The sequence below is a fragment of the Lolium perenne genome, chromosome 1 (assembly GCF_019359855.2).
Source record: "Lolium perenne isolate Kyuss_39 chromosome 1, Kyuss_2.0, whole genome shotgun sequence".
In the NCBI taxonomy this organism is placed as follows: domain Eukaryota; kingdom Viridiplantae; phylum Streptophyta; class Magnoliopsida; order Poales; family Poaceae; genus Lolium; species Lolium perenne.
Genome location: NC_067244.2, coordinates 143,522,786 through 143,594,874, shown reverse-complemented (window position 1 = coordinate 143,594,874; position 72,089 = coordinate 143,522,786).

The following is a 72,089-nucleotide window of genomic DNA, read 5'->3' as shown; positions in this document are numbered from 1 at the left end:
CCATTGTGCTATCATTGTCGGATCTTGTGAGCTGCCTAACATGATCAAGATCATCTATCTATAATTCTATATGTTGCGTTTGTTGGGATCCGATGAATAGAGAATACTTGTTATGTTGATTATCAAAGTTATGTCTATGTGTTGTTTATGATCTTGCATGCTCTCCGTTACTAGTAGATGCTCTGGCCAAGTAGATGCTTGTAACTCCAAGAGGGAGTATTTATGCTCGATAGTGGGTTCATGCCTCCATTGATATCTGGGACGATGTGAGAAAGTTCTAAGGTTGTGGATGTCTTGTTGCCACTAGGGATAAAACATTAGTGCTATGTTCAAGGATGTAGTTACTAGTTACATTACGCGCAATACTTAATGCAATTGTCTGTTGTTAGCAACTTAATACCGGAGGGGTTCGGATGATAACACGAAGGTGGACTTTTTAGGCATAGATGCATGCTTTGGATGGCGGTCTATGTACTTTGTCGTAATGCCCAATTAAATCTCACTATACTCATCATAATATGTATGTGCATGATCATGCCCTCTTTATTTGTCAATTGCCCAACTGTAATTTGTTCACCCAACATGCTGTTTATCTTATGGGAGAGACACCTCTAGTGAACTGTGGACCCCGGTCCAATTCTCTATACTGAAATAAAATCTACTGCAATACTTGTTCTACTGTTTTCTGCAAACAATCATCTTCCACACAATACGGTTAATCCTTTGTTACAGCAAGCCGGTGAGATTGACAACCTCACTGTTTCGTTGGGGCAAAGTACTTTGGTTGTGTTGTGCAGGTTCCACGTTGGCGCCGGAATCTCTGGTGTTGCGCCGCACTACATCCCGCCGCCATCAACCTTCAACGTGCTTCTTGACTCCTACTGGTTCGATTAAACCTTGGTTTCTTATCGAGGAAACTTGCCGCTGTGCGCATCACACCTTCCTCTTGGGGTTCCCAACGGACGTGTCAACCACACGCATCAAGCAAATTTCTGGCGCCGTTGCCGGGGAGATCAAGACACGCTGCAAGGGGAGTCTCCACTTCTCAATCTCTTTACTTTGTTTTTGTCTTGCTTAGTTTTATTTACTACTTTGTTTGCTACACTAAATCAAAATACAAAAAAATTAGTTGCTAGTTTTACTTTATTTGCTATCTTGTTTGCTATATCAAAAACACAAAAAAATTAGTTACTTGCATTTACTTTATCTAGTTTGCTTTATTTACTGTTGCTAAAATGGCTACCCCTGAAAATACTAAGTTGTGTGACTTCACAACCACAAATAATAATGATTTCTTATGCACACCTATTGCTCCACCTGCTACTACAGCAGAATTCTTTGAAATTAAACCTCGCTTTATCGAATCTTGTTATGCGAGAGCAATTTTCTGGTGTTAGTTCTGATGATGCTGCTGCCCATCTCAATAATTTTGTTGAATTGTGTGAAATGCAAAAATATAAAGATGTAGATGGTGACATTATAAAATTAAAATTGTTCCCTTTCTCATTAAGAGGAAGAGCTAAAGATTGGTTGCTATCTCTGCCTAAGAATAGTATTGATTCATGGACTAAATGCAAGGATGCTTTTATTGGTAGATATTATCCCCCTGCTAAAATTATATCTTTGAGGAGTAGCATAATGAATTTTAAACAATTAGATACTGAACATGTTGCTCAAGCTTGGGAAAGAATGAAATCGCTGGTTAAAAATTGCCCAACCCATGGACTGACTACTTGGATGATCATCCAAACCTTCTATGCAGGACTAAATTTTTCTTCGCGGAATTTATTGGATTCAGCTGCTGGAGGTACCTTTATGTCCATCACTCTTGGTGAAGCAACAAAGCTTCTTGATAATATGATGATCAACTACTCTGAATGGCACACGGAAAGAGCTCCACAAGGTAAGAAGGTAAATTCTGTCGAAGAAACCTCTTCCTTGAGTGATAAGATTGATGCTATTATTTCTATGCTTATGAATGATAGGACTAATATTGATCCTAATAATGTTCCATTAGCTTCATTGGTTGCACAAGAAGAACATGTTGATGTAAATTTCATTAAAAATAATAATTTCAACAACAATGCTTACCGGAACAATTCTAGTAACAACTATAGGCCATATCCTTATAATAATGGCAACGGCTATGGTAATTCTTATGGGAATTCTTACAACAATAATAGGAGTTCACCCCCTGGACTTGAAGCCATGCTTAAAGAATTTATTAGTACACAAACTGCTTTTAACAAATCTGTTGAAGAAAAGCTTGGGAAAATTGATATACTAGCTTCTAAAGTCGATAGTCTTGCCTCTGATGTTGATCTTTTGAAATCAAAAGTTATGCCTAGTAGGGATATTGAAAATAAAATTGCTACTACAGCAAATGCCATCCAAGTTAGAATTAATGAGAATATAAGATTAATGGCTGAACTGCGTGCTAGGTGGGATAGAGAAGAAAATGAAAAACTAGCTAAAGAGAAGAATGTAGCTAAAGTTTGGACTATTACCACCACTAGTAATGCTAATGCTACACATGTTGCTGCACCTCCTACTATTAATAATAAAAGAATTGGTGTTAGCAATGTTTCCACTTCTAATGCAAAGCGAGAAACCGCTCAAATCGCTAAAACTGCTGAAACTGCCTGTGATAAAGCTGCTGAAATTTTTTCCAACATTGGGGATGATGATCCCATTGCTTTAGATTATAAAGGTTTGAATTTTGATGATTGCCACATCTCTGAAGTTATAAAGTTCTTACAAAAACTTGCTAAAAGTCCTAATGCTAGTGCTATAAATTTGGCTTTCACGCAACATATTACAAATGCTCTCATAAAAGCTAGAGAAGAGAAACTAGAGCGCGAAACCTCTATTCCTAGAAAGCTAGAGGATGGTTGGGAGCCCATCATTAAGATGAAGGTTAAAGATTTTGATTGTAATGCTTTATGTGATCTTGGTGCAAGTATTTCCGTTATGCCTAAGAAAATTTATAATATGCTTGACTTGCCACCGCTGAAAAATTATTATTTGGATGTTAATCTTGCTGATCATTCTACAAAGAAACCTTTGGGGAAAGTTGATAATGTTCACATTACCGTTAACAATAACCTTGTCCCCGTTGATTTTGTTGTCTTGGATATTGAATGCAATGCATCTTGTCCCATTATATTGGGAAGACCTTTTCTTCGAACTGTTGGTGCTATCATTGATATGAAGGAAGGTAATATAAAATATCAATTTCCTCTCAAGAAAGGTATGGAACACTTCCCTAGAAAGAGAATGAAGTTACCTTTTGATTCTATTATGAGAACAAATTATGATGTTGACACTTCGTCTCTTGATAATACTTGATACACACTTTCTGCGCCTAGCTGAAAGGCGTTAAAGAAAAGCGCTTATGGGAGACAACCCATGTTTTTACCTACAGTACTTTGTTTTTATTTTGTGTCTTGGAAGTTGTTTACTACTGTAGCAACCTCTCCTTATCTTAGTTTAGTGTTTTGTTGTGCCAAGTAAAGCCGTTGATAGAAAAGTTCATACTAGATTTGGATTACTGCGCAGAAACAGATTTCTTTGCTGTCACGAATCTGGGCTGTTTTCCCTGTAGGTAACTCAGAAAATTATGCCAATTTACGTGAGTAATCCTCAGATATGTACGCAACTTTCATTCAATTTGAGCATTTTCATTTGAGCAAGTCTGGTGCCTCGATAAAATTCGTCAATACGAACTGTTCTGTTTTGACAGATTCTGCCTTTTATTTCGCATTGCCTCTTTTGCTATGTTGGATGAATTTCTTTGATCCATTAATGTCCAGTAGCTTTATGCAATGTCCAGAAGTGTTAAGAATGATTATGTCACCTCTGAACATGTTAATTTTTATTGTCGCTAACCCTCTAATGAGTTGTTCTAAGTTTGGTGTGGAGGAAGTTTTCAAGGATCAAGAGAGGAGTATGATGCAACATGATCAAGTAGAGTGAAAGCTCTAAGCTTGGGGATGCCCCGGTGGTTCACCCCTGCATATATTAAGAAGACTCAAGCGTCTAAGCTTGGGGATGCCCAAGGCATCCCCTTCTTCATCGACAACATTATCAGGTTCCTCCCCTGAAACTATATTTTTATTCCATCACATCTTATGTGCTTTTCTTGGAGCGTCGGTTTGTTTTTGATTTTGTTTTGTTTGAATAAAATGGATCCTAGCATTCACTTTATGGGAGAGAGACACGCTCCGCTGTAGCATATGGACAAGTATGTCCTTAGTTTCTACTCATAGTATTCATGGCGAAGTTTCTCCTTCGTTAAATTGTTATATGGTTGGAATTGGAAAATGATACATGTAGTAATTTGCTATAATGTCTTGGGTAATGTGATACTTGGCAATTGTTGTGCTCATGTTTAAGCTCTTGCATCATATGCTTTGCACCCATTAATGAAGAAATACATAGAGCATGCTAAAATTTGGTTTGCATATTTGGTTTCTCTAAGGTCTAGATAATTTCTAGTATTGAGTTTGAACAACAAGGAAGACGATGTAGAGTCTTATAATGTTTTCAATATGTCTTTTATGTGAGTTTTGCTGCACCGGTTCATCCTTGTGTTTGTTTCAAATAAGCCTTGCTAGCCTAAACCTTGTATCGAGAGGGAATACTTCTCATGCATCCAAAATACTTGAGCCAACCACTATGCCATTTGTGTCCACCATACCTACCTACTACATGGTATTTTCCGCCATTCCAAAGCAAATTGCTTGAGTGCTACCTTTAAAATTCCATCATTCACCTTTGCAATATATAGCTCATGGGACAAATAGCTTAAAAACTATTGTGGTATTGAATATGTAATTATGCACTTTATCTCTTATTAAGTTGCTTGTTGTGCGATAACCATGTTTACTGGGGACGCCATCAACTACTCTTTGTTGAATTTCATGTGAGTTGCTATGCATGTCCGTCTTGTCTGAAGTAAGAGAGATCTACCACCTTATGGTTAAGCATGCATATTGTTAGAGAAGAACATTGGGCCGCTAACTAAAGCCATGATCCATGGTGGAAGTTTCAGTTTTGGACATATATCCTCAATCTCATATGAGAAAATTATTAATTGTTGTTACATGCTTATGCATAAAAGAGGAGTCCATTATCTGTTGTCTATGTTGTCCCGGTATGGATGTCTAAGTTGAGAATAATCAATAGCGAGAAATCCAATGCGAGCTTTCTCCTTAGACCTTTGTACAAAGCGGCATAGAGGTACCCCTTTGTGACACTTGGTTAAAACATGTGCATTGCGATGATCCGGTAGTCCAAGCTAATTAGGACAAGGTGCGGGCACTATTAGTACACTATGCATGAGGCTTGCAACTTGTAAGATATAATTTACATGATACATATGCTTTATTACTACCGTTGACAAAATTGTTTCATGTTTTCAAAATCAAAGCTCTAGCACAAATATAGCAATCGATGCTTTTCCTCTATGGAGGACCATTCTTTTACTTTTATGTTGAGTCAGTTCACCTATTTCTCTCCACCTCAAGAAGCAAACACTTGTGTGAACTGTGCATTGATTCCTACATATTTGCTTATTGCACTTATTATATTACTCTATGTTGACAATATCCATGAGATATACATGTTACAAGTTGAAAGCAACCGCTGAAACTTAATCTTCCTTTGTGTTGCTTCAATGCTTTTACTTTGAATTATTGCTTTATGAGTTAACTCTTATGCAAGACTTATTGATGCTTGTCTTGAAGTGCTATTCATGAAAAGTCTTTGCTTTATGATTCACTTGTTTACTCATGTCATATACATTGTTTTGATCACTGCATTCACTACATATGCTTTACAAATAGTATGATCAAGGTTATGATGGCATGTCACTCCAGAAATTATCTGTGTTATCGTTTTACCTGCTCGGGACGAGCAGAACTAAGCTTGGGGATGCTGATACGTCTCCGACGTATCGATAATTTCTTATGTTCCATGCCACATTATTGATGTTATCTACATGTTTTATGCACACTTTATGTCATATTCGTGCATTTTCTGGAACTAACCTATTAACAAGATGCCGAAGTGCCGATTCTTTGTTTCTGCTGTTTTTGGTTTCAGAAATCCTAGTAACGAAATATTCTCGGAATTGGACGAAATCAACGCCCAGGGTCCTATTTTGCCACGAAGCTTCCAGAAGTCCGAAGAGGAGACGAAGTGGGGCCACGAGGTGCCCAGACCATAGGGCGGCGCGGCCCCCCCTTGGCCGCGCGGCCCTGTGGTGTGGGGCCCTCGTGCCGCCTCCTGACCTACCCTTCCGCCTACTTAAAGCCTCCGTTGCGAAACCCCCAGTACCGAGAGCCACGATATGGAAAACCTTCCAGAGACGCCGCCGCCGCCGATCCCATCTCGGGGGATCCAGGAGATCGCCTCCGGCACCCTGCCGGAGAGGGGAATCATCTCCCGGAGGACTCTACGCCGCCATGGTCGCCTCCGAAGTGATGTGTGAGTAGTCTACCCCTGGACTATGGGTCCATAGCAGTAGCTAGATGGTTGTCTTCTCCCCATTGTGCTATCATTGTCGGATCTTGTGAGCTGCCTAACATGATCAAGATCATCTATCTGTAATTCTATATGTTGCGTTTGTTGGGATCCGATGAATAGAGAATACTTGTTATGTTGATTATCAAAGTTATGTCTATGTGTTGTTTATGATCTTGCATGCTCTCCGTTACTAGTAGATGCTCTGGCCAAGTAGATGCTTGTAACTCCAAGAGGGAGTATTTATGCTCGATAGTGGGTTCATGCCTCCATTGATATCTCTGGGACGGATGAGAAAGTTCTAAGGTTGTGGATGTGCTGTTGCCACTAGGGATAAAACATTAGTGCTATGTTCAAGGATGTAGTTACTAGTTACATTACGCGCAATACTTAATGCAATTGTCTGTTGTTAGCAACTTAATACTGGAGGGGGTTCGGATGATAACCTGAAGGTGGACTTTTTAGGCATAGATGCATGCTGGATGGCGGTCTATGTACTTTGTCGTAATGCCCAATTAAATCTCACTATACTCATCATAATATGTATGTGCATGGTCATGCCCTCTTTATTTGTCAATTGCCCAACTGTAATTTGTTCACCCAACATGCTGTTTATCTTATGGGAGAGACACCTCTAGTGAACTGTGGACCCCGGTCCAATTCTCTATACTGAAATACAATCTACTGCAATACTTGTTCTACTGTTTTCTGCAAATAATCATCTTCCACACAATACGGTTAATCCTTTGTTACAGCAAGCCGGTGAGATTGACAACCTCACTGTTTCGTTGGGGCAAAGTACTTTGGTTGTGTTGTGCAGGTTCCACGTTGGCGCCGGAATCTCTGGTGTTGCGCCGCACTACATCCCGCCGCCATCAACCTTCAACGTGCTTCTTGACTCCTACTGGTTCGATTAAACCTTGGTTTCTTACTGAGGGAAACTTGCCGCTGTGCGCATCACACCTTCCTCTTGGGGTTCCCAACGGACGTGTCAACCACACGCATCAGAAACATGATGAAATAAGTAAAATAAATGCAAGTAACTAATTTTTTTGTGTTTTTACTATAGAGAACGCAAACAAGACAGTAAATAAAGTAATGCAAGTAACTATTTTTTGTGTGTTTTTGATATGAAGAAAACAAACAAAGCAGTAAATAAAATAAAGTAAATCAAGACAAAAACAAAGTAAAGAGATTGGAAGTGGGAGACTTCCCTTGCAGCGTGTCTTGATCTCCCCGGCAACGGCGCCAGAAAACTGCTTGCTGTCTACTGCTGGCGCGCAGTTGACGTGGGAGGTAGAAATCTCTGTGGTGTAACTTTTCTTTGTTCCCCGGCAACGGCGCCAGAAAACTGTCTTGATGACGCGTAAAGCACACGCCCGTTGGGAACCCCAAGAGGAAGGTGTAATGCGTGCAGCGGCAAGTTTTCCCTCAGTAAGAAACCAAGGTTATCGAACCAGTAGGAGTCAAGAAGCACGTGAAGGTTGATGGTGGCGGAGTGTAGTGCGGCGCAACATCAGGGATTCCGGCGCCAACGTGGAACCTGCACAACACAATCAAAGTACTTTGCCCCAACTTAACAGTGAGGTTGTCAATCTCACCGGGTTGCTGTAACAAAGGATTAAATGTATAGTGTGGAAGATGATGTTTGCGAAGAACAGTAAGAACAATGTTTGCAGTATATTGTATTCGATGTAAAAGAATGGATCGGGGTCCACAGTTCACTAGTGGTGTCTCTCCAATAAGAAATAGCATGTTGGGTGAACAAATTACAGTTGGGCAATTGACAAATAAAGAGGGCATGACAATGCACATACATATCATGATGAGTAGTGTGAAATTCAATTGGGCATTACGACAAAGTACATAGACCGCTATCCAGCATGCATCTATGCCTAAAAAGTCCACCTTCAGGTTAGCATCCGCACCCCTTCCAGTATTAAGTTGCAAACAATAGACAATTGCATTAAGTATGGTGCGTAATGTAATCAACACAAATATCCTTAGACAAAGCATTGATGTTTTATCCCTAGTGGCAACAGCACATCCACAACCTTAGAACTTTCTGTCATCCTTTGTCCCATTAAATGGAGGCATGAACCCACTATCGAGCATAAATACTCCCTCTTGGAGTTACAAGTATCAACTTGGCCAGAGCCTCTACTAGCAACGGAGAGCATGCAAGATCTTAAACAACACATATATGATAGATTGATAATCAACATAACATAGTATTCCATATTCATCGGATCCACAAAAACACAACATGTAGTATTACAAATAGATGATCTTGAGCATGTTAGGCAGCTCACAAGATCCAACAATGATAGCACATGAGGAGAAGACGACCATCTAGCTACTGCTATGGACCCATAGTCCAGGGGTGAACTACTCACACGTCAATCCGGAGGCGATCATGGTGATGAAGAGTCCTCCGAGAGATGATTCCCCTCTCCGGCAGGGTGCCGGAGGCGATCTCCTGAATCCCCCGAGATGGGATTGGCGGTGGCGTCTCTCGAAGATTTCTCGTATCGTGGCTCTCGGTACTGGGGTATTCGCGACGAAGGCTTTAAGTAGGCGGAAGGGCAGAGTCGGAGGGCTGACGAGGGGGGCACACGCTAGGGCGGCGCGGGCCCCCCTTGGGCCGCGCGGCCCTAGTGTGGCGGCGCCTCGTCGCCCCACTTCGTGATCCTTTCGGTCTTCTGGAAGCTTCGTGGAAAAATAAGACCCTGGGTGTTGATTTCGTCCAATTCCGAGAATATTTCCTTTGTAGGATTTCTGAAACCAAAAACAGCAGAAAACAACAACTGACTCTTCAGCATCTTGTCAATAGGTTAGTGCCGGAAAATGCATAAATATGACATAAAGTATGTATAAAACATGTGAGTATCATCATAAAAGTAGCATGGAACATAAGAAATTATAGATACGTTTGAGACGTATCATGGACACGATTGGCATTTTGGTTTTTAGGAGTTGGATGCACGAGTAGAGCTCATACTCTGTACAAATGAAGGCTAGCAAAAGAAAGGGGGCGACCGACTAAGAGAGCAATAATGGCCATAATAATGCATAGCGACAAAACTTATCAATCAAAGCATATGGTGATATTAAAAGTCAAAAACTAAATGATCATCAAGTCAACTCAATTGAAACATCAAAGGAGATCTTTCATTTGCATCACTATTAATATGAGATTTCTTACTCGTATCCAACACCAATTAACTTATTTGAAACAAATCTCGTAGATAATATTCAGTAGATATCAGAGAGATAAATTCACTTGAATATAGAAAAACAACAAGCTCTGAACATAATATGAATGAAAAACTAGAGCTTAAAAGCAGTACTCACAAAAATAGAACGCTCGTTGAACATATGAGTGAAAACTAGAGCGTTCATGCAATTAAAGCGGAGCGTGTCTCTCTCCAAAACAAATATGATGGATCCAACTTTTTGAACAACAAATAAAACAAAACAAAACACACAAAAAAAGACACTCCAAGAATAACACATAATGCATGAAGCAATAAAAATATAGCGCACTGAAAAATGACCTGGTGCTTTTTACTGATGAAGAGGGGGTGCCTCGGGCATCCCCAAGATTTGACGCTTGAACCTCTTGGATATTTCTTGGGGTGTCCAGGGGACATACCCAAGCTTGAGCTTTTGTCCATTCTTCGTCCCATTGCATCATTCTTCTCTCCCTACACTTGAAAACTTCCTTCACCCAAAACTCAACATAATTCATTAGCAATATTAGTGTAATCAAAACAATCAATCCACTTGGTTCAGGTATGACATATGTAAAGCATATATTAAAACTTTGACTACTGCATAAACTTCTTCGGAAAGCTCCTTCTTTCAAAAGAACTCAAAAATAAAAAGATTAAGAGGCAAATGCACTAATGGTAGAAATCTGTCAAAACAGAACAGAAGCTAAAGATCGATTTTTTTGAACAATTTCTGTGGCTCAGATCGAAAAGTGATGAGCTAATGAAAGTTAGATAATAACCTAGGGAATATGCTCGTAAATTTTCAGCTCATGGTGACGTTCTGGTGATTTATGCGAAGCTTTCTCGCGACAGTCCAGAAATAGAAACAGAATTGCAAATTTCCCAAATACTACTTTCTTACCATTAGAGGCTGCTCTTGGCACAAAAACGAAATAAAAATGATAAGGAGAGGTCATTACAGTAGCAATGACTTCCGAGACTCAACAAAACAGTAAAATAACATAAATAAAAACATAATGGGTTGTCTCCCAAAAAGCTCTTTCTTTATAGCCATTAAGACAGGCTCAGTAATTTGAGAAGTGCTCACATATGTAATATGAATTGAAGCAAAAGAGAGCATCAAGAAGCAAATATGAAACACATTTAAGTCTAAACCACTTCCTATGCATAGGAATCTTGTATACAAATAAATTCAGGAAGCACAAACTAACAATCATGGAAAGGTAAAACAAGAGTAACTTCAAAATTTTCAGCATATAGAGAGGTGTCTTAGTACCATGAAAATTCCGACAACCACATTTTCCTCTCTCATAATAATTTTCAGTAGCATCGTGAATAAACTCAACAATATAACTATCACATAAAGCATGCTTTTCATGATCTTCAAACACATAATTTTTATCAAGCTCAAAAATAGTAGGATTAAAACAATCAAACCCACTTTTAGCAATTTTATAACAAGATGATTGATCATTCTCAAGAGGTATGGGACTACTAGTAGCAATCCTATTTTCAGTAGCATTATAATTTATAGCATCAAGTAACATAGGACCATCATCTAAAGCTTTATCATAAACACTCTCCAAGCACAATTCTTTAGTTCCATGCATTTCGAAATTAGGCACAAATAAATGATTATCATAAGATTTATCAAAATAGCATGGATTATCATAAATAACAGTAGCATAACTATTCTTACAAGTTTTACTCATAGGGAATATTTCAAGAGAATCCTCATGAACATAACATTCGTCCTCCTTTGGTGAGCATGGAGGGCAATCAAATGATGTAAGAGATAAAGAGTTACTCTCATTAGAAGGTAGGCATGGGTAGCTAATCCATTCTTCCTACTTTTGTTCATCACTGTCCTCCTATTTTTCATCTAATGAGCTTTCAGGTTCAACAACTTCTTCTTCCACGGGTTGCTGCAAATTGTGGATACATTCTTGTGCATAATTGAGTCTCTCTTTATAATCAATGATATAACAATTATTGCTAAAATTTTATGTGCAATAATCAAGGATAGAAGAGACATAATCTTTAAGGTCATGACAAGCAACACAAGTTTCATAATTTTTAGACATGAAGGATTCTATTTCAGAAGCTCTCATAAATAAGACAAATTGTTCTACTTCTTCGAATCCAAGATGAATATAGTTATTCCAATGATAGTTCGAAATTAAAACTTCTTCACTAAAGCCACATTGGAATTTAAAATATTTAGTATCCTGTTTAGAGCAACAATTTATATCATGGCGTTTAAGCAAAATTTTAGCAATTGTATCCAACTTTTTCAACACGCCACTCATTACTTTTCCCTTATATGATTCTCCATACTTCATAAATAATTCTACAAGTTCCATAGAGTATAAAGCAGGTCCTTCCATAACAACAATTTTTAGTTTTTCGATTTTTCAATTTTTTATGGATTTTCAGATATATAGGAAAAATAAAACAAGACAAAAATAAACAAAACAAAACAAAATGAAATAAAAACAGCGAGAGAGGTGGAGTGTACTCCTCAGGTGAAATTATAAGTAGAGCTATGCTCTCCGGCAACGGCGCCAGAAAATAGTCTTGATGACCCACAAGTATAGGGGATCGCAACAGTCTTCGAGGGAAATAAAACCCAAATTTGTTGATTCGACACAAGGGGAGCCAAAGAATACTTATAAGCCTTGACAGCGGAGTTGTGAATTTAGATGCACCTGGAAAAGCACTAGCAACGGGGTGATGTGAAAACAGTGGTAATATGATGCGGCGCCAGAAAATAGTTGGTACTACTTTGATGGCGTGTTGACAGGGAAATGTGATGCGGCAGTAATATGATAGCAATAGTAACACAGCAGTAGCAGTAACACAGATGCGATGGCACTGGAAAATATCTCAGCGCGCAGTTAATTGAAAAGCAATGATGATGAAATAAAGGACCGGGGTTCCCGGCGATCTACACTAGTGGTAACTCTCCAGATAACAAGTGTTGGGTGAACAAATTACAGCTGGGAAATTGACATAATTGAATTTAGCATTAAAACAAAATATCCAGTCTATTAATATCGTAGGCATGTTTTCCATATATAGTTATACGTGCTCGCAATGAGAAACTTGCATAACATCGTTTGTCCTACGAGCCCGTTTGCAGCGAGGCCTCAAGGGAAACTACTGGTAATTAAGGTACTCCTTTAATAGAGCACCGGAGCAAAGTATTAACACTTGGTGAAAACATGTGATCCTCATATCAAAGCCATCCCCTCCGGTTATCCCAATTTGAGATCACTTTGGGGCCTCGAGATCCGGACAAAGACATGTGCGTACAATTTGTAGATATAATCTAAGAAACAATTATAGAGCCTAGATCTAAGATCATGCCACTTATGCACTAGTGACAAGCATTAAACATAATAATATTGCAGCAACAAATACTTCACAAACTTATAAGATATACTGAACATAATGATCAATCCATCGGATCCCAACAAACACAACACCGATTACATCATATGGATCTCAATCATGTAAGGCAGCTCATGGGATCATTGTGTTGAAGCACATGGGAGAGAGTACCATCTAGCTACAGCAAGAACCCATAGTCCCTGCGGGAACTACTCAGAAACCATCATGGAGTCGAAGTGGAGGTGGTGGAGTCGATGGCGATGGCTGCGGGGGGCACTTCCCCGTCCCGGCAGGGTGCCGGAACAGAGACTTTTGTCCCCCAAAACTTGGTTTCGGCGATGACGGCGGCTACAGAACTTTTTGTGGACGGAGGGTCTTGTCTCTGGGGTTTTCCCGATGCGAGGAATAAATAGGCGGAAGGGCGGAGCAAACGAGACGACAAGGCGCCAGTACATGGGCAGGCGCGGCCAAGGGTGGGGTTTTCCCGATGCGAGGAATAAATAGGTGGAAGTGCGGAGCAAACGAGGCGACGAGGCGCCAGTACATGGGCCAGGCACGGCCAAGGGTGGGGCCGCGCCTGCCCTATGTACTGCCACGTGGCAGCTCTCCTGCACGTGTCCTTCTAGCTCCGTCTTCGTCCCGGAAAAATAAGACTCTGGGCTTTTGTTTCGTCCAATTCTGAGAAACTTTCATGTACAACTTTTCTGAAACACAAAAAATCAGAAAACATGAACTGGCATTGCGGAACTGCATTAATAGGTTAGTCCCAGAAAATACTAAAAAGTGTGGAAAAGTGCACATAAAAAATATAAGAATTGTAACAAAAAAGCATGGAGCATCAAAAAAATTAGATACGTTTGGGACGTATCAGTGCGTCCCCCACTTGCGCAACGTGTCGATGGTACAGAACTTTGGACCCACGTCTCAAAGATGTGACATGAGCCGTGGTTTCCCAAGGAGGCAATCGTGGCTATAGTCTGCAATGATGTCATTCCATATAAAACTTCGAGTGCTTCTATTAAATATAGCTACAGGAAAATCTCGAGTGTTCCAACAAAGAAACTTCGGGAGCCTATGATCAAATACAAGCATTTGTTCATATGTTCGGGGGCTACTCTTATCAGAAGTAATGTTCATACTTTTGATAAGAGGTCAAGTTGAAAAAAAAATATAGGGTTGGTGAAAAATAGCAAAGGTTGAGCCTACAATCAAGTGCAAACACTTAGCTGTAGCATCGGGGGCTACTCCCATCGGGAGCGCTGGCCGCGCACCCGATGAAATTGAAAAAAGAGAAGGAGCAGCAAGTTGAGTAAAAAAAAGAAAGAACAAAGATGAAAGGAACGTAAAAAATAGCAAGAAGGCAATACAAGTTGAGCCTACAACCAAGTACAAGCACTTGGCCGTAGCCTCGGGGGCTAATCCCATCGGGAGCGGTGGTCGCGCACCCGACGAAATATGAGATTATCACATTTTCGAGTTATATATAACTCGAAATATACTCCCATCGGGAGGTCAAGATACTATGTCCTCATATGACTCGAATAGATATGACATTCCAACAGCCGGAAAAGGCACTCGACAATATATTCTCAGAGCGCGTCCGCCACGGTAAAATCTCTAAATGCCATAATATTTTACGAAGGTATGTCCCCGGGATTCATCCTGTGCGGCGTGGTATCGCACCCGAATGCGCTCTACTACTTTATCCATGTCAACAGACGCGAAGAAAAATCCTAACGGACGCGTTAGGTACTCGATAAAATTAAACTGGAATTCGGCATATGGTAAGACCTTAAGCAGTGCATGTCGAATTAAGCCAGTATCCCAAGGTCAAGTCCGTGGACTTGACCTTGAAGTGGGTTTTTGCGGGATTGCCACAAGAGCAGTTAACTGGTACCTGATCCGTCAGATGAACCAGCCCCATCTACTGTTATTCCTATACAAGATATAAATACTTCGAGAAAAATATTATAAGAATTCATAGAACTTATGGATTGTTTCTACAATGGAGATTTTACTCGACTCTATGATTCAAGAAAAATCTCGGGGGCTACTGACATAGACATCCCAGATGGGCCTGCCGAATAAGGTACCCGGGGATAATCGAAGGCCCACCACCCGAAGTTTATGAAGCTCGGAAGCCCAATAGGCATCGATATGGAAAATAGAGATAGATTAGGAATAAAAGACTTGTATCAATACGGGAAGGACTCAAATAAGTCTCCCGGACTTTGTAACTTGTACAATACGAAAACCTCGGCTCCACCTCCTATATAAAGGGGGGCCGAGGGAGAGAGAAAGGATCGAACTATTGTCAATACACACCCTATTTTTTCATATTCGAGCACCTTTTTGGCTGAAACCTTCGAGATCTACTTGCCCACTACTTTCTGTGAAACCCTAGTCTACAACTTGTAGGCATTGACAAGTTAATACCTTGTCACTTGGGAACATACCCATGTCCATACTTTTGATTGTTTGACCTTTGCTTACTCAAAAGGTCATCCAATCCCATCTTATTCTTGGTGGTGGTGAGCTTGGCTAGTTCCTTTGTCAACCTAGCATTTTCCTCAAGAATAGATGCTTGCTCACAAGCCGAGACAGTTGGATTGATATTTGAGACCATATTTGGTCACCAAGGATTCAAGATATGTATTGGTCTCAACATACATAGATAGTTCCTCTTTCAAACGAACATGTTCCTCAACAAGTTTAGCATGCTCACAAGTAAATGAGGTGGAGGTACTAGCAACATTTTCAGCAATAATGGGATTATTCATTGATCCAAGAGCCCTCTTGTAGGTTTCTTGGAGTAGGTCATGGTTCTCTCCAAGTTTCTTGAGCTCATCCTTAACAAGCTTGTTAGCTTTTTCAAGGTGGTTAAGATCCCTAGTGAGAGAAGCATGAGCAAATTCAAGCTCCTTCTTTGAAGCATCAATCTCTTGGGCTAATAATTGAGCCCTTTCAATAGTTTCTAGGTCCTTAACTTTATCTAATTCAAAAGTTCCAATTTGTTGCTTAAGACCTTGAGATATGCACCTTTCATTTTTCAGCTCTTGTCTTAGGAGATTGAATCTCTGTTTTTCATCATTCAAATGATATTCTAATTCCTCTATGGACTCGTCCCTTTCGTTGAGGGAGTCCATTAAGTAATCAAATTTGACAAGAGCATCACCACGAAGAGTGCATCTAACTTTGTAAAGTTCCTTAAGCATAGCTACCTCATCTTGATCTTCAGTTTCATCATCAAGAACACTAGATAGAGAAGGTGGGGATTCCATTACCTTTGTTTCCCTTGCCATTAGACAAGAGCCGACTGTCGTAGAGGAGGGAGAGTCATCGGAGTCATCATCATGAGTTGTTCTTGCCATGAAGGAATAACCAATATCACTCGGAGTTGAGGACTCCGTGGAGTAGTCCTTGGAGTAGTCATATGTGAAGAGTGACCCGGGTTTGGAGAAAGCCAAACCAGCCACTCCAGCCTCCTTCTTCTCATCTTCTTCCTTTTCATCGGAAGTGTACTCAACCCAAACAAAGGCTCTCCCCTTGTTCTTCTTGCATCGTTCGTTGATTGGGTTTGGCTTCAGTCTTGGCTTGACCCCTTTGACAAACTTTGGCTTGTCTACCCTTTTCTCATAAGGACACTCATTTGCAAAGTGACTATCTTCATCATAGTTGTAGCACGTTCTCTTCTTCTTCTCATTGAAGGACATTGGAAACTTCTTCTTCTACTTCTTGGCAAAGAAGGAAAATCTGTCGCGATGTCAATAGTTGATGTCATCTCTTCATCTTCTTTGATTTCATAGGCTTCTTCTCTTTCTTGATCAGCCCTAGCCTTCAAAGCAAGGTTGTGTGAGGATCCCTCTATACGGTTCATCGTCATGAGCCTATCTCTTGTCTTGGCCATGTTGTCATTGGCTGCCACATAGGAGATTAGATCATCTGCGTTCAGATCTGAGGCTTTGGTGAGGATTTGCAAGTTGAGTGCAAGGTTGGTGTCCTTCTATTTGGCTGTATTCATGGAAATGACCTTGGACTTTATGAATTCTTCATTCATTTCAAAGCCATCATTATATTTTTCACATCCAAGGCCCTTGACCTTTACTCGAAGGGCCCCAAGCCTTCCATAAGCATCAGCCAGGGGTTCTCCTTCTCTAATCATGAACAAGGTTGCCTCCGTCTTTGCTGACTCATAGAAAGTCCTTTGGATCAGATCGGTTCCCTCTTGTAGTACTACGATCCGATCCCAAAGCTCTTTTGCATAGTCTATATCATTGACTTGATCGAGGAGCTTGCGATTGATGCCACTTCTAATCTTGTCACAAGCAGAGGCATTGAGTTGGCGGTTGTAGAAATCAGTGGAGGTTAGCTTGATGGGATCTCGTGGCTTTCGGTATCCATCCACAATGATCTCCCACATCTCCACACTACAGCTGCGAATATGAGACTCCATAGAGGATTTCCAAAAAGGAAAGTGAGTTCCATCAAAATGGGGAACATTCCCACTATGGTTTATATGAGGCATGGGTGAAGCGTTTTTGGGATAGTGATGATTGGCTTCATGGAAACCTTCCGGAGGGACCGAAGCCCCACTAGAAGTCCCACTAGTCAGGTTTTTAAGCATGACACTCATTTGTGCCATTTGGCTTTGGACTTCATCCTCCTTCTTCTTTTTCTCAGCATCATATGCTAAGAATCTGGATTTCATCTCCTTAACCGAAAGGTTAGAATCATCATCCAGACCCTCGAATAGTTTATCCATCTCACTCTTAAGGCTGTGAAGCCCTTAAAAAGAGTCCAGACTCTGATACCAATTAAAAGTTCAGAGATGGTAAACCTAGAGGGGGGTGAATAGGTTTCTACAAATGTTAATTCTTTCTTTGCAATATTAGGTTTTGCGGAATATAAAGGTGAGCCTAATGCAAACTAGGTGAGGCACCCTATATGATGATACAAGTAACTCAAGCACAAAGGCTCTCACAGGCAGTTATATCACAAGTAAGGAGTTCGGTTAGAGATAACCGATAGCACACGGAGACGAGGGTTTATTCCCGTGTTTCCTTCCTTTGCAAGAAGGTACGTCACGTTTGGAGGGGTGGAGGTATCACGAAGGATTATGCAACGCCACGAAGGCTCACCCTATTCTCCGGAGCCTATCCCACGAAGGAATAGCTCACTCACTTATGGTAGACTTTGAGGCAGCCTCCAAACCTTCACAATCTTGTCAGGAGAAGATCCACAGCCCGGATGCTTCCGGACTTCTTTTGCCCACCTAGGGTTTCCAAGGAACCCTAGAGAGCAAGTATCTTGATGAATACAAGGGGAATAAGATTTGGCTCGGTGGAACGGTAGATTAGGGCCTCCTCTATCTTTTCCCCGGAGGGATTAGAGTTTGGGTGGAGGAGGAGGGAGATCTGAGGCTTTTGGTGTTTCTATCAATGGAGTATGAGAGAGAGAGAGCTCAAGAGAAGTTTGTAGTGTAGTGCTTGAGTGTTCTGAGGTAGGTGAAGGGGTATTTATATGGTCACTTGAGATCCAGCCGTTGCAGACCGTTGCCCACTTGTCCAGCTCAGCTTTTCGTCGAGGAGGCTGGTCAACCGGGCCTAGGACCGGGCCGTCCGGTGCAGGGGCCGGTCAGACCGGACCACAGACCGGACCATCCGGTCCCAACCGGACCTGGCGCCGGGCCTTGACCGGAGCGGGTCTTCGTCGCGCAGTACATGGCTCCAGTTGTCACCGGAGCAAGAGCCGATCTGCGCCGGGGCAGTCGGTCCAGCGGCCGGTCCGACCGGACGTGAGGCCGGACCAGGCCGGTCCAAACCGGGCCACGCGCCAGGCCAGCACCGGGCAAAGGGGAAAACTCCCCTGGATGGTGCCCGGTTGGCACCGGTCCAGGGGCCGTCGGAACCGGGTCAGTCGGTGCCACGACCGGGTCAGTCGGTGCCACGACCGGTCCAACCGGGCCTCTGGCCGGCCTGAGGCTGAGCAGCCCTTCTCCATTTCTATCGAAGTGGGGGGTCTCCCTTCACCTTCTTGTTCCATTGATACACATTTATGCCTATTTGGCTAATACCTGGGAATAATCTCATAGACATGTATTAGACCAATTACTCTAGCATCAGTGTCATTGTTACCAAAATAATGGATAAGGGTAAAATACCCTTACAATCTCCCTCCCTCCCTCCCTCCCTCTCTCTCTCTCTCTGTGTCTCTCTGATCAGCCCCAATTTTCACATGGATCCTCTCACGATTCATATATGTAACTTTTTGGCAACATATCATTGTCACTCCATTCTACAGATTTCTAGGGTCATTCAATGTAATTAGATTGTTGGATCTGCACTGATTGGTTTACTATTTTAATGACTAGGACATTTGAGACTGAGATGGTGATGGATAAAGGTGCAGCTATGAATATGAGATAAATGAAGGTACATGTTCAGTTTTCTTCAACTGAAATTGCAAATTACTCATCACTTGTTCCTAACTGAAACTATATTACTTGTGATTCAAATGATGAGAGATTTTCTTATGATTGACATGGAACTGCAGATTTATTCGCATACCTAATCTCTGTGAAGATGTGGGATTTGCTCCACACAACAAGGTTTCTATGCTATTCTCGAGGTTTTCGAGTGACAAACGTTTTGTCCGCAGGTAACCTATTCTATCAAGTTGTAGTGCTTGTTTCCCTAAGTCTTGTAAAGTAATAGCTTAGATGGTCTACAAAAGTACTAAGATTAAAATTGATAATTTGTAGGAGTTTCTTTCGGTTAGGTATGTGTTAGGTTTTATGGTAGACATTAGTTTTTGGACCAATTGCCCTCAAGCCTAGCCATCATGCGCACATTAGTTTTTGGACTTTGTTTTTTGGAATGAATGTTTTGCGTACCTGTGATGTTGTGTTATTGCTGATGATACTGGGAATCAGACCTGGTAAGGGAGGTGTTGGAGAACCCTTTGCTCCAAGAGAGGCCGAGAAGCATCAAGATGGAGGGGACGAGTGGTGGAAGCAAGCCAAGCAAAATCAAACTGATAGAGGAACAGAAGGCGCACATGGAGGCTAACAGGTTCAAGGCACTGGAGAGAGTAGCAGCAACACGGCTCGTGCATTCCAGTCTCAGCCTATTGTTGAAACTTGTTCTTCTCAATGTCAGCTCCCGTTTCAGATGTTGATTAATTAAAATGTGATAATGCTTTCCTTGATAAAATTTGAGGTGATAACTGGATGGGTCCTTAATTTGTTATATATCCTCTTCAAGTTGCTATCATTGTGAGGTTAGGTTGTTCAGAAGTTTTTGGTAATCCTTGCATTGTTGATCAAATTGCGGAACTTGTGTGAAGAAGTGTCAGAGTACATTGATTATTGAAAGTAACATCATCAACCAGTGCCAGTCCTGTAGAATGACAACATACCTGATGGAAGTTCTTGGTACACACAGGAGCCCATTTAACATAATGGGAGCAACTAGATTGTATGACAGACTGCTGCTACTACTGTATTATGCAATGAAAAGTGGAAATACAAATAGGTGGCCTGAGCACTGTTAAATATCATGGAAAATGGCCCTTCATGGCATTCTTTATAGATCACGGTAATTAAAATTGTAGTGCAATCTTCTACTGTTACATAAACTTCTATTTCTAGAATGTTTAAAATAGATACAAGAATGCAATTCCAAATTACTTTTGGTTAACATTATTCTACTGTTTTGGCAGGCAAGCAGCTAACAAATAAGCATGCTGGTATCATTACTACATTGGGTTGTGGATGTACTACTTACACGTAGATTGTGATGATACAATTTTGAGAATCCGATGGGTCTTTTTCCACATGGTGCATCTTATTTCAACATTGGCAATTGTCATCTATGATCTACTAGGTAGTTGTTTCTCGGCTGGTAAGTTACTGCATTCAGTGCATTATACTTGTGTACTTTCTTTTGTCGGTATAGAGGTATGAACGAAACTGTGAAATATTGAGCGCATATATTCTGCTAATTGCAACATTCTCTTCATTTAAATTCATAATTCGTTTACGTGTCCAAGACAGAGTGTATTATGCATATTTGAAAGCTCATGTAGTATCTCAAAGGCCTTTCTAAATTTGAATATGGTTATGGCTCTTCGCCTGAGTCAAATGATGGTTACTACGGAGCCTTTTGTAGTTGGTAGTTCATGCTCCATGGAAGCCCATATAGCGCTGACACACAAAATCGAATCAGAGGAAGTTTATGCACCCAGCCAGACCTAGCAAGTGAAAAACTGACATGAGAGCACCAGCAACACATGGACTTCTCCCCAAGGTATTTCAAGCCTTTGCACTCAAGTTATTGGTGTTTCTTATATTCGGGAAATGCGTGTGTCTGTCAGCATTCTACTCGTGTTTGATTCCCAACTGAACAACTAAACCATGCTATGCAATGCTAGTATATAATTGATGCTTTAGGTCTTCATTATTGACGCTTTGTTTCTCTTGTTTCTTTTGTATGCTTTGTAGCATAAAAAATGTGGTGAAAGCAAAATTGAAGAAACTTGAACGTGAATTATACGGTATTTCTTCTGCAAGTTCTGGTCAAATGATGAAAAACTACATGCACTTTTTGTCTTGCAAAGTTGAATACTACCATCAGAGTGGAGGATACCAATTTTTTTTGGATTCACATCTGTTGTCACCCTTTCTTTATTAATACACTTGATTTATCCAAAATCTTTGTGCTAGATAACATATTAGGTAAATGTGTCAGAAAATTTCAGTTACGTTAGGAGATTGTCCTTTAATTAACACACATGATTTACCCCCCAAAAATCTCAGTCCTATGATTAGGTAAATTGCAGGTCTGACAGAATTGTTCAGTTAACTTGCATTTGATTGATACCTATAATTGCCTATGTGGCTCTCATAGGACTTTACATGCTTTTGTGTGCACAATCGAGAGAGTTCCTGACCATGCATAATTTGCAATCTGATAGTTCTAATTTTGGCTTTCTGGAGTAGCATGATCTAAAACACCAAGTTTGAGTTTTATCAACATAGCGAGGCAATGCACTTATATAAGTATGCCTCCTGTTTTGCATAGGACATAGGTAAAATGCGCGCAGTTGCTTTCATTATTTTTGTTAAACATAGTCCATAAGACGTGGATCACATAATGTTAAGCATGCAATTTTTGTTCTACATGGGACGTGGATCTATTAGTAGTAGCCATCCAGTTCCCATTTAGATGCTAGGAATGTGTCCGCTTTTGGTATTAGTACTAGCCGATTCTTTAGACGATACAATGAATAAGGTTCGGTGATGTATCATATCCCTTCTATGCAAATAATTAGAGTAGTTCATGGTGTTCTCCAAAAGTGTGTTTCTGTAGATTAGTTTTTTAGCTGGTAGTGATACCATTATGAAATAGCACCAGGCCGTCTTCGCATCTTCGCACTTTAATTTTGTATTGATGGGAAAATTATTATTTAAAAAGTAAGAAAATAAGACATTTCGTCTTTAACTTCTCTGACAAACGGAGATTTTTGGATGCTTCAGTGGCTGCATTATTGTCGATATATGATTCCAAGATAATTATATGTGTTCATCTTTTGTTAGATTGCTCCTATGTGTCTGAATTTTACTAGTGGTTGGGGCGCCCTATGGGGCACCTCCTCACCGGTCATCTGCAGTCTAATCAGTGGCATGTACCATGCCATTCTATCTCCAGTTGTCGATGAAAATAAGCAACCAAGTGGTGAGCAGCCCAGTGTGCATTGCATGTTTTCCAGCTTTTTCTTGTGCCAAAGTTTGCTTTCAGGCATATAAGTATTATCCAACCTGTTTATCTGGACAAGCATAGAGTCAATCTAGATTTACTTCTATCAATGAGTGTTACTTCCCAGCATATAAGTATTATCCAACCTGTTTATCTCGACAAACATAGAGTCCATTTAGATTTACTTGTATCAACTAGTGCTTAATTTAGAGCACGGAAAAGCGAGCAATCAATGTGTAGTTGCACGTTAATCAACCTTACATAATTTCTGAGATCTGCCTGAAGTTATGTGAGGAGCACATACAATTAAATTCAGTTTTGCATCAAGAAATACCAATCGGTGATTACATAGAAAAAATGCTTACATGAAATAAAGACCTGAAGAAAGGTGGACTGGATCCTGTACTAAGATACCACATGTGCTTTACAAGTTACATTGGCAAAAGAAGCTCACATGAAAAATATTTTGGGAAGACGGACCAAACTCTTAACTAAGCTTTGGCTTGATTCTTACCACGGTACAAAAATGATACTGATATACTTGGAATCACTATATGTTGCAATTATAATTGTGTTTCAAAATAATTTAGGTATGCTTCAGCTTTCACTTTCATCCAGTATTAAGCCTCCTTCTGAAGTTCGTGCACAAGCTGTTGCGCGGCACTCCCTGGACGCGGTGGGTTCACCGATGGTATGGCCTTGGAGGCATCTCCAGTCCACCCTCGCCGACGGACACCCCCAGCTGGCGCGCCTTCAAGCATGTCTTCTCCATGTACCGTGGCCTCACCAAGGTGAAAGTAGGGGATGGCTCGACGACCTCCTTTTGGTTTGACAACTGGCACGCGGCTGGGCCACTGTTCACCCGCGTTCCCGACCTGCTATCGCACTGCACAGACCCCACTGTTACGGTGGCTGCGGCCCTTGCGCATGGCCACCTCACGCTTCCACTGCATTCGCGTGTCACGTCGGCTGCACGGGCGCAGCTTGCCGCTCTCGCTGACTCCCTCCGGCAGGCGGAGCTTGTCGCTGAGCCCAACACTCGTGTGCTGCCCGGTGGTGTGGCCTTCTCCATGTCGAGCGCCTACCACTTTATGCACTCCTCTGGGGTCGTCATACCACTGGCTGATTTCAACTGGAGAAACTTTGCACCCCTCAAGGTCCGAGTCTTCTTCTGGATTGCACGCCATGGGAACACCAGGACTCGTGTGCTCCTTCACCGGCACGGGTGCTTGCCGTCGCCGTGTTGTCCGTTCTGTGCCGCCGATGAGGACTTACAACACCTCTTCTTTGGATGCCCCAGCCATCGGGTGCCCTGCGGCCACTTCAGCTGCCGGTCTGGAGGACGGATGTCGCGCACTCGCCGGCGCGCTTCGCCCCCTCGACCCCTTTATCGGACACACCTTGGTGCTGCTCGTCCTGTGGATCATCTGGAAGAGTAGGAACCGTATGATTTTCGACGGACACAGGATGGCCCCCCCGCAGATGTTCTCCCTCCTCGCGGAACACTGCGGACTGTGGCTCCACCGGCTGCCTCAACGGTACGAGCGCCATCAGATTGATGCGTGGGTAGCCGCTAGACGTGTGTGATTTTTATGTATAGGGTTCAGCTGGTTTCTTACTGAATCTCTAGCGATCAACAACCCCCTGTATTCTGCGAGCTGGGCTCACCCCTGTATTCTGCAACACCAGTAATAAAATCACTTCAGGCCTCGTTCGGCGGGCTAGGTTTCAACGGTTTTCTCGTGTATTTTATCCAGGCCACCCCTATAAAACAGAGTGAAACACTTTGTGCATCGTTCGGTTGTCCGGTTTTCAACAGATTGAGTCCCGTCAATTCACGTCTATTCGATGAAATACTCGTCAGTTCCACGGGAGTTAAAACCATGCCACCTACCTCGCATTTTTCTGTTCAAAATTTCTCGCTGCTTCATCGTATCAGCAGGTGGTTGCTCCCGATTAAATTCCGCTCAGTTACCCGGTCTACCCAATCTACGGATCGGCTGTTAGGATCCGCTCCCCCTTTTTTTTTGGCCTTTCTGCTAGCCATTGACCGGGCGTACGTATGTAGAAACGCCTCAGTCATTCAAAACACGTCAATCCACGAGTCAGTCACCAAAAACACGTTAGATAAAACTCTACAATACACGTCTACCGAACAAGGCCTCAGGTGGGGTTCCCCCCACCGTCGAGCTTTCAAAAAATCCAGTATTATGTTGTCCTGATACTGTTGTTATTTTCATTCTCGGTTTTTTGTCCTGCAGGTACTATATTGGCATGTGTGTTGCATATAGGATGCTTCTCCGCCGCCGTGGACAACATGGGCCACGGGTGCACTATGTGCCTACTTCTTCTAAGGATTTGATTCCACATAGCATGAAATATCTGGTTTCACTTTATGCCCCTTAGATAAGTGGCGTCGCATATTTTGGACCAAAATCAAAATGCCACTTACCAGAAAACACATTAATACACTAGGCCCTGTTTTAATTAGGGTAACATAGTTGCTGGAAATGCTCCATGTCATCTATAAATCTTCAATATGCATCATCTTGTAAATCCTTATGGAATTACTTGCTGAAAATGGTATTTTCTACCTTATACCCAGCAGGCAATAAGAATAATCGAATCCATTTCTCGCATCATCAGTTTCGCTAAGATGTAAGAGATGCAATATATACCATATTTGATGATATAGACCTTAGGGAGCAAGTGGGATATTATACACTAGGATGTTTCGGGAAAGCTATCCTTATATCTATTTGCCGGTTAGGGTAAGATGTGGATAGCCTGAGAGTGAGATAGACGGGACTAGCAGAAATGCTCCATAGTCATTTACTTGCTTGAATCAGTCGAAGATGGGAGTGTGGGCTGAAGGTTGAAAGGATGCATGGTATGCTATCCAGGATCCCATGGCCTTCAGTAATGGTGGTAAGCTGGAAATATTATCTATGTCAGTTGCAAAAAAGGAAGTATTATCTAAGTGTTATTTGCAGGTTTTAGTCTCAGTTTTGCTCTTGGTAGGTGTTGTGGGTATACTTTATGGGTATATCAACGGCATGGCCTAGATCCGGCAAGCCCGGGTGGCCCATAGTTGGTGGTGAGGCATGTGGCCCATCGGGCGGCCCAGTTGCTGTAGATCATGAAGGATGAAGTCCAGCCCAGGAACAGGAAGCCGGATCTCAACCGACCTACGAAGGAGGCCGGATCCGTGACAGCCCATGAAGTATCCGGATCCAGCACGTATTTGGAGGAAGGTGGATCCTTGACGTACACGGCAAAACATTGTACCGTAGTTAGGCAACTTGTATTCCGGCTAGGACTCTCCGTGTAAACCCTAGATTTGTGCGCCTTTATAAGCCGGATCCTGGGAGCCCTAGAGGCACAACCACAACTCATTGTAACAACGCGAAAGCGCCCAGATAATTCCAGACAAGCAGCAGTAGGCCCTGTCATCGTGCAGGTGTTCCGAAGCTGGGTAAATCGCGTACCACCGTCCCGTGTGCACTCCGCCCTATGGTCCCTACTTCTTCTCCCCCTCGTGAGGATCCCTCCTCCGAGGTACCGTCGATTAGGCAACGACAGTTGGCGCCCACCGTGGGGCCTGTGGCGTCTGGAGGCCGGAACCGGGAGGGTTCCGCCATGGGAAGCTACGACGACACCATCGCTGTGGGGCGCGTCCTCTACGCCAGAAACCTGCCGATCGTCCCTCCGGATGAGTGTTGGATTCCGGCTAGGACAAACCCCGTCAAGCTCTCCATCGTCCCAATTGGCGGCATACACATCTTCATCGGGGAAACCGTCGATTCCGACGGAAACCCACTGGTAAGTAACGCAGACGCGACCGCCGCAGAGCTGGACGCTGTCGCGAAGATCCGATCTGAGATGCAGGAGCTTCCCAAGGAAGATTCCGCCTCGGATCTGGAATTTTCAAAGCCCACCCAATCCGCCCCTGAGCAGGAAACAACGGTGGAAGACCAATGCGCATCCGCCCGGGTCTCCTGTGTTAGAAAAGCAGAGGTGCCACTTCGTACACTTCTTGGCCCATACCGCCGGAACCGCCCCTCAAGAAGACGGAGCTGGTCCTGAGCAGGTAGAGGCACCGAAAAACGACGCGGATCCGGATCAGGCTGAGCCTGTCGGAGAAAGCGAAACTCCGGTTGAAGAGTCGATTTTGGGCAATCTGAGCCCAATCTCCAGAGATACCCCCTCCATGGATACTGACGAGTTTAACCGCAAGCTAGGGGAGTACGGTTTCGGTGATCAGCCTGAAGTCGACTCCGCCCAGCCTAAGCAGGTTCTCGCAACCGTAGCAGCGCTGGGACAACCTGGATCAGAAGAGGCAACCAACCAATCTGACCCTCAGCCATCCCGCCAAGGATCTCCAATGTCACGGGAGCGACCCCGCAGGGACTCTTCCTCGGAGGAACTCCTGTCACCTGAAGAGATGGTTGCACGAGCAGTTCTTAACAAACCTATAACCTCGGGCGACGCCGCAGATCCGGAGGCTCTAGAGGCCACTAGAAAGGAAATGCTGGCCACAGCCAAGAAGCTCGCCAATACCGCAGCCGCATTAAGGGATGAAAGGGCAGAAGCTGCAAGTTTGATGGACCACTTCGACAGACAGGATCGCGAAATTGCTGACACACTCGAGCATGTCAAGAGCATGAGGCAAGAATGGGAAGTAAAGATGACTTATGCGTAGGCGGAGGCTGATCGAATCGTTAGAGAAGCAATTCCGCCTCGCAGAATCAACTTCGCCACGCCCGCAGAGCAGCAGCCGCTGGAAACCCCAAAGGACAACATGCTAAAAGCTGCGGAGCTATTGAAGAAGAAGGACGAAGAGGTTGATATCAACTACCTCCGCAAACTTGTCGCTTCAGCAATGCAGCAGCAAAGCAAGGCGGATACTTCGCGCAGGTTAGAATCCAATCCGGATAACTGTGTATCTACCGCGTGTATGACGCTCGCGCCGATCGGCATCCCGATGATGAATCACACACCGGATCCTCGGAGCGCAGAAGAAAAACCAGGGAACACCCAAATCCGATCCCCGTTCCGTCAAAGACGCCTTCGTCAGATCCAAAAAAGGGAAAGGATGCAATGTACTCTGGACGAGACAAGTATCGCAACCCCTCTCCTCCGCCTAATGGTTACCCGCGACCCCCTCGCCGCCGTAGTCCAGCCGGAAACACCAGGCCCCCAGGGCATGGTGGGATTGTTATCCGCGACAACGTGCTGCCAAGAAACAGAAACAGGGAGCATTCGCCGGAACCTCGCCGGAACCAGAACAACGATCGTGAGCCCGAGCCCAGGAGGAGTCGGAATGAGGAGCGCGACCCAGAGCCTCGCCGGAGCCGCGACCCGGAGCCTCGCCGGAGCCGGAATGACCAGGGCAGCCAGCGCCATGGCGAAGGCAGCCACAGAAGCCGGAGCCTGCACCGGGAAGGCCGAGGAGAATCGGAAGGCGGAAGCAAGAAATCGGACCGACCACCTCGCAGGTCTCCCTCACCACCACCTAGCGGTGGCGGCGGAGGTGGAGGCGGAGGCGACGGCCGGAGATCTCGCTCTCGCTCACAATCTCCTCGCCACGGCCCGCGCGACGCGAGGGAACGCCTTAACGAATACAGAACCGACTACATTGGTCCGAAGTGCTTTGGCAGGATGATTCTAGAGGAACCAAAGCCAAGGATGAACCTCAAGCTACCCGGAAATCTGAAGCATTATGATGGCACCGAAAGGCCGGATACCTGGATTGAGGATTACTATAATGCAGTAACCTTTGCCGGAGGAACCCCTAACATCGCCTGCCGCATGCTCCAGTTGTACCTTGTAGGTCCAGCCCGGATCTGGCTCAGTGACCTCGAGAAGAACTCCATCTTTTGCTGGATCGACCTGAAGACCGCTTTCGAGAAACACTTCAGAGGCACCTACAAAAGACCTGCCACGGCAAGCGACCTGCAAGCCTGCATCCAGAAGAAGGGAGAAACCTCAAGAAACTACCTCACACGATGGTTGGCATGCAGGAAAGAGTGCGAAAACATCGACCACACCACCGCCATGTACGCCTTCATTGGTGGACTGCAGAGGGGAGGATTGCTGAGGCATACGCTCACTCGTTTGGCTAACTCAAACAAGCTGACTTTGGATGAGATGATCTCCATTGCCAGTGATCATACTGCCGCCGATGATGACGCATGCGGTGATCTCGCAGCTACAGCAATCCCCCTACATCAACAAAAGAAGAACCGTGATAACGGCAACAGCAGCAGCCATAAGCGCAAGAACCCTGATGACCAGAAGAGTGGCGGATCCGAGATGGTCGCCATGGCGTTTCAACGCGGAGGTTCAGGAGGCGGAAGAGGACGCGGCCGTGGAGGCGGAGCCGGCAGGGGTCAGCAGCATGCCACTGAGGTCACAGCTGGCGGATCCCGCGCCCCGCAAACCTACGAGGAGTACAGAGACATGCCCTGCCTGGCCCACCTGGATCCGGTTACAGGGAAGTCAACTCACACCAATCGCAACTGCAAGTGGGTCAATGATCTAAAGAACGACCCGGAGGCAGGATACAAGCGAGCCCGGAAGCACCGCCCACGCGGCAAGGGAGGCAAGGGCAAGAACAAGGACAAAGAGGAAGATAGTTCCGAGGCGATGGATGAGGATGATAACTCGCCGGATCCCAAGGTAGGATCCGCAGGTAAATCCAACCCATTCGAGAAAAAGAGCGTGGGGGCTTACCACACTTTCCTCGGAACCCCAACAGTCCGCGCTGCCAAGTCAGCTACCCGGATCCTGAACGCCACAGTTCCGGCTGTGCCGCAGTATGTCAGGTGGTCGGAAATCCCGTGCACATTTGATAGGGAGGATCACCCTGCCATTGTGCCAAAAGAATGCTACGCCTTAGTTGTAAGTCCCCGCATAGACGGGCATGACTTCTCCAAGTGCCTCATGGATGGTGGAGCCAGCTTGAACATCATGTACCTGGAGACTCTAGAGCGGATGAACCTTACCAAGGAACAGCTCAAACACAGCAACACTAAGTTTCATGGCGTGGTTCCGGGTAAGAAGGCGAATTCCCTCGGCAGCATCACACTTCCCGTGGCTTTTGGCGATGTTCACAATTTCCGCGAAGAGAAGATCACGTTTGAAGTTGTGCCCTTCAAGAGCTCCTACCACGTCATCTTCGGCAGGCCCACCTACCACAAGTTCCACGCAAGAGCATGCTACATCTACAACAAGCTCAAGATTCCGGGTCCTAAGGGTATGATTACCGTATCCGGAGACTACAAAAAGGCTCATGAGTGCGAGTTAGGCGAAGCCGCCTTCGCAGAGTCTGTGATATCTGGAGAGGAGCTGCAAGGCTACAGAGCCGCGGTGGATCCGACTGAGATGCAGACCACCAAGAAGCAGATCTCCGAACAGAAGACCTCCTTCAAGGCCGCGATAGAAACCAAGAAGCACGACCTCATCAAAGGCGACCCTTCCAAGCAGGTTTCAGTCGGAGCCAACATGGACCCCAAATAGGAAGACGCGCTCGTCGAGTTCCTCCGCGCTAACATGGTTATCTTCGCATGGCAACCTTCTGACATGTCCGGAGTACCTAGGGAACTCGCCGAGCACTACCTCAACATAAATCCGGGGGCTAAACCGGTGAAGCAAGCTATGCGACGCTTTGGAGATAAGAAACGCCGCGCCATAGGAATGGAACTAGCTAAGTTACTAGAGGCAGGTTTTGTAATAGAAGTTATCCACACCGATTGGGTCGCAAATCCCGTCCTTGTACCCAAAAAGAACACTGAAATACTAAGAATGTGCATCGATTACTCCGGCTTGAACAAGCATTGCCCGAAGGATCCGTTCCCCTTGCCGCGCATTGACCAAGTCATTGATTCGACGGCGGGGGTGGAACTTCTGTGTTTTCTTGATGCGTATTCCGGGTATCATCAGATCCGGATGAAGGAGTCCGACCAAAAGGCGACTTCATTCATTACCCCGTTTGGTACTTACTGCTATGTTACTATGCCTTTTGGTTTGTAAAACGCAGGTGCCACCTGCTGATACGTCTCTGACGTATCGATAATTTCTTATGTTCCATGCCACATTATTGATGTTATCTACATGTTTTATGCACACTTTATGTCATATTCGTGCATTTTCTGGAACTAACCTATTAACAAGATGCCGAAGTGCCAGTTCCTGTTTTCTGCTGTTTTTGGTTTCAGAAATCCTAGTAACGAAATATTCTCGGAATCGGACGAAATCAACGCCCAGGTTCCTATTTTTCCCGGAACCATCCAGAACACACGAGAACCGCCAGAGAAGGGGGACAGGGCCACCAGACCACACCCCGGCGCGGCCAGGGGGGGGGCCGCGCCCCCCTATAGTGTGGGCCCCCCAGAAGCCCTCCTGCGCCGCCTCTTCGCCTATATAAAGCCCCTGACCTAAAAACCTCGACACAATTGACGAAAACCACAGAAACCTTCCAGAGCCGCCGCCATCGCGAGGCCAAGATCTGGGGGACAGGAGTCTCTGTTCCGGCACGCTGCCGGAGCGGGGAAGTGCCCCCGGAAGGCTTCTCCATCGACACCGCTGCCATCTCCACCGCCATCTTCATCACCGCTACTGCTCCCATGAGGAGGGAGTAGTTCTCCATCGAGGCTCGGGGCTGTACCGGTAGCTATGTGGTTCATCTCTCTCCCATGTACCTCAATACAATAATCTCATGAGCTGCTTTACATGATTGAGATTCATATGAGTTTGTATCACAATTTATCTATGTGCTACTCTAGCAAAGTTATTAAAGTAGTTCTATTCCTCCTGCACGTGTGTAAAGGTGACAGTGTGTGCACCGTGTTAGTACTTGGTTTATGCTATGATCATGATCTCTTGTAGATTGCGAAGTTAACTATTGCTATGATAATATTGATGTGATCTATTCCTCCTACATATGCATGAAGGTGACAGTGTGCATGCTATGTTAGTACTTGGTTTAGTCTATTGATCTATCTTACACTATAAGGTTACTTAAATATGAACAAATTGTGGAGCTTGTTAACTCCGGCATTGAGGGTTCGTGTAATCCTACGCAATGCGTTCATCATCCAACAAGAGTGTAGAGTATGCATTTATCTGTTCTGTTATGTGATCAATGTTGAGAGTGTCCACTAGTGAAAGTGTAATCCCTAGGCCTTGTTCCTAAATACTGCGTTACTACTGCTTGTTTACTGTTTTACTGCGTTACTACTGCTGCAATACTACCACCATCAACTACACGCCAACAAGCTATTTTCTGGCACCGTTGCTACTGCTCATATATATTCATACCACCTGTATTTCACTATCTCTTCGCCGAACTAGTGCACCTATTAGGTGTGTTGGGGACACAAGAGACTTCTTGCTTTGTGGTTGCAGGGTTGCATGAGAGGGATATCTTTGACCTCTTCCTCCCTGAGTTCGATAAACCTTGGGTGATCCACTTAAGGGAAAACTTGCTGCTGTTCTACAAACCTCTGCTCTTGGAGGCCCAACACTGTCTACAGGAAAAGGAGGGGGAAGTAGACATCAAGCTATTTTCTGGCGCCGTTGCCGGGGAGGAAAGGTAAAAGGTACTCACACTCCGGACCTCGGCTACCAAGCTATTTTCCGCCATTGTAAGTACTCGAAGCTATTTCCTTTAGATCCTGCAATTGCAACTTTTTGTTTCTTGTTTACACTAGTTAGGCATAATGGAAAACAACAAAAAAATTGGTGAGCTTTTTAGTCTTTTTCCCGATTTAGAATTGTTTGATGCGAAAATTAAAAAACCTATGGAACCTTATTTGCATGCTAGTAGTGATGTTATTAGTATGAATGCAATTACTGCTAATACTATGGATAAGTCTAAGCTTGGGGAAGCTAGTTTATATAAAAATAATCTTTTTTTGCTCCTCAGCTTTGGAAGAAATATTTTGCTCTGATAATGCTTTATCTCCCATATGCGATGATTCTAATGATGCTTCTGATATTTTAATTCCACCTGCTGAAAGTATTCCGTATAAAATACCTATGAAAATTATTGAACGTGTTATGGACAACCACTATAAAGGGGATGGAACTGTCCATCCTAGAGATCATTTACTGTTTTTGCACGAATTATGCGGGTTATTCAAGTGTGCAGGTATCTCTATGGATGAAGTGAGGAAGAAGCTATTCTCTGTTTTGCTATCTGGTAAAGCGGCGCATTGGTATAAATTGTTGGAGAATAGACATTCTCTTGGTTGGGAGGAAATTGCATCTCTCTTTTATTCTAAATTTTATCCTCCTCATGAAGTGCATATTGATAGGAATTATATTTATAACTTTTATCCTCGTGATGGAGAGAGTATTTCTCAAGCGTGGGGGAGATTGAAATCACTAATGCTCAAATGTCCCATTCATGAGCTCCCCCGTAATGTTATTGTTAATAATTTTTATGCGAGGCTTTCAGGACAACATAAGGACTATCTGGACGCGTGTTCGGAGGGATCTTTCACAAGCAAGGAGGTTGAAGCTAGGTGGGATCTTCTTGATCGGATTGAGGACAACGCTGAAGGATGGGAGAACAACAAAGGTAAAGAGTCAGGTATAAATTATGATTATGAATGCATTGAAGCTTTTATGGATACCGATAAATTTCGAAATATGAGTGCTACTTATGGTCTTGACTCTCAAGTTGCTGCAAATCTTTATAAAGCCTTTGCTTCTCATTTTGAATTGCCTAAAAATAATTTTGATAAGTATCATGAACCTTTTAAAGAGGCTTGCATGAAGAATGAAATTGTTGTTAATTATTGCAATAAGCATGCTCAAACTCCTAAGGATGCTATTTCCTATAAGCATGTTAATTTTTGTGGAATACATAGACCTTGTGGAATTAATCAAGTCAAAAATGAATATTGCATCCATCATATTAATGAAAAAACTAGAAAGTGGTTTAGGGCTCTAGATGATCTTGGTAAAAAAGTTTGTGCCCTCCATCCTTTTATTTGTGAAGTTTGCCATGAAGTGGGTCATTTTAATTTTCAATGCTCCTCCAATGATAATTTGAACCCAATGAGTGCTGCAAATTTGTATTGTGATGATGAAATTACTCCTAATCAGCATGATGAACTTACTTTATTTTTGGGGTGTGAAGAACTGTCGAGAAAAATCTCTTTGTTACATATGAGTGATCTTGATATTGATGATGTCCTGTATGGGTGTTTTTCTTATTGCATTGATAATAGCCATACAAATACTTACATACAAAATATTTTAGAAGACGACACCTTGCCAAAATATGATAGGACAGCCATGTGTTTTGAACTGATTAATGAAAAGGAGGAATCCTTCCAAGTTTCTTCTATTGTTTCTGAAAGTAAATCAGGTTATGCGGACAAGCTACCCTTCAAGCCTCTTCCTCCTAAAGAAGGAAATGAGGAGAAGGAAGAGAAGAAGAAGAAGAAGGGAACGAAGAAGAAGAAGAGGAAGAAGAATAAAAAGAAAGAGGTAACGGCGTATCCCCGCGTGAATGAGATAACGCTAAGTAACCGTAAGTATGTTGCTCCTAATGATTATTGTGACAATGAATCTGAATATGATGATCTTCCTATGCCCTTTACATACATTAGCAATCATGATTTGAAAGAGCACACTACTTTTGATATTGCAAATCTCTGGGAAACTAATTCTGAAAATGATGATAATAATTGCCATAGTGTCAGTGCTATCCATGCTTCCTCCCATAATGATATAGAAAGCTCTAAGCTTGGGGAAGAGGTGTTTGAAAATCCTTTTGCTACTGATCATTATGTGTTTGATACGTCTCCTTCTAATAACAATGATGGTATGGTCATAGATAAACCGACTGTGAAAGATAACTATCCTATTTCTTATGATGACACTGTGCCTCCGATCTTTGATGATTATTATAAAGAATGCTATGATATAGGTTATAACTATCCTTATGAAACTTGTCATAGTCATGATTGGATTACCAAGAACAATTCCTTTAGTATGCAACTTGTTTACCATGTTCAAATTCTTGATAATAATCTTGCTCCAATTACTATTAATGAGAATAACTCTTCTTATGCCAAATTTAATGATACTTCTATGCATATGAACCATGATAAGAATGTTTTAAGTGATGGGTATATTGTGGATTTCATCAATGATGCTATTGAAAGTTATTATGAGAGAGGGAAATATGGTTATATGCATCCTAATAATATTAATTTTTCCCTCTTTATGTCGAGAATCTTGAAGTTACTCGTGTTTTATCCTCTTACGCTTGTCACTTTGTTCTTCATGAATTCATTTGTGTACAAGATTCCTCTTCATAGGAAGCATGTTAGACTTAAATTTGTTTTGAATTTGCCTCTTGAAGCTCTCTTTTGCTTCAAATACTATTTCTTGCGAGTGCATCAATAAACTGCTGAGCCCATCTTAATGGCTATAAAGAAAGAACTTCTTGGGAGATAACCCATGTGTTATTTTGCTACAGTACTTTGTTTTTACTTTGTGTCCTGGAAGTTGTTTACTACTGTAGCAACCTCTCCTTATCTTAGTTTTGTGTTTTGTTGTGCCAAGTGAAGCCTCTAATCGAAGGTTGATACTAGATTTGGATTTCTGCGCAGAAACAGATTTCTATCTGTCACGAATCTGGGCTGTTTTCTCTGTAGAAAAATCAGAAACATATGCCAATTTACGTGCGTGTTCCTCAGTTATGTACGCAACTTTCATTCAATTTGAGCATTTTCATTTGAGCAAGTCTGGTGCCATTTTAAAATTCGTCAATACGAACTGTTCTGTTTTGACAGATTCTGCCTTTTATTTCGCATTGCCTCTTTTGCTATGTTGGATGAATTTCTTTGATCCATTAATGTCCAGTAGCATTATGCAATGTCCAGAAGTGTTAAGAATGATTGTGTCACCTCTGAATATGTTAATTTTTATTGTGCACTAACCCTCTAATGAGTTGTTTCGAGTTTGGTGTGGAGGAAGTTTTCAAGGGTCAAGAGAGGAGGATGATATACTATGATCAAGGAGAGTGAAAGCTCTAAGCTTGGGGATGCCCCGGTGGTTCACCCCTGCATATATCAAGAAGACTCAAGCGTCTAAGCTTGGGAATGCCCAAGGCATCCCCTTCTTCATCGACAAATTATCAGGTTCCTTCTCTTGAAACTATATTTTTATTCGGTCACATCTTATGTGCTTTGCTTGGAGCGTCTGTATGTTTCTTATTTTTGTTTGTGTTTGAATAAATTGGATTACATCATGCTTGTGTGGGAGAGAGACACGCTCCGCTGTTGCATATGAACACATGTGTTCTTAGCTTTTAATATTCATGGCGAAGTTTCTTCTTCGTTAAATTGTTATATGGTTGGAATTGGAAAATGATACATGTAGTAATTGCTATTAATGTCTTGGGTAATGTGATACTTGGCAATTGTTGTGCTCATGTTTAAGCTCTTGCATCATATACTTTGCACCCATTAATGAAGAAATACATAGAGCATGCTAAAATTTGGTTTGCATATTTGGTCTCTCTAAGGTCTAGATAATTTCTAGTATTGAGTTTGAACAACAAGGAAGACGGTGTAGAGTCTTATAATGTTTTCAATATGTCTTTTATGTGAGTTTTGCTGCACCGGTTCATCCTTGTGTTTGTTTCAAATAAGCCTTGCTAGCCTAAACCTTGTATCGAGAGGGATTACTTCTCATGCATCCAAATACTTGAGCCAACCACTATGCCATTTGTGTCCACCATACCTACCTACTACATGGTATTTCTCCGCCATTCCAAAGTAAATTGCTTGAGTGCTACCTTTAAACAATTCAAAATTTATCACCTCTGATTTGTGTCAATGTTTTATAGCTCATGAGGAAGTATGTGGTGTTTATCTTTTAATCTTGTTGGGCAACTTTCACCAATGGACTAGTGGCTTCATCCGCTTATCCAATAATTTTGCAAAAAGAGCTGGCAATGGGATTCCCAGTCCCAAATTAATTAACAAAAATAGACACTCCTCCATGGTATGTGATTGTTGGACGGCACCCGAAGGATTCGGTTAGCCATGGCTTGTGTAAGCAAAGGTTGGGAGGAGTGTCATCATAATAAAACTAAAATAAAAAGGCACTCCTTCATGGTATGAGATTGTTGGCAGGCACCCGAGGATTCGGTTAGCCATGGTTTGTGAAAGAAAGGTTGGAAGGAGTGCCACCCAAAATAAAATAAAATGGGAGCCGCTCTTTGAAGGTTTGTCTGGCAAGGGGGTTAGAGTACCCGCTACCATTCGTTGACAACAACATACACCTCTCAAAACTTTACTTTTATGCTCTCTATATGTTTTCAAAATCAAAGCTCTAGCACAAATATAGCAATCGATGCTTTTCCTCTATGGAGGACCATTCTTTTACTTTCAATGTTGAGTCAGTTCACCTATTTCTCTCCACCTTAAGAAGCAAACACTTGTGTGAACTGTGCATTGATTCCTACATATTTGCATATTGCATTTGTTATATTGCTCTACATTGACAATATCCATGAGATATACATGTTACAAGTTGAAAGCAACCGCTGAAACTTAATCTTCCTTTGTGTTGCTTCAATGCCTTTACTTTGAATTATTGCTTTATGAGTTAACTCTTATGCAAGACTTATTGATGCTTGTCTTGAAGTACTATTCATGAAAAGTCTTTGCTATATGATTCACTTGTTTACTCATGTCATATACATTGTTTTGATCGCTGCATTCACTACATATGCTTTACAAATAGTATGATCAAGGTTATGATGGCATGTCACTCCAGAAATTATCTGTGTTATCGTTTTACCTCGCCGACGAGCAGAACTAAGCTTGGGGATGCTGATACGTCTCCAACGTATCGATAATTTCTTATGTTCATGCCACATTATTGATGTTATCTACATGTTTTATGCACACTTTATGTCATATTCGTGCATTTTCTGGAACTAACCTATTAACAAGATGCCGAAGTGCCAGTTCCTGTTTTCTGCTGTTTTTGGTTTCAGAAATCCTAGTAACGAAATATTCTCGGAATCGGACGAAATCAACGCCCAGGTTCCTATTTTTCCCGAACCATCCAGAACACACGAGAACCGCCAGAGAAGGGGGACAGGGCCACCAGACCACACCCCGGCGCGGCCAGGGGGGCCGCGCCCCCCTATAGTGTGGGCCCCCCAGAAGCCCTCCTGCGCCGCCTCTTTGCCTATATAAAGCCCCTGACCTAAAAACCTCGACACAATTGACGAAAACCACAGAAACCTTCCAGAGCCGCCGCCATCGCGAGGCCAAGATCTGGGGGACAGGAGTCTCTGTTCCGGCACGCTGCCGGAGCGGGGAAGTGCCCCCGGAAGGCTTCTCCATCGACATCGCTGCCATCTCCACCGCCATCTTCATCACCGCTGCTGCTCCCATGAGGAGGGAGTAGTTCTCCATCGAGGCTCGGGGCTGTACCGGTAGCTATGTGGTTCATCTCTCTCCCATGTACCTCAATACAATAATCTCATGAGCTGCTTTACATGATTGAGATTCATATGAGTTTGTATCACAATTTATCTATGTGCTACTCTAGCAAAGTTATTAAAGTAGTTCTATTCCTCCTGCACGTGTGTAAAGGTGACAGTGTGTGCACCGTGTTAGTACTTGGTTTATGCTATGATCATGATCTCTTGTAGATTGCGAAGTTAACTATTGCTATGATAATATTGATGTGATCTATTCCTCCTACATATGCATGAAGGTGACAGTGTGCATGCTATGTTAGTACTTGGTTTAGTCTATTGATCTATCTTACACTATAAGGTTACTTAAATATGAACAAATTGTGGAGCTTGTTAACTCCGGCATTGAGGGTTCGTGTAATCCTACGCAATGCGTTCATCATCCAACAAGAGTGTAGAGTATGCATTTATCTGTTCTGTTATGTGATCAATGTTGAGAGTGTCCACTAGTGAAAGTGTAATCCCTAGGCCTTGTTCCTAAATACTGCGTTACTACTGCTTGTTTACTGTTTTACTGCGTTACTACTGCTGCAATACTACCACCATCAACTACACGCCAGCAAGCTATTTTTTGGCACCGTTGCTACTGCTCATATATATTCATACCACCTGTATTTCACTATCTCTTCGCCGAACTAGTGCACCTATTAGGTGTGTTGGGGACACAAGAGACTTCTTGCTTTGTGGTTGCAGGGTTGCATGAGAGGGATATCTTTGACCTCTTCCTCCCTGAGTTCGATAAACCTTGGGTGATCCACTTAAGGGAAAACTTGCTGCTGTTCTACAAACCTCTGCTCTTGGAGGCCCAACACTGTCTACAGGAAAAGGAGGGGGAAGTAGACATCACCTACCAACGTACGATGCAGCGGTGCCTGAAGGACCAAATCGGCCGGAACGTGCACGCTTACGTCGACGACATCGCGGTCATGACCCGGAAAGGATCCAACTTGATCAGCGACCTCACAGAAACCTTCGACAACCTCCGCATGTACAAGATGATGTTGAACCCGCTGAAGTGCGTCTTTGGCGTGCCAGCCGGAAAACTCCTTAGCTTCATAGTCTCTCACAGAGGCATTGAGGTTAACCCGGAAAAAATCAAGGCAATCCTGTGTATCAAACGGCCAACTTGTCTTAAAGATGTGCAACGACTAACTGGTTGCGTCGCAGCAATCAGTAGGTTTGTTAGCCGTCTTGGCGAGAAGGCGCTACCTTTGTACAAGCTGCTGAAGAAAACAGACAAATTCGTCTGGGACGACGCAGCCGACGCAGCTCTTCGGGGGTTGAAGGAAATACTCACCTCCCCACCTATCTTGGCAGCCCCAGCAGAGTCAGAGCCAATGCTCCTTTATCTGGCAGCTACCAACAAAGTCATCAGCCTCGTCATCGTGGTGGAGCGAAAGGAAGAAGGTCATGAATATGACGTCCAAAGACCTGTCTATTACATTAGCGAGGTACTGACGGAGTCAAAGCAAAGATACCCTCACTTTCAGAAGCTAGCTTATGGAGTGTTCCTAGGCAGCCGGAAGCTGAGACATTACTTCCAAGAGCACCCAGTAACAGTTGTGAGCAAGGCTCCGCTGTCAATAATTCTCAACAACGCTGACGCAACAGGACGTACGGCTAAATGGGGCATCGAATTATCCGCCTTCGACATCGCTTACAAGCCTAGGACTGCGGTTAAATCCCAAGTCTTGGCAGATTTCGTCGCAGATTGGACAGAAGCTCCAGATGCAAGTCTGGAGCCGGAACTAGAAACATGGGTCATGCACTTCGATGGATCCAAGCAGCATCAAGGCTCAGGAGCCGGAGTCACCCTGAAGTCCCCTACCGGAGAAGAACTGCAGTATGTTCTGCAGATCCACTTCGAAGCTACAAACAACATTGCGGAATACGAGGCTCTACTACACGGTCTGCGCATCGCTAAGGAAATCGGGATCAAGCACATTATATGCTGTGGAGATTCCGACCTGGTGGCACAACAAGTAGCCGGAACCTGGAACGCCAGAAATTCCGTCATGGCGGCCTACAGAGACGAAGTTAACGAGATCGCCAAGTGCTTCCTCGGATACGAAGTCAAGTACGTCAGGAGAGACGATAACACAGCGGCAGACATGCTATCCAAGCTCGGATCCGGCAGGAAGCAAATTCCGCCTGGTATTTTCCTGGAGCACCTACGGATACCCTCAGTTAAGGGCGCTAACCCGGAAAACGCAGAGGTGGCAGTATCTCCGGCAAAGGAAGTGATGGTTATCATTCCAGCTTGGACCCAGCCTTTCCTGGACTACCTCATCGATCAGAAGTTGCCAGAGGACGAGGTCCTTGCGCGACAGATCGTCAGACGAGCAAGATCCTACACAATTGTTGATGGACAGCTCTACAAACGAAGTGCAACAAGGGTATTTCTCAAATGCGTCTCCAATCAAGATGGCATTGAAATCCTCAGAGAGATCCATGCAGGGGACTGCGGGCATCATGCCGCCTCCAGGTCACTCATTGCAAAAGCTTTTCGGCTAGGTTTTTACTGGCTCACAGCTAAAGAAGATGCTGACAAAATAGTCAAGACCTGCCGAGGTTGTCAGTACTACGCTACTCAACCAAACGCTCCAGCCCAAGAGCTGAAGACCATACCTATCACCTAGCCATTCGCGGTCTGGGGGCTCGATATGGTTGGTAAGTTAAAAAGATCATCTCCTGGCGGTTTTGAATACCTTCTGGTCGCTGTTGACAAATTCAGCAAGTGGATCAAGGCAAAGCCAGTGAGGAAAGCCGATGGTGCTACGGCACTAAAATTTGTCTGCAGCCTCGTGATGAGATTCGGCATCCCACACAGCATAATCACAGATAATGGCACAAACTTCGCTCAAGGAGAGTTGAGGGATTATTGTGAGACGGTAGGGATTCGGTTGGACCTTGCCTCTGTGGCTTACCCACAATCCAATGGTCAGGTTGAAAGGGCTAACGGCATAATATTATCAGGAATTAAACCGCGCCTTGAAGAACCAATGGACGAGCAGCTGGAGCTTGGGCTGATGAGTTGGAAGCTGTTTTGTGGAGTTTACGAACTACCCCTAACAGATCAACAGGGTTTACCCCATTTTTCCTGGTATACGGATCCGAAGCCGTGCTTCCCTCCGACATCATCCACGATTCACCGCGAGTTTCCGCCTACAATGAAGAAACAGCTGACGAGGCCAGACAGCTATCTGTGGACCTGATCGAGGAAGCTCGGAACCTAGCTGACCAGCGCTCCGCCATCTACCAGCAGAAGCTCCGACGCTATCACAGTCGTCGAGTTCGGAATCGCTCCTTCATGGCAGGAGACCTGGTCCTCCGCCTTCGTCAGGTGAAAGACCATAAGCTGCAATCTCCATAGGAAGGACCCTTCGTCGTTAGCAAAGTGCTTCATAACGGGTTGTACTACCTTGTTGATTTCCGCGAGCTGAAGGATAGACCTGCTAATTGGCACCGGAAACGCAAGCGTGAGGATCCGGATGACATCTACGACGAGACAGATCGCCCTTGGAACATCGCACAGCTACGTCCTTTCTACACTTAGCATATTTTTTCCGAGTTACAAACTCTGTAATAGTTATACATGATCAATGAAATAAAGCTTATGGTTCACTCTTTGAGTCTTTTACCTCCTTTACTTGTTCATTTTAGATCGTGTATGTTTTTCCGACTAAAACCGCAGAGCTGGATGTTTCCGCCTAGGCATGTATGAAAGTTGTGATTTTCAAAATCGTCCTTTAGGACGTAAGCATAAAGTTTTCTGGTGGAAATTTTTTTTCGTTGCGAACTCGTGGATTCCTGGTAGCGACTTCTGGCACCTAGGCTGGGGGCTTGTTTCCGCGGTTATGGACGGACGCCATTGGGTTTCGTCACCACAGGCGAGCGTTTCCGGCCAAAGGTTTTCCGGCTCGTGGAAGGTCAAACGAGTAAGCCGGAAAATTAACAAACCATCACTTGCTTTTAACAAACGAAACATGCAAATAATTCTAACGGATAGCAGGATAAGTTTTCCGCCCACGCATAATTGTTTCGTCCCTAGATACTTAAGAATTAAAGTTATATTACAAACCCTCGCTGGGGCCAAAATGATGCATTGTTTTTCCGCAGGACTAAGTTTTTACTTCTCCTCAACCGGAGAAGTTTCCACGTTGGCGTCAGCTCCTCCTGCGTCAGTCGGAGTTTCCTTCTCTGCGTCTTTGGCAGGCGAAGAGACATCTTCATCTTCTTCCGCTCCAGCTGCAGTCGGAGAAGCAGCGCCACCTTGGTTCTTTGAGCTTGTCCATGTGTACTGGCTTCCAGATTGGGCGGGCCTGTTTTCCGCTTCGCGATCCTCCAAATGCTCAGCTTCGAGAGGTTCGTCAGCAGGAAGAACCACCTTCTCATAAAATTCATCATGGCAGATCCTCCGAGCAATGCGTGTATCATAGCCGCTAACCGCGTCAAGCAGCGCATTGACATTACATTCCGGAGGAACGCCAGAAGTCACCAGGTCCAGGTTTAAACCCGGATTATGCGCTAAGCACATAGCCAAGGACATGGCAGCTGCACCCCGTGCTGAAGAGGATTGCAGGTCCACAACCAGCTCCGGAAGCAAATCCATCCTCTTGATGAGCTTGCGCACATCGCAGACTCGGCTCTTCTTTATGTTGAGGTTGTGACAGATTTTCCTGGAGGCGGAGATGAGATCCTTGCAGTCTTCTCCGGCCAGCTGAAGCAGGTCATCGCGCGGGAACTGACTCCGACGTTCCTCGTCATATCCGAGTGGATCTGGAAGATGCAAATTTTGTTAAATACAACAAGTTGCACACATACTGTCGTACAAGTTTCGAGGACGCACCCATGACGTCGGAGTTGAGCAGGTCCCAGCAGCTCTCTGCTGTTTCCATATATTTGCGAAGACCTCCAATTTCTTTTTGTTGCTTCTGGATGATGTCGCTGTCAGTTTGTCTTTTCAGCTCAAACTCACCAGTTTTCCGAATAAGCTCCGAGTTCTTCTCAGAAATTTTCTGTTATGCCACTGCGAGTTTTGCTTCGAGATTCTTGTGTGCAGCACGTAGAGTATCCAACTCGGAGGAAGCTGCAGCGAGATAAGAGGAGGCACCTGCTCATAGTTTTATAAAGCGTCAAAGTCGGAAAGTGCGGGACATAACCAACAATCGTCAGATGATCGGAAACCAACCTTGAGCTTCTGAAAGTTGTTTCTTCAGAGCCGCATTCTCCGCCTGAAAGTGCTGGATTTTCTCCGCCTGGCTGATGGTCACACGACGCTGCAGCGCAATGTTTTTGTGCAACTCGTAATGCAGGGCTTTTTGTTCCTGCAAACACAGTCAGAAATGGAGTGAGTTCCGCCATCATGGTTTTGTCGCTGGAAATTTTTTCCGCCATCATGCTTGGGAGCTACCACGACATTTCAAACTTTCCTTTCAGATTAAGTTCTCTAAAAGTATTCAGACGCTAACTGATAAAGTTTCCGCCTAAATACTTGGGGGCTACTGGGGAGTTACCTTTTGCTTGCAAACAAGCTTGTCGAAGAATTCGCCAATGTTTTTCTTGACGTCCTGGATCTCCGACGTTTCAACGTCCGGTTTGCCCCAGGCATTGTTCAGCATAGCATTGAGCAAATCTTGCTCCAGCTCCCACTTCTCCGCCTCCGTTAGTTTGTTAAAAAACTTCGTGGCATAGGCTTTCGGGGTGGAAGTAAGATCAGCCGGATCTCCAAAGTTTTTGGGGAAAACGACCATATCACCTGTGGTGGCTTCAGCTTTGCCAGAAGAATTAACTTCTGCATCCCCCTGTTTTCGTCCTTCAGTTTCATCGTTGATGGGACCCTTGCCGCCGGAACCATCTCCGCTCACTCTGTCGCTGCTAACCGGAATTACTTCCGGTGGAGTGGGTGCGGCAGGAGTCGGAGACTGGTCCGCGGGAGGAGGAGAAGGCTGCAGGGGGGCTTGTGGAGCGCTTGGCGGAACTGGCGTCGAAGGACCAACGGCGGGAGATTTCTTCTGCATATACTTAGTGATATGCTCCTGAACATTGGTCCGCGCGGTGGTAGGGTTCGGATTCCTGTGAGCAAGTAAAAGGAAAGTATACATAACACAGCTTACCAAGATAAACAACGCATGTTGCTCGGAAGCTTACGCTGCGCCCGGAATGTTGGGACGTGAGGGTCTCCCCGCTGTCGAAAGCATCTTCAGGCGCTGGCGCTCCGCCTTCCTGGAGTCAAGCGGAGGTGGTTTGACCACCTTGGGTTTCTTGGCGGAAGCCTCACCGCTGCCTCCGGCGTCGGAGCCAGAGACTTTGGCGCGGGGACGCTTTGAAGGTCGAGGAGCAGCCTTTCGGGGCACTCGTTCTTCTTCCTCCTCAGGGTCTTCCGGATCCTCTTCCACCGAGTCACCGCTAACGGGAACTCGGAGTATGGTGCGTAGGTTTTCTTCCGCCAAAGAGTCAAGCTGCGAAAAGGGTGAGCAGAACAAGTTAAACACTTAGAAAATTGTGAAAGGATAAAGGAATGCGAAGGATTAAGTGCTTACCGGAGGACATTTGTCGTGTGTGCTGATATCCTTGATCAGTTCCGGGACCTGTTGGCCCCTAGGAATTTTCACCAACGTCTTGAACCTTCTCTTGAGGGAGTCGGCAGGAAGATCGTGGCGAGTGACTCGGAGGAGATCGTCCGCCCCAGTGTAAGCGCACATCAGGCGTGCGTTGTAGCGCAGGGGCTGGATCCTCCGGGTAAACCAGCTGAGGGTGAGCTGGGCCCCGGTTAGTCCATCATGAACTAACCAGGAAATCCTCCGCGCGGCCTTCTCCAGTATGGGTGTTTGGGCAAGCGTGGGGATGAAGCTCCAGCTCGCCAATTCTTCCGGAGGCGTGTTGCTGAAGGGCGGGAGTCCATCGTGGACGTTCGGAACTGACACGTTCTTCACATAAAACCATCCGGCGTTCCAGTACCGGACGGACTCGTGGGAATCGTGAGGCGGATACATACGGCCAGGTCGGAGCATGAAAGTCATGCTCCCGCAGTTCAGCATGGCCTTGTCCTTCGTCTCCTTCTTCACTCGGAAAAAGAACTGCCACAGCTTGACATCAGGTCGGATCCCTAGATGCCCTTCGCAGAGAGTTGCGAAGTTCGAGAGCAGGAGGTAGGAGTTGGGGCAGATGTTGTGGGGCTGGAGCCCGTACGTGTCGAGGACGGAGAGGAAGAACTCCGAGCAAGGGAGTGATAATCCGCGCTCGACCCACGCCTTTGTCATGACGCGTTCGTCCGCGTCGGGATTGGGAATGTCGGAGTCGCGCGTGAAACTCCAATGCTCGGAGATCATGCCTTCGTTTTGAAGCTCCCGGAGCTCCGCGTCAGTTGTCTCGCAGGGCCACCATTGACCCCGCACCCCCTCACGGCTCCGGGCCTTGGAAGCTTTCTTATTCTCCACCTCTTGTACCTTGGCTGCCATTCTAGCTTGGCCTTGAAGCTCCTCTTCGAGCTCTTGGGCTGTTGGGATCCGGCCTAGTAAAGTACTGGAAGAGGCGGAGAATGGTTGAGCAAGCCTAACGTCGGAAACATATGGTGGTAGATACGCAATGGGATCCGGGCAAAATGGTTCCACGGCACTGGGATCCGGACTACTCGGAGAACTACCAGTGCAGTGAGGAGAACCGTGAGACATGCTTCCGGCTGCACCCATGCGAGCTAAGTTGAGTAACCGGAAAATCTACGCTACAGCTACTTCTTCTTCTACAAGACCGGTGCACGTACCGGCAATGACGCGACGGTCCGGCGAAGTTCCGGCGAAGTAGAGGTCGATGAACTGGCGGTTTTGAGCCCCCGATGACCACGAATCGGCGGCGGAGTTGATTTCTTGATCAACCGTGGCAATCTTGGTTGGAGGAGGGGCTTGAGGCGGCGGCGCGTGAAGCTCCCGTGAGGAAGGTTCGCCGGAGTTGAGATCCGTCGGGCGGCGTGGCGCGAGGAAGAATATGAAGTGGTGAGATGCGGTGAAACAATGAAGAATTACCGAGCCGTGGGGTATTTATAGGCCACTCGCAGAGATTCGGGATTCGGATCCAATGGTGAAAACGGAACGGTCGCACCGTTGGATGGATGACACGTGTCTTAGGTCAAGTGTGGTAAAACGACGTGGAGGTAACTTAACCATGCACTCCCGAAAGTTCCGGCTAAAGATTTGCATCTGCGAAAATTTAGCGCGGGAAATAAGGAGGTTGTACGCGGGAAAAGCGGAATCTCCGTTGCAATACCCAATCTGAAGATGAAGGATTTTCGAGTGAATGAACCCGGAATCAAGTAAAAGTTTTGAAGCTCTTCAAGATTCTCTTCGGATCCGAGCTGAATGAAGTCGGAGGAATGATGAATCTCGGAGAACTTCGGGGGCTACTGTTGTGGGTATACTTTATGGGTATATCAACGGCATGGCCTAGATCCGGCAAGCCCGGGTGGCCCATAGTTGGTGGTGAGGCATGTGGCCCATCGGGCAGCCCAGTTGCTGTAGATCATGAAGGATGAAGTCCAGCCCAGGAACAGGAAGCCGGATCTCAACCGACCTACGAAGGAGGCCGGATCCGTGACAGCCCATGAAGTATCCGGATCCAGCACGTATTTGGAGGAAGGTGGATCCTTGACGTACACGGCAAAACATTGTACCGTAGTTAGGCAACTTGTATTCCGGCTAGGACTCTCCGTGTAAACCCTAGATCTGTGCGCTTTTATAAGCCGGATCCTGGGAGCCCTAGAGGCACAACCACAACTCATTGTAACAACGCGAAAGCGCCCAGATAATTCCAGACAAGCAGCAGTAGGCCCTGTCATCGTGCAGGTGTTCCGAAGCTGGGTAAATCGCGTACCACCGTCCCGTGTGCACTCCGCCCTATGGTCCCTACTTCTTCTCCCCCTCGTGAGGATCCCTCCTCCGAGGTACCGTCGATTAGGCAACGACAGTAGGAGATCTTGGCTCTGCACACCATTATATAAATACTATAACTATGAATTGATGGGAAATGTGAAATCATGACATTTGCCGAGCATGACTTTTGTGTTAATTCTTTCTTCGTCATATTTGTTTGATTCAATGATTTACGCGATGCTACACATGGAATAATTTCATTTTTGCTGCTAAAGGTTCTTTCTTACTGAAGTAACTTCAGCACAAATGAGAGGCTCCCCAACAATTTGATCATTTTTATGTGCATTGCAGGTTTGCCACTAAATCCTAAAAGAAGTGATTTTTGAAGTGCCATCCTATGGAGAAAAAAATCTGAACCAGTAAATTCATAGAACATCTACTATGCAGGCCCGGGCGGGCAGGTGTGAGGCCTGTGCCACTTGCACAGGGCCCCAAATCCTCAAGGGCCCCAAATTTCCGAATTTTGACTAGGCCTTGTGTATGTTTTGGCCAGTGAAAGGCCCATCAGCGAGGCTGCCTCGTCGGCCTGGACTCCACGTGGCGCTGTTGACCCTCAAACTTCACTAGCGCTCGAAATAACTGCGTGATGGAGTGGATTCGAACACACGTCTAGGCAGCATAGGTCGTGCGCATGGTCAAAAGGCAATAGCCAAAGTGAGTAGGAGTAGCAAAAAAAAAGCAGTTCAACGGTATTTCAAAGAAAGATGTACTTTTTTTTGAGTAGTTGACTGCTAAGTCTCTATTAGGCTACTCTTTTTGCTACCTTCATTTCGATAAATAAAGCGCACGCACATTTTAAGACAAACTTTGGCTGAAAAAATTGAGCAAGAAAATCTTGATTATATTTTACGTAATTAGTATCGTTAGATTCATATTGAAAAACAATTTCTAATGATGCTAATTGCATGCCATCAGTATTTATATATTTAGAGGAAATTTTGGTTAAAAACATGAAAAATGAGGTGTCTTATTCATTGGAAACGGAAGGGAGTAGTTATCAACACAGCTGTTACGTTTAACCGATGAACCACGATTGCCCCTATGAAGCGATGAACCATAGACTGACCACCGGTGAACTGATAGACCAACAGAGGTCATCCATCCATTTAGTTTTATTTTTGTGAGACAGGGCCCTAGTTGTTATTTTGCACAGGGCCCAGAATTTACCGGCCCGGCCCTGCTACTATGTTTATGGATCACTGCTTGTTGTTGCTTGGAGGTAAAATACACTTTGTCAGTAACTATTTGTGTTATATACTCAGAAAATAGGTTAGTAAAAAACGTGAAAGTCCACAAGGTTGTTTGTGAGAGGTTACATGCATTGACGGTAAACAAGGCCTTCTAAGTTTGGGCGAACTTCCAACTCATTTTGGTATGTAACTGCTTTAAAAAATTAATTACAATCTGTAATTTACACATCCACAATAGTTTTGCATGCTCTAGAATGCCCTCTGAGACTTCAGTGTCTTCATGTTTTCTCGGGATGTAGCAAGAATTGCAGATGGATGGGTACCCTCTAGTTTAGCGTTTTTCTGCTCCGACGGCGCCCCCCAAGTAGCCCCGTGAGATTGGCTCTTTGCCGTGTTTGCTTCCAATTCCTACCCCTACTTCGTGGCCTGGGTCGATCTGGCATCTGCGCATCCTCTCGTGATCCCTGAACCTCTCTTGGTTCGGGAACTTGGGCTGTTGACGATTCCCAATGGCAGAGAAAACTACGGCCGGCTCTTCCGGCGCGGCAGCCGGAAAGGAGGCAGAGATTGATGATTTGCTCAAGCATCTGGAGCTTCATGACGATGAACTGGACGATGTTGTCATTGAGGCGGATGCGGTGAAGGAATACCAGAAGGAGGCTAGGTGGTTGGCGATCGGCAAGGTCCATACCTCGCGATCGTTTAGCGCGGAGGCCTTGTTTGGGAAGATGAAGGTGATCTGGAATCTGTCCAAAGATCCGATCTGCCGGGAGGCGGGTGAGAATCTGTTCATCTTCCAAATGCATTGTTTGGGAGATTGGAAAAAAGTAGTTCATCAGGGCCGTTGGACTTTCCGTGGCTGGGTTGTTCTGGTGGAGGATTACGATGGGAAAGAGGATCCTGAGAAGGTGATTTTCAAGGGACTGTATGTATGGGCACAGATCCATGGTATACCTGAGTTGTACCGAAAAACCGAAGTGATTGATGATCTAGCATGTAGAGTTGGGAAAGCCAAGGAGACTCAGATGTCCCCAAAATTGTACCATGAAGGCAACTACGTTCGTATTCGTGTGTTGATTGATATCGCAAAACCCTTGATGCGTTTCGTTTCTCTCTTAGTCCAAGGTGAAGGGAGGAAGAGGCTAGCCGTGAAGTACGAGAAGCTGCCTTTTTTCTGCAAGCGTTGTAGACTGCTTGGGCATGATCATGAGGAGTGTGGCGATGGCATGTGGGAGGCCAAGGACCTTCAGTACGGTGAGTGGATGCTTGCAGTTCGTCGGGCCTCTGTCCCGGTAGAGCCTCGCCGCTTTGCTCCGCGAGCTTTAGTTCGTGGAGGTTCTGCTAGCCGTGGAGGTCTGAACCCAAAACCAAAAAAGAGATCCTCTCAGGAAGCTCTTCTAGATGACGAGGAGGAAATAGGTGATTCTGGAGAAAGCCCTCTGAAATCCGGCCCAATGGAGGGGGTGGAGGATGATAAAGAGTATTTTGGTGCTAGGAAAAAGCTTGATCTTGGACCTTCTGAGAATGTCAATGTGGAAAAGAGTGATTCCACCACTGAAATTGATAAGGAGTTGGGGACACCTCCTCCGCCTCCAGGTTACACGAATCCACGTGACCGTACAAAGCAGAGGAGAACATGCAACCCCCCAAATGATCTGGCATCATCGGCGGCCACCTCCGAGGTGGACCGCCGGGCCCAATGACGACATTAGGATGGAACGGACGCGGTTTGGGGCAATCGCCGACCGTTCAAGAGCTAGTCTGTCTTGTACAGACTTATAAGCCCCGCCTAGTTTTCATTTAAAGAGACTAGGCAAAGTAAAGAGAGAGTTGAAAATCTTCGATATCGTATTGGTATGAAAGGATGCTATCAAGTAAAGGGTGAAGGAAAGGGAGGTGGCCTTGCGCTGTATTGGACTGAGGATATTACAGTGGACCTTTTGTCTTTCAGTAATCGACACATAGATGTTCATATCAGTGGTGGCCCCTTTGAACACATGTGGAGAGGTACTTTTGTGTATGGCGAACCTAAACCCCAGGATCGTCATAAAATGTGGTCAAAGCTTCGCCAAATTAAACCACGGTCTGACAAACCATGGCTGATGCTGGGAGATTTCAATGAGGCAATGTGGCAAGAGGAGCATTTTTCGCGGACACCACGCTCGGAGAGGTTGATGTTAGACTTCCGCGAAGTTCTCTCACACTGTGATTTACATGATTTGGGTTTTACTCCCTGGACATTTGACAACAAATAAAAAGGCGACCGAAACGTTAAGGTGAGGCTCGACCGCGCGATGGCTTCTCCTTCATGGTCGACGATGATCCCTGAGCACCGATTGAGGCATGTCTCTTCGTCACGGTCAGATCATTGCCCCATTCTCCTATCTGCAGACCAGGCAGATAATCGTAGGCCTGGCAGACCGGTTCGCCGCTACGAGATAGTTTGGGAAAGGGAGCCATCCTTACCAGCAGCTGTGGAAGAAGCTTGGTCACGTAGGATTCCGGGTCAGGACCTTGGTGATGTCTCAGCATCGTTACGCTCAGTGATGTCAAGCCTCTACAAATGGAAGAACTCACATCTCAAGTCGGTTCCTAAGGAGATCGAGAAGAAACGGAAGCATCTTGATGATCTACAACAACTTAATGACGAGGATAGCATGGCGTTGAAATCTGGCCTAGAAAAGGAGATGGATGAACTTTTATATAGAGAGGAGATTATTTGGATGCAACGATCACGTATAGCCTGGCTGCGCGAGGGAGACCGAAACACCAAATATTTTCATCGGAGGGCTTCTTGGCGAAGGAAGAAAAACAATATCCGCAAGCTTAAGCGGCCTGATGGCACTTGGACATCGGATACAAATGAGATGGAGAATATGACAAAGGAGTTCTTCCAGGATCTTTATACAAGGGACGACCACATCGACCCAAACATCATTACAGATTTGTTGGACCAGCGTGTGGACGAGGAGATGAACACGAGACTGTGTGCCCCCTTCTCGGAGAAGGAGATAAGCGATGCTTTATTCCAGATTGGCCCCCTCAAGGCCCCTGGGCCTGATGGCTTTCCATCTCGCTTCCTTCAACGAAATTGGGGCTTGTTACGTGATGAAGTGGTCCTGGCTGTGCAGCGGTTCTTCTCTGATGGGATTATGCCGGAAGAGGTCAATGATACTTACATTGTTTTGATTCCAAAAAAGAATGATCCTGAGGAGCTACGGGATTTCCGCCCAATAAATTTGTGTAATGTGATTTTTAAAGTCATCTCAAAGTGCCTCTTGAATCGCCTTCGCCCTTTTCTCCAGGATATTATTGCACCAACCCAAAATGCTTTTATCCCTGGACGACTTATTACGGATAATGCACTAATGGCATTTGAGTGCATCCACTCTATTCAGACGGGAACATCTGCCCGTAGGAGGTTTTGTGCGTACAAGCTGGATATGGCCAAAGCGTATGATCGCGTGGACTGGAGATTTTTGGAAGGGGTTTTAGCGAAATTGGGCTTTCACAGTCAATGGATACGGTGGGTAATGGCGTGTGTTAACACTGTGTGCTACTCAATTCACTTTAACGGACATATGTTGGACCCCTTTACTCCAACTTGTGGCATTCGACAAGGTGATCCACTTTCACCATATCTCTTCCTTTTTGTTGCTGATGGTTTGTCTTGTCTCATCAGGAAAGAGATTGAAAACAATGCCCTACATGAGCTACATATATGTAGGAGAGCCCCTGGCATATCCCGCTTGCTATTTGCGGATGATAGTCTCTTATTCTTTGAGGCTACAATTGAGCACCGGGCAATTGGTAAGCATGGGTAAATGCTCCATATTATTCGGTGACCAGTGCATCGAGGCGGTTCAAGTTGAATTGCAGGGTATCCTGAAGTATGAAACCCAGTGTTTTGAGGAAAAATACCTGGGGCTCCCTGACAAGGTATCGACTTGTCAATGCCTACAGATTGTAGACTAGGGTTTTAGTAAGAAGTAGAGGGCAAGTAGATCTCGAGGGTTCAGCCAGAAAAGTACTCGACTGCTAGAAAGCTAGGGTTATGTTGACAATGAAATCGATCCACTCTTTCTCCTTCGACTCCCCCTTATATAGGAGGTGGAGCCGAAGGTTTCGTGATGTACAAGTTACAGAAACCGGGAGACTCTTTAGTTCGTCCCGTAATAGTTACAAGTTTTATTCCTAATACAACTCTATCTTTTCAAAACTATCTCTTAATTGGGCTTCCGGGCTTCATAAACTTCGGGTCGTGGCCCTTCAGTAAACCCCGGGTACCATCTTCGGCATGCCCATTGGGGATGCCTATGTCACTCCTGGTGCCTGAAGGTAGATTAAAGAGTGGGAAATTTAAATCAACGAAAGAAAAGTTCTCAAAGCATGCCAACGACTGGTCTAAAAAAAATACATGTCTTCAGGTGCAAAGGAGGTCCTTATTAAATCTGTACTTCAAGCTATATCTACTTATGCTATGGGGGTTTTCAAATTCCCAGCAGGCCTAGTCGATGATCTATCACAAATTATTCGCAATTTTTAGTGGGGAGATGAGGAAAATAGACGGCGTATGCATTGAATGTCGTGGGAAAAAATGGCTCGGCCAAAAGCTCAAGGCGGAATGGGTTTCAGAGACCTTAAGGTTTTTAACCAAGCACTACTAGCAAGGCAGGCCTGGCGCCTGATACACTTTCCTGATAGGCTGTGTGCCCGATTGTTGAAAGCTGGATATTACCCTTCTGGCGATTTGCTTGACACCGCTTTTATACAGAGTCGGTCGCAGACATGGCAAGGCATTCTCCACGGTCTTGAATTGTTGAAGAGAGGTGTGGTTTGGAGGATTGGTTCTGGGTCTAAAGTGAAGATCTTTCGCGATAATTAGCTTCCCAGGCCGGATGCTATGATTTATCTGAGGGCTCACCTGCGTGGGCAGCTCCAATGGAAGGGCGACTGAAAGCGAATGTCGATGCAGGCTGGGATATCCTGTCGAAGAAAGCTGGTATTGGTATCCTTATTTGTGATCACACAGGGAAGCCAGTGGTATCCGAATGGAAATTCATTCCCTTGTGTGCTAGTGCAGAAGAGGAGGAGATGATGGCTTGTCTTGCAGGTCTAAAACACCTCATCGCACAAAAATTGGCTTCGCAAAATAAAGTTCTGGCTGTTTTTGAGAATTTTTTTGGTATCGGTCCAGAATCTGTTTTCAATCAGCACTTCCCCAAATATCATCTCCCTCTTATTAGAAAACCACTTTAAGAAGCTAAACAAGTATGTACAAGTATCCATCAACTATAATATGCAATGAATGAGTGATGCCGGTATACCTCCCCCCAAGCTTAGGCTTTTGGCCTAAGTGGAGTTCAATCCCATGGTGCCCATGAAGTAGCACCTCCGTAGTATGACGAAGATTAGTCCTGTTCTGGGTATGTACTGGAAGACGCACCAGGAAACGTGACGGTGTAGCCGTGGGAGGGCTCGGCGTCCTCGGAGTCATGCTGCTGGTGGAACCCATGTATCCTCAGCTGCTCATCCACCTCCTCCTTAGAGCGCGACCACGGTTTCCTGTGAATACTGAACAAATCTGGCTGCGGCAAGGGGATTTTCCTCTCATCCCCGTCAGTAAACAACATTCTATAGACAATATTATCTAAACTAGAGTCAGCTGTAACGAATTGGTGACTCTTCATAGCAGCAATATCAAGCCTTATAGGAGTTAATTTCACATCAGTAGGGTCAAGAGGAAGATCTAGATATGCCAAAATGCGTGATGCAACAATTCCTCCAAAAATATGCCCCTTGTTAGACAAACGGCGAGCAACAAGAGTACCAAGACGATGAGGTGTCTCTCCAGTAAGTGCAGCAACTAGGAAAGCAAGATGATAACTAGAAATATTGCTAGTGTTCTCCCTACCAAGAATGCTAGTAGCAAGATAGTAAGCGAAATTGTTGCGGTCAAAACCCACCGGCGGGCAGCGACGGGCAACACAGTAGAGCCGGGAACAACTTAGGGCTGCGGCTGGCCCTGGTCCCTCCGAGCGACGGCCCGCAAAGCCTCTGGTACACACGTCCGATGCTGATGCAAGGGCGTGCCACCTGACCTATACCTGGTCAGGAAGGTGATGGAGATGCCTCGCTTAGTTTCCTGCATGGCATACACGTAAACATTAAATACGAGCCTCGATCGGCTCTCAGGTTATCCTGTGAATCGGCTCAAGGAGCCGATCCACCCATGATTCGTACGAGGTGCACGAATATATGGTGGTCCTGCTTGATCAAGATAAAGCTAATGCGATCTATGACGATTTAGGGTTTTCACCGCATAATCGGATCATCCTACTCACGATTGGGCCTCGCGGCCACGTACGGTGATCGTAAGCCGATCCTAGACAAGGCCTAAAAACCAACACGAGGTTGATCCCCGGAACATCCTGTCTAGGACTAGCAAACGACACCCTACGTGCCGCTGGATCCTCCAACCCTTTGTAAGGCCTAACTATTGCAGATATTAAACTAATCCTTGAAGAACAAGGAGCAACCGTAACGGATCGGATCTACTAAATAATAATCAAGCGGGGTGCCGCCCCCACACCTGAGATAGGTGTGAGGGCGGCTAGATATGCAAGGGTTGCACTACGATAGCATGTTATACGAAGAACTATGCTAACCCTAACACATCTATGATAACTACGTTGCTCGCCATCAAAAAGGCTTCAGTACGAGCAACACATGAACAACATAAAGCTTATACTGCCTAGATCGCGAGATGCGATCTAGGCAGCATGATGCTTATCGGTAGAAACCCTCGAGACGAAGGAGTTGGCGATGCGCCGAGATTGATTTGTTGGTTGAACGTTGGTTGTTGTCTATTTCATAAACCCTAGATACATATTTATAGTCCAGGGGACTTTCTAACGTGGGAATAATCCCCACCGTGCACGAGACAAACTTTACCTAAACGACACGTATCCTACTATGTTACAGATACACGGGCCAACTAGCCCAAACTTTGCATGTAAGGCCGATTCACGTAATTCTTCTATGTATATTCTTCAAATCCATCTTGATCGCGGCCCACCTCTGACTCGGTCAAATTCTGGTGATAACACATGCCCCCCTGGTTTTGGAATTGGTAATTCCAAAATCACTCTGCTTTTTCTTCGTCGGGTCATGTCGTGGCAGAACTGTCGCAGTATCCTTCATCATGATGCCTTGCCTTCTCAACTTCTCCGCGTGACCTGGCAGTTTTTTCTTTTCTTTTAGGCACCACTTCCTCGGAAACTGCTGTGGCATTGAATTTCCACTATATCCCCTTTTATTTAACCGCTCCGAACAGTTTATTTCCGCATCCCCTTCGCATTAGCACTCCCAAAAGCCCTCCTGCACCACCATGTCTTCTTCCTCCTCTGCTCCATCGGATCTTTCTAGCCAGTCCTCCTCTTCCCGCGAGCCGACGCCGGAGCCGAACCAGGAGGAGAACCACGCGGCAAACACCCGCCGCGCCATCGAAGCCGGGGAGGAGCCCAGCCATGACTTCTCCGTCTGGTCTGAGGACGATAAGTCCTTGACCGACGGGGAAAGCGACCTCCGCTTCCTCGCCGACGGGGAAACGGAGGAGGAGAGCGATGACGATCGCTTCTCCTGCGACTTCACCTCTTCCGAGGAGGAGGAGGAGTAGGAAGAGGAGGAGGAGGAGGAGGATGACCCCTCCTCCGACGAGCCGCCGGCCAAACGGTTCTGCCCCTGGCCGGGGAACCTCAGCGACTTCGACAGCGACGACGACGACGCTGACGAGGAGGACGAGGACAATGAGGGCCCGGTCGGCGGCCATTGGAGCAGCGATGACGAGCCCGCCGGGAGTAGCGCCGACAGCAGCGACGACGGCGACGACGAGGGCAGCGACGGCCCGTAGATAGGACCTTTAGTATAGGACCAGTAGTAGTAGATGGGGCAATGTATCCCCTAGTACTTCCTTTTGAGAGCAATCAGCTCTTTATGTAAGAAATCTTGTGTATCAATGAAGAACTTCTCCCAATTCGATTTTGCCGATTTCCTTTGAGCTTAATTTAGCCGATTTCCTCTCATACTGATCCTGCCGACTTGTCCCCTTAGCCAATGCATAATGAGCCGATAGCCACGCATCGGTCCTTAAAAAGTCATCCTTCAATTCTTCAACTGATGACCTTGAGATCTGGTGGACAATGTAGAGTCTTCAAGAGAGCCTTTGAATTCCTCCAACCAGGTCTAATGGTCTTCTTCAAGCACTCATCATTTCGTGAAGAAGGTTGCGACGAAGGATCAGCCGATGGTATCCCCAATCGGCTCCTAAACAGAGCACCTACCAGGCCTGCTGCCCCCCGAGCCTTGCTCAAGGCGAAAATATCAGTGAGGATGTACCAAAGCCGATCACCTTTCTTCCTTCGAAAGCCGATATACCTCTTCTGTCAATACTGCAGAACTAGCACCAAGGGCTGAAAGTCCTCGACAAGAAGGTTCAGGAACCCGAATCGGCTCAAGGCAGCAGAGGGCCCCACAGCTGAACTGGACTTGGTGGAGATCCGGTAAACCTTGTATAATTGCACTAGAGTCGATGGTTGCGCATCGGCTGTATGTCATGTAAAAAAATTTTACTGACCGATTTTTTCCTATCGGCCCCAATATTTCACTGCACACATGTTCTCCTGCACATGTTCACATGTTCATCGTGTTTAGGTGCCCCCCGAGCCGAATCTGCCAGGTGACTGCAGATATCGGCTTTGTGGTTAGCCAAGGCACTGTACTTGCACGTCGGCTCCGCGAGGATTCGTGTTGACTTTCATCCGCCGACGTGACCGCTGCCCAGTAGATCGATGTTGAACACCAGTAGAACATGTGGTGAAGATAAATTTTGGCCGATTGCTGGAATCGGCCTCCATATTGATTGAAGCGTTCGATGAAGGCATTGTGCTTTTCCTTCATAGATAATTTGGGGGCCGATCCCAAGGATCGGCCTCGCCGCATTTGCTCATCGGTTTGCTTTGCTACTCGGTCAGGCCGGTGGATAAGACCATCCCAACCTCATCCTTTGTCATGTCGATGCACTTGCTGTCGTCCACCTTGAGTGCATCGTTTAATCCTGGAGCACTAAGCTTCGTCGGAAGGACGAGCACCATGTTTGTGCCAGCCGATGTTTCATCATCGGCTTTCCTTTGCTTGGGGCGCCACTCCATTTTCCGTGGACGACCCTCTTCGTCCAGGGTTCGCTGAACTTTCGCAGCCAGATCAGGTCGCGCCTTCCTTAGCGTATGCAGGTATAACCTTTCGGCTTCCTCCAAGCCGCGCAATCGCTGAACCCTGCGCTTTTGGGAGCGGCTGAGCCCATCAGGGCACCACCTTGGCCGGTGGTACCTGTCTTCTTCTTCTTCTTGTCCCTCGTCTTCTAAATCCTCGAGATCTTCCAGCCGAGGGGACTCAGCGCGTTTGCTTTGTGATGGGAGAGGCCCTAGGCGCTTGAACACGGACACGTTGGCTGCCTCCTTCTTCTTCTGGTTGCATTCTGGGCAATTGCCGATTGTGGGCAATCGGCTCATTCCTGAATCCCAGCAGTGTCTGAAGAAGGGGCAGTCCAGTGCCTATCGTCGTCGTCTCGCTCCCTTGACTTTCCCTGGGCACGGCGCTCGTACTCCTCCTCATCGCGATCGTGCCGACGATGTCTTCTGGCTTCTCTAGCCAGACGATCACTTTCATCATCATCGCTGGATCGTCGGCGTTGGTCATACTGACTCACATACTTGTTGAGGAGGTGATCAGAGAGGGGTCGCTGATACCTTATGTTCTTCACTTCTCCCTCTGTGACGTAGCGCTTGCCATCATGACGGAGCCGATCGCGTGGAGCGGCCTCCTCTGCGTCCTTGCTACGAGAGCAGCTGCCCTCGTCTCCATCCTTGCCAGCATGGTGTCCAAGTCCTACCATGTTAATGCTGAATGAGGATCCTGGCTGGCAACCTTCAGGGTAAGTGCATTCCACCATGTTAACGGCGGGGAAGGGTTGGGTGTCGACCTTCATAGCGTACTGGTTGAAAATCAGACGTCCTTGTTCTATCGCCATTTGGATCTGCTGACGCCACACCCTGCAGTCGTTGGTGGCATGGGAGAGCGAGTTATGCCATTTGCAGTATGGCTTTCCATTCAGCTCCTGTACCGTGGGGAATTTGAGACCTTCGGGTATCTTCAACTGCTTCTCCTTGAGCAGGAGGTCGAAAATTTGCTCAGTTTTGGTCACATCAAAATCAAAACCCCTGGGCGGACCTGGTGGCTTAACCCATTTGCAGGACACGGGGGTTGCCCCCCGAGTCCATTCAGCCACTGCTATCTCTTGATCTCCCGCAGAAACTTCGTCTTCCTCTGCCTCGACCAGGACTACTGCACGCTTGAATTTGTCCTGGTACAAGTCCGGGTGGCGCTGTTCATATGCCGACAGTTTCTGAACCATGTGCGCTAGTGAGGGGTAGTCTGCTTGGGAGGCCATGTCCTTGAGCGGTGCTGCAAGGCCCGCTACTGCCAACTCGACTGCTTCCTTTTCAGTCACATGAACCGAATGACATCGGTTCCTAAGATTCCTGAAGCGCTGGATGTATTCTGTCACAGTTTCTCCACGCTTCTGACGTATTTGTGCTAGATCGGCCAGGCCAGACTCGGAAGCCTCTGAGTGGTACTGCGTATGGAACTGTTCTTCCAACTGCTTCCAAGTCCGGATTGAGTCTGGTGGCAACGAGGTGTACCACCCGAAAGCCGATCCCGTGAGGGACTGTGAGAAGAACCTCACGCGTAGTGGATCCGACACTGAGGCCGTTCCTAGCTGTGCCAAATATCGGCTCACATGCTCGATGGAGCTGGAACCATCTGATCCACTGAATTTGGAGAAATCAGGGAGCCGATATTTAGGTGGTAGCGGGATCAACTCGTACTCGTCGGGGTACGGCTTGGAATAGCCGATTGCCCTCCTTTTCGGCACCATGCCGAACTGGTCTCTCGCATGGTACTGATCTGATCCGTCATTGTCTGGCTGCGCAGGAGTTGAGCTCTGAAGATTCGCCGGGGTGGCGTACTTAGCCAGCCATGCTTGCTTTTCCAGCTCTGAGCCAACTGCAGGAGCTGAGCTCTGGAGGTTCGTCGGGGTGGCATATTTAGTTAGCCACGTCTGCTTCTCAAGATCTGTTGCTGACGTTCCTCCTGCTTTCCCAGAAGTCCCTGATGTCGCGGCCTGGTTTGTGAGCGCCCAGTTACCGCAATCTGGCACATACGTGCACATGTACCCGTGAGGGATCTCCTTAGGTGCCTCATGCAAGAACTGGCAGTCACTAGGGTCACCACCGATCTTGTAGACGACGAATGCCGGTGAACTCGGCACTTCTGGTGCTGCCAACGCAAATGGCAGCGGTGGACGGGACTGGAGTGGCATCTCCCCTTGGTGTGTCCCGAGAGCTGGTCCTGACGGAGAGTACTGGTGCCTCATGATCTCCTGGATCACCCGGAGAGCGACACGCTCCAAAGTGTTAACCAGGTTCTCAGAGTGGCGGTGTAGCGAGTGAGCCACCAAGTAGTTGATCTCCTGACGTAGGGACCTGGTGCGTTCTTCTGATGGGGCAGAGAGGTCTATCCCATCGAGTGCACCATCAGGCGTGAACCCCTTCCACCTGATGCCATGTGAACGGGTTCTGTGAAAAGAGCCGATGAGGTCGGCTTCGAGGATTGCTTTGACCTCGTCATACTTCTTCTTGAGCTCGTCGGTCAGATCCTCGTACGTGACTGGAGTGCCGTCCGCCATCTCAGATGTAGATGGCGATGTGGTTGATGAAGAAGCTTGTCCCACCGGGCGTGCTAGAATGTGTTGCGGTCAAAACCCACCGGCGGGCAGCGACGGGCAACACAGTAGAGCCGGGAACAACTTAGGGCTGCGGCTGGCCCTGGTCCCTCCGAGCGACGGCCCGCAAAGCCTCTGGTACACACGTCCGATGCTAATGCAAGGGCGTGCCACCTGACCTATACCTGGTCAGGAAGGTGATGGAGATGCCTCGCTTAGTTTCCTGCATGGCATACACGTAAACATTAAATACGAGCCTCGATCGGCTCTCAGGTTATCCTGTGAATCGGCTCAAGGAGCCGATCCACCCATGATTCGTACGAGGTGCACGAATATATGGTGGTCCTGCTTGATCAAGATAAAGCTAATGCGATCTACGACGATTTAGGGTTTTCACCGCATAATCGGATCATCCTACTCACGATTGGGCCTCGCGGCCACGTACGGTGATCGTAAGCCGATCCTAGACAAGGCCTAAAAACCAACACGAGGTTGATCCCCGGAACATCCTGTCTAGGACTAGCAAACGACACCCTACGTGCCGCTGGATCCTCCAACCCTTTGTAAGGCCTAACTATTGCAGATATTAAACTAATCCTTGAAGAACAAGGAGCAACCGTAACGGATCGGATCTACTAAATAATGATCAAGCGGGGTGCCGCCCCCACACCTGAGATAGGTGTGAGGGCGGCTAGATATGCAAGGGTTGCACTACGATAGCATGTTATACGAAGAACTATGCTAACCCTAACACATCTATGATAACTACGTTGCTCGCCATCAAAAAGGCTTCAGTACGAGCAACGCATGAACAACATAAAGCTTATACTGCCTAGATCGCGAGATGCGATCTAGGCAGCATGATGCTTATCGGTAGAAACCCTCGAGACGAAGGAGTTGGCGATGCGCCGAGATTGATTTGTTGGTTGAACGTTGGTTGTTGTCTATTTCATAAACCCTAGATACATATTTATAGTCCAGGGGACTTTCTAACGTGGGAATAATCCCCACCGTGCACGAGACAAACTTTACCTAAACGACACGTATCCTACTATGTTACAGATACACGGGCCAACTAGCCCAAACTTTGCATGTAAGGCCGATTCACGTAATTCTTCTATGTATATTCTTCAAATCCATCTTGATCACGGCCCACCTCTGACTCGGTCAAATTCTGGTGATAACAGAAATATCTAATGGCAGAGAGTTGAATGTTTCTTATCTTGCCGCGCTGAATGGTGCGACTATCATCATTGGTAATATCTCGATAGAGCTCCAGCAAAGCCTTAGGATTATTCTTGATCTTCTTCGCTGTACCTACAGGGGCAATATCCAATGCAGTACAAAAACCCTTCAACTTCATAGTGATAGGATTACCATAAATCCTGAATGCAACTGATGGTTGATAGTGCTTGTTGTTGAATTGAAAGCTCTCAAAAAATATTTTAGTTAGCATGTAGTATTGATCCCTCTCATCTTCCATATAGGTGGTTAAGCCCACATTACCGACGAGGACCAAGAAATCATCCAACAACCCTGCATTAATCAAAAAATTATAACATGGAAAAGATGAAGCGTTAGGGACTCCATTATCTTCTTCGGCTTCGAAGCTCGGTGCGAGGACATCCTCATTATAGGACCGTCTGAATCGAGTGGTGGTCCTTGAGGGCCTCCCCGTGCTTGTCGTCTCTCTTTCAAACACTTCTCCAAAGTTATAGTTATCCATCTTCCTTTTCTGAAATTTTTCAACAAACATTATAAAATTTGATTTGGTGACATATAATTGAGGGAAACTACTATAGGAACTTGGTAGAGTACTAAACATGCATCAAACTAATTCTTACAACTTAGAACAAGCATGCGAGCTCACTAAACATGTTACCTACAGCGTCAAAATATTCAAGATATACTCAACCAAACAAAATTCTACTTGGATTATCGGAGGAGTCACATACCGGAGAGCAAATGTGCCAAATTTCAGATAGAAATTTGGGCTGAGCAAAGAGATCGAGAAATCTTGAGCTCTTGAGCAGAAACGCGAGTGAGAGAAAGCTGGTACGATTTTTTTCGGGTGAGAGTGAGATGGGAGGAAGAGATGAAGTAGTGGGGCAAGGAGGGGCCCACACCACAGGGTGGTGCCCCCCCTTGGCCGCGCCGGCTGGTGGGGTGCAGCCCTGGGGTGCCCCACTAGCCATCCCCAGGTGCTCCCAGGTGCCTCTTCGAAAAATAAGACCAACGGTATAATTTTTGTGAATTTTTGAAAACTTTGAAAAATGCACATTTCTGGGTATTAAAATTATTATTACTGGGCAGAAAAAGATTTTGAAATCTCTAAACAACTAAAGAACTTTGCAAAACAAATAGTTCTATAGCAAATAGAACAAGTGGGGGAAAGAAAGAAATGTTGTTTAGCTCTTCTATGCATATAGAATGTATTTGTTAACAGGGTTGATCAAGTCTTGCCACCAAATAAATTTTACATAGCATAAGAAGAAATAAACCTCAAATCAATCATGTTACCTTGAATTGTATTGATATGGATCCAATCATAATATTTTGATATCCTTCTTTAGGCTCATATATAGGACAATCAATAACTCCCACTTTGATAGTTCTCACATTAGAAATTGTGTTAACTCCACATACTTTATCAATCCTCTTGGGAAAATAAACGGTATGCTCCTTGTCATCAACATTGAAAGTAACATTTCCTTTATTGCAATCAATAACAGCCTCTGCGGTGTTAAGAAAAGGTGTCCCAAGAATAATAGACATATTATCATCTTCAGGCATTTCCAACACAACAAAATCTGTTAATATCAAGCAGTTATTAGTAACTTGAACAGGAACATCCTCACATATACCAACATGAATAGCAGTAGATTTATCAGCCATTTGCAAAGATATATCAGTCGGTATCAACTTATCTAAATAAAGTCTCTTATAAAGAGAAAAAGTCATAACACTAACATAATTATTCTTAATAGAACAAGGAATAGTCGGTATACCTGGGTCGCCCAGCTTCTTTGGAACTTTGCCATTGAAAGAGTAATTAGCAAGCATAGTGGAAATCTCCTCATTAGGAATTTTCCTTTTGTTAGAGACAATATCTTTCATATACTTTGAATAAGGAGGCAATTTAATAGCATCAGTCAAAGGGATTTGCAAGAATAAAGGTTTCATCCAATCGCAAAATTTATTATAGTGTTCTCCTTCCTTTGATTTTAGTTTCTTAGCAGGAAAAGGCATTTGCTTTTGAACCCAAGGTTCCCTTTCATTACCATGTTTCTTAGCAATAAAATCTTCTCTAGTATACTTTTTATTTTTAGCATGCTTTTCAGGTTCATCTTCAACCTCTTCTTTATAGCATCATTCTTATCATTATCTTTATCATGTTCATTACCACTTTCAGTTTCAACATCAGAAATAGAAATACTATTAGGATCATTAACATGCTCAGAGGATTCTACAACATTTTTATGTTTTTTTTTCTTTTCCTTAGAAGGAGCACTAGGTTCAATTCGTTGAGAATCTTGTTCAACTCTTTTGGGATGCCCTTCAGGATATAGAGGATCCTGAGTAGAAACACCGCCTCTAGTTGTTACTTCATAAGCATGTTTTTCTTTAGAACTATTTTTTAACAAGTCATTTTGCACTTTAGTGAGTTGATCAATTTGAGTTTGAATCATATGAAAATGTTTAACAAGCATCTTAACATCATTGGAGGTTCTCTCCACAATATCATGCAAATTAATAATAGCTTGAGAATTTTTCATTAAATGATTCTCTACTCTCATATTAAAATTTTCTTGCTTAACAATATAATTATCAAACTCATCTAAGCATTGAGCAGGAGGTTTTGAATACGGAATATCTTCCCTAGTAAAGCGTTGAAGAGAATTTACCTCAATCATGGATGAAGGGGGAATTATCTTGCATAATTCTTCTATGGGAGGTAAGTTCTTCACATCTTCAGATTTAATACCTTTCTCCTTAAGAGATTTCTTGGCTTCCCTCATATCTTCATCATTTAATTTAATCAAACCCCTCTTCTTCAATATCGGTGTCGGGGCTGGTTCAGGTGTAGTCCAATCATCATGATTCCGGCCTATTTTAGCCAATAGTTCTTCAGCTTCGTCTGGAGTTCTTTTCCTGAAAACACAACCAGCACAACTATCCAAATATGCCCTATACTCAATGGTTAGTCCACTATAAAATATATCAAGTAAATCATGCTTTTCCAAATCATGTCCAGGTCGAGCTCTGATAAGAGAACAAAATCTTGCCCAAGCTTCAGGCAATTTCTCTCCATCTTCCTGGTCAAAACTATAAATTTTCTGCAAAGCAATATGTTGAGCACTAGCAGGAAAGTATTTCCGAAAGAAAACATCAAGCAAACCACTTGGACTATCAATAGAATCAGGAGGTAAACTATTATACCAAGTTTTAGCATCATCCTTTAATGAGAAAGGAAAAAATTTAGCAACAAAATAAGTACGCATCTTGATATCATCAGAAAATAAGCTACTCAAAGTAGAAAGTTCATTCATGTGATCTACAACACTTTCTTTTTCAGTACCACAAAAGGGTGTTTTCTCAACAATAGCTATATGAGATAAATCAAGAGAAAAATCATAATCTTTATCCTTAATGTTTATAGGAGATGTGGAAAATTTAGGATCAGGAGACAGCTTATATCTAACAGTATGTTGTGCAAGAAACTTTTTAATTTTACTTGCATCAGCAGTAGCATTGCATTTAACAATAAAATCAACATCAAGTTCCACATAATCTTCATCAGGATCATCACTAGAGTATTCAACAGACTCAGGTGAATTAACAGGTGTAGCAATATTTTCATTAGGAGTTTCAGTATTTTCAATTTGTCTAGACCTAGCAATTGTAGCATCTAAAAAAGATCCTAACGAACCACTATCGTCAAGCACAACAGAAGCATCATCAAAATTATAAGAGTTTTCAGATTCAGCAGAAGTACCAGCATGTGAAGCTTGTGGTGGTGAAACAAGTTGACTTATCACAGATGGTGAATCAATAGCAGAGGTACTCAGAGTTGTACCTTTTCTTGTAGTGGATGGTAATATGGTGACTTTAGGATCGCAAGATTTACCCATAATGGAGAATTTGCAGCGAATAATATCAATCCAAGTGAACTTCCAAATAAAGCTATGCTCCCCGGCAACGGCGCCAGAAAATAGTCTTGATGACCCACAAGTATAGGGGATCGCGACAGTCTTCGCGGGAAGTAAAAATTACAGATGGATGGTTACACATAGATATGAACCTTGAATTCTATGGATATTCACATAGGTAGAGCTAAAACAACTGCTAACCATTTAATTACGAGACTAGCTGAGATAGGATTTGCATCTTTCTCACATCTTAATTTGCATCATACAAATGTGAAATAATGCATGTCGGATAGATATTCTTGCATGATTTGTGGTAGATAAAGGACATGTTATACAAGCATAACTATAAGGTTATGCATGGACATGGCCGAATAGCAACCAAGCTGCGTTGTCCCTGTATGCAGTCTGCACTTCAATGTTGCAGCCTATTGTTAGTAACCCAAGCGTTTCCTGAACATCATCACTTGAATGGCAAGCCATGCATAATTTCAGGCCATGCCTGGCCTTCTTTAGTAAGAAGCAATCGTCTTCACCCATTCCATCTTTGTAATCTATAATAGTCTTGTTACTGATGACATATGTGCCTCCTCTTATATGGAGATCAGACAACAATTTTTTCGCCAAGTCATTTATGGTCCGCTGATTCGTTTGTTCAACACGCAACACCTTACAATTTGATCATCATTTAATAGTAGTACAATTGTTCGGTTGTCCATGATGCAAAGGGATCTCCGTACGATCATTTTCTCTGTGGTACAATTGTTATATTGCTCCGAGGGTTATCTGTATAGAATACTATAGGAGCGTGCCTTACCTTGCTTGGTCAATCCTACCATTGTTTCACCATTCCAGTGTTTGTCGTATGTTTATCCATTGTGGAATTAGTAGTGCACTTTGGAGCTGTCTATGGAATGAACCTGTGAATGGATCGTAGCGAACAAGAGGGGGTGAATGGCGCTACGGCAAGTTTTAGTCTTTTTCAATTTTTATGCAACGGAAGGTAAAGGTGAGAACTTTAGCGATAGGGGTGATCCTACAATGATTCTCGGACAAGTGCAACAAGTAAATGAATCAACAAGATAACGAGAGTAAGGAGCGAGACAACCGGGGGCGCGGAGGCGAGGCGAGGTTTGTTTCCCGCAGTTCCTTCCACAATAGAAAGTACGTCTGCGTTGAGGAGGTGTTAGTCTCACACAAGAGACTAGACGGCCACACTACGGAGGAAGGCCTCACCTTCTTCGAGAGAGCTCCACGAAGGTGCTCTCCCTCTTCCACTAAGGCACCGGTCGAGGCGGTGATTCCTTCACAAGGTTGGGGCGAGCTCCACACACAAGGATGCTGCCAACACCCTATATATGGAGCTAGTACATCACCAAGCTAGACTCCATAGCTGCACATCTCCAATGCTCCACCATAGGAACCCTTCTCCAATGCTCCACCATAGGAACCCTTCTCCAATGCTCCACAATAGGAACCCTTCTCCAATGCTCCACAATAGGAACCCTACCACCAAGATCCACTAAGGAATAGCTAGTATTGGTAAAATCTCTCTTGGTAGAACTATAGATCGGGGTCTCCTCCACCACTCCTCAAAGTTTGGGCAAGATTGGTTGGATGGTGAGGGAGATCCCCAAGGATTAAGCTTAGTAACAATGGAGGAGAGAGAGAGGGAAGAGATAAAATCGTGTTGGGGAAGAAGGAGCCCTTAAACAGGCTCTCCCAAATCCAACCGTTATGTCCAGTTTTTGCCTAAGCGGTACTACCGCTTCTGGGAAGCGGTACTACCGCTCTGAGTTCGAATTCCCCAGATCTGGTCAACGTGGACGCAGAGCGGTACTACCGCTGGAGGTACCGCTCGAGGTACCGCAATGGGGTCCAAACCTTACTGGATCCAAAGCGGTACCGGAGCGGTACCAGAGCGGTACTGCCGTAACTAGTTTACGGTACCTAGGCGGTACCATGAGCGGTACTACCGCTCGTGAGCGGTACTACCGCTCCAGGTACTGTAGGGGTACCGCAACTCGTACTGTGGGACACTGCGAGCGCAGAACTCAGAGCGGTACCGTGGGCGGTACCTATAGGGGTAGAGGTACTACCGCTACAGGTACCGGTAGTACCGGCCTAGCTAAAACTGGTTTTCTCCCCTTTTTCTCTCCATCCATGTCACCTCGCTAAACACACACAAAACCAGAAAACCTATCAACTACGCTTCAGTCTTCTGATCTTGACGTGTCCAGCGAGATCACCGTGCTCTTGCAAATCTAACAATGATACTCACGGCAAACGGTGAGATTACTCAAGTGTTGTCATCAAACACACAAAACTTGGGGTTTAAAGTTTGCTCTTACAACCTGGTAGTGTCATTAATATGTCCAATAAGTCCATGACTAATGAAACGATAGTTTACTAAATCGTCTTACAAAATGTTTTCTTGTTATATAGGATGGTATAAATTATTATGTAATTTTGTCTACATGATTCACATGACACAAAGTCCTAATTAGATTAGCTATTTAGTTCATGCAGCTAAGTGTGGCAGTTGTTTACATATACCTAAGGTCGAGTGATGATTCCTTGCCTTATGTGTGACAAGGTATCGACATGTCAATGCCTACGGATTGTAGACTAGGGTTTCCCTGGAAGTAGAGGGCAGGTAGATCTCGAGGGTTTCAGCCGGAAAAGTACACAACTGCTAGAAAACTACGGTTGTGTTCACAATGAGAATTGATCCTTTCTTTGTCCCTCGACTCCCCCTTATATAGGAGGCGGATCCGAGGGTTTCGTATTGTACAAGTTACATATTCCGGGAGACTCTTTGAGTTCGACCCGTAAAGTTACAAATCTCTTTATTCCTAATACAATTCTATCTTTCCATATCCACAGCTAATTGGGCTTCCGAGCTTCGTATTCGTCGACTCATGGGCCTTCAGTAAACCCCGGGTACCATATTCGGCACGCCCATTGGGAATGGCTATGTCAGTAGCCCTCGAGATTTTGCTTGAATCGAAGAGTCGAGTAAAATCTCCATCATTACAATTAACACATGATTTATTCGAATCGCTAAACAACTTTCATAAAATAATCATATATTGTACAGGGATTACGGTAGTTGGGGCTAGTTCATCTGACGGATCAGGTATCAGTTAACTACTCTCGTGGCAATCCCGCAAAAACCTACTTCAAGATCAAGTCCCTGGACATGATCTCGGTATACTGGCGTAGTTCGACATGTGCCGCTTAAGATCTTATCATATGCCGAACTCCAGTCATATTTTATCGGGTACCTAACGCATCCGTTAGGATTTTTCTTCGCATCTGTTGATACAAAAAAAAGTAGCAGAGCGCATTCATGTGCGATACCACGCCACACAGGACGGATCCAGGGGTCTTACCTTCGTAAAGTTTTACAGCATTCAGAGATTTAATCGCGACTGGGGCGCTCTGAGAATATATTGTCGAGTGCCTTTTTCGGCTGTTGGAATGGCACATTTATTCGAGTCATATGATGACTCCTATATTTTTCATCTTGTCTTCCCGATGGGAGTATATGAAGAGTTATATCATAACTCGAAATATGCTCATACTGACTTCTTCAATTTCATCGGGTACGCGACCAGCGTTCCCGATGGGAGTAGCCCCCGAGGCTACAGCCAAGTGCTTGTACTTGGTTGTAGGCTCACCTTTTTATTATCTTTGTCGCTATATTGCCAATTTTTCCAATTTTTCCATCTTTATCGGGTGCGCGGCAGCGCTCCCGATGGGAGTAGCCCCCGAGTCTATGGGCAAGTGCTTGCACTTGGGCATAGACTCAAGTTGTACTACTCAATGAAGAACTTGACAATATTTTTGGGAGCTGCCCCCTTTTTATCGACTCCTGTTCGAAGACTTAATGAAACCCCTGCACTCCCGATGGGAGTAGGCTCCACTCGAGTCGCAGAGTCGACTTGAGTCTACTAACATTTATATACATACAAAATCGAATGAAATTTCTGTGCTTTTTCTCTTTTTCAAATTCTTCGAGACCGAAGAGACACTATTTTCTTCGTTAAATATATTATACATGGATATTGGTAAATGCGGCTGTTTCATCTGACGGATCAGGTACCAGTTAATTGCTCTAGTGGCAAATCCGAATAAACCTACTTCAAACTCGCATCCCCTGACACGAATTCGGGATACTGGCGTATTTCAGAACGTGCCGCTTTAGGACTTACCGAAACTGAATTCCAGCAAAATTACCGGGTCCACAACTCGTCCGCCGGGATTTTTCTTCACATCTGTTGATGTGGATAAAGTAGCATAGCGCATTCGGGTGCGATGCCACGCCACACCGGACGGATCCTGGGGTCTTACCTTCGTGGCCTTTTTACGAGTCACGGCATTCGGAGTTTTTACCGCGGCGGACGCGCTCCGAGAATATGTTGTCTAGTGCCTTGTTCGGCTGATGTAATGACCCATTTTTCGGGCTGCTATGTTTTGTCGGATAGGATCTTGATGCTCCTTCTATATTGCCTTGCTATATTGAATTTTATTTCTTCGGGTGCGCGACCAGCGCTCCCGATGGGAGTAGCCCCGAAGCTACAGCCGAGTGTTTGCACTTGGGTGTAGGCTCAACTTTCTTTATCGACTTCCTTTAAGTATGTTTTCACTAGAATATGTAATTGGAATAAATGATGACTATATGGACTCGAAGATTTTTCCTCCTTTTTTTCCTTGAACAAAATTTCGTCGTGTCCGCCCTGAAGAAAATTTTGTCGGGTCCTCCCTGAGGAAGATTTCGTTGAGTTCCTCCTTGAAGAAAATTTCTTCGGGTTCTCTCTTGAAGACAATTTCTTTGGGTCCTCCCTGAAGAAAATTTCATCGGGTCCTCCCTGAAGAAGATTTCGTCGAGTTCCTCCTTGAAGAAAATTTCTTCGGCTTCTCTCTTGAAGAAAATTTTATCGGGTCCTCCCTGAAGAAACTTTTGCCGAGTTCCTCCTTGAAGAAAATTTCTTCGGGTTCTCTCTTGAAGACAATTTCGTCGAGTTCTCTTTGGAGAAAATTTTGTAGGCACGGTTCTTGTTTTGTCGACCTGAGACGTAAAGTGAAGAAGTATGGTGCAGCCCCCGAGTGTTGGGTGCGGCGAAAGTAAATGATAATCAACTTTATGTAAATCAAAGGAACACTTAGCTTATTGGACACGACGGAGTCGACGCGCGATGAAGTATTCGAGTGCAGAGAAGAAGTCGAGCCAAAGTAGAAACCCCCCAAATAGCGAAAATAGATGTCGCCATATTGTTGATGAAGAAATAGCCGAGCCCCCGAGCGCTGCTGGGGTGATATCATGATTGTTGCTTAGGCGCCGTTTTGCAGTTGTGACCCGCGGCGAAGTTGCTGTCGAGCCCCCGAGTATTAGACGTGACGTCGGAAGAAGTTGACGGAGTCGCGGCGTCATATAAGGTGAAGCCATTTAGGATGAAGCCATTAACAATAATATAATATGAATTCACTGGAAATTTACACCATTGGAGATGAAATCATTTGAAGATTAAACCGTTGAAGATTAGGCCATTGAAAATGAAGTATTGGAGATTAATCCAAGATGAAGTATTTGAGATGAATCCACACTGAAGATTACGTAATTAAATATGAAACATATATTGAAGATGAATCCGCCGATATCATAGAGGATAAATCCAATTACCCGAAGAAAATAGATCCAGTAATAATCATAGATGATAAATCCAGTGACCCGACAATACGTTAGGTAGTATTATATTAGAGGAAACCAATGATAACCTTCTAAGAGGAATTCGAAGAAGATAAATCCAGTAAGCCGAAGAAGATAAATCCATTGGGCCGAGGAAGATGTATCCAGAACCGAAAAAGATAAATCCACTAAGCCGAAGAAAATAAATCCACTGAGCCGAAAAAAATAAATCCACTGAGCCGAAGAAGATAAATTCATGATGAGTCTATGGATCCACGATCATTGTTGAAGTTTGACCTATGCATGGTGAGTGCGAGATATCGAGTGCGCGACGGCAGATGCGTGATGGTGAATGGAGTCAACACAGTAAAGTAGTCGAAGCTTATTCCCGATCTGCAGTTATATTACGGCGCAAAAAAAACTGCCCGCAAATAATAGTACGAGCCAAAAAATATTTAACGAAATAAATTTTGCAAGTACTAGTTAATTGAAAATATAACACCTGATGATTATTGTGCCGGACGGCGAATTTGTGGCGACGAGTGGGTACTTGCGGGAGCACACTGGCGAAGAGTCGAAGCTGATGGTTTTTTGTCGGATGAGGTGTTCTTGTTCTCAATTTGATTGATGTGCGTGCGTATCTCCTCATCTAGAATTCATGTTGAAGTATACAGATCTTGCAGGAACTTTCTCTTCTATGTGGCAGTAATAATACCAGAGGGATTTGATCCATGTCTATCACGTGAGACGTGTCTTGCTTTTTGCCATTGGTACTTGATCAATGATCCGTCTAGTCGCTTTAGTTCCTCCGATGATCCCATGCATCTTGATTTTCTCCGCGTGCCGCTGTAACAGAACCGTC